We start from the raw sequence: 67,081 nt of genomic DNA, 5'->3' as shown, positions 1-67,081 counted from the left end.
TCTTCTAAGGATTCACTCGATCTATCCTGTCTATACCTGACATATGCTTCCTTCTTTTTCTTAACCAAACCCTCAATTTCTTTAGTCATCCAGCATTCCCTATACCTACCAGCCTTCCCTTTCACCCTGAGAGGAATATATTTTCTCTGGATTCTTGTTATCTCATTTCTGAAGGCTTCCCATTTTCCAACCATCCCTTTACTGCGAACATTTGCCTCCAATCAGCTTTCGAAAGTTCTTACCTAATCCCGTCAAAATTGGTCTTTCTCCAATTTAGGACTTCAACTTTTAGATCTGGTCTATCCTTTTCCATCACTATTTTAAAACTAATAGAATTATGGTCGCTGGCCCCAAAGTGCTCCCCCACTGACACCTCAGTCACCTGCCCTGCCTTATTTCCCAAGCGTAGGTCAAGTTTTGCACCTTCTCTAGTAGGTACATCCGCATACTGAATCAGAAAATTGTCTTGTACACACTTAAGAAATTCCTCTCCATCTAAACCTTTAACACTATGGCAGTCCCAGTCGATGTTTGGAAAGTTAAAATCCCCTACCATAACTACCCTATTATTCTTACAGATAGCTGAGATCTCCTTACAAGTTTGTTTCTCAATTTCCCTCTGACTATTGGGGGCTCTATAATACAATCCCAATAAGGTATATATCTATCAGATGCCTTTTAAATGTTGTAATTGCGCCAGCCTCCACCAATTCCTCTGGTAGCTCATTCCATACACGCACCACCCTCTGTGTGAAATTGTTGCCCTTTAAGTCCCTTTTATATCTTTCCCCTCTCACCTTAAACCTTTGCTGTCTAGATTTGGACTCCACCAACCTAGGTGAGAAAGACCTTGACTATGTACCCTATCCATGCCCCTCATGACTTTTAAGGTTAACCCTCAGCCTCCAACACTGAGGAAATTGGCGCCAGCCAATTTAGCATCTCCCGATAGCTTAAACCCTCCATGACCTTGTGAATCTTTTCTGCACCATATAACAACATTCTTCCTATAGCAGCGAGACCAGAATTGAATCCAGTATTGCAAAAGTGGCCAAACCTCTGTCCTGTATAGCTGCAATATGACCTCCCAACTCTTAACATGCAATGGAGGTGCAGACCTTGAGCGGGTCCAGCATGCGGAGGAGAACGAGCCCTTACTTACTTTCCTGGGGCAATCACAGGACCTGGCATCGGAATCAGCAGCTGGTACATCAGTGGAGGCAATGATAACGAAGTCAGCCCATCATCGAAAGCTGGCGCCTGAGGATCAGCAACGTTTTCATTGGCTGGGTCTGGTGCTGGTGGAAGGGCATCACAGCGGCAAGGTGGGCCCCAAGAGTAAGAGATGCAACTCTGAAGTTGGTTGGTTGTGACACAGGAAGAATACCAGCCCAGCAGCAAAAAATAGCATCTGAGGATTGGCAACTTCGACATTGGTTGGGTCTGGTGTAGACCGATAAAGTGGGGTGGAGTAGGGATGACGGCACAGGTATCATTGGTGTTGATAAGGAGTAGAGGCCTCTCTAAGCAATTGATATCCTTCTTTTTCTTACCTCTCCACACTCTTTAATTAATCAAAATTGCATCAACTCGTGGCAACAAATGAAAGATTTTCAGTGTATTTTATTGTATTCATACAGTAAAGTACAAGCAACCATAAAAAGCATTCATCCTCCCCATAGAGGTGGCATTGACCCAGGTGGCAATGTCCGACCAGGCTGCCAGGGTGTGGTGGCAAGGCACCCTTCGCCTGGCCTCTGGGAAGAGAACAGCGTTTACCCCATGACCAGGACCTCCAGTTTCCTGTCAGAGAAGTGTGGTACCGTTTTGCTGTTCCCACACATCTTCATGAAATGTTCTTGAGTGAACAGAGGCTGCTTTGGAATGCCAATGTTCATCCAGGTGCACAGTGGCTTCTTAAAGATGGTGCAGGGGGTATTTGACAACTGGTAGTTACTCACTGTGTAATGAGTTATTCTGTTGTGAGGGATGCCATTGGGATGTGGTAGGTAGTTAATGTAGTGAGTTTGGTAAGACAAGGCAAGAGAACTTGTCAGTCCTTCATGGTGAAAATCTCTCCAGAAAACCTGATGTGATTTGGACTCAGCCAAAAAAAACCATAAGATTCAGCCCCTCATGTCTGTTTTCATAAAAGAGGGCAGCAGAGCCAATACTATAGTTAAGGCGGAGGAGTGTAACACATTGGAGGGGATAAACATGATGAAGGAAGAAATATTAAGCTGTCTTCAATCTTACAAGTGGATGTTTTGCCTGGAGGAAGCTTTGACTATCATTTTCCAATCCCCTTTAGCTTCTGGAGTAGTGCCAGAGATCTGGAGCAAGGCTAACATTGTCACATTGTTTATGGGAGGAAAAGATGCCCAAGTAATTAACTAATGTCAGTCGTATGGGCTAAGTAGGGGAAACAAAATCTGAAAGACAGCATTAGTTGTCATTTAGCAAGGTGCAGATGAACGACGATTAACCACAGTCCGTATGCATTAGATAAAGGAAGATTTTGTGTAACAAATACTATGTTTTGAAGAGGTCATATGAAAGGTGGATGACAGTGGCGTGCTTGACGTAGATTTGAGTTCATTAAGGAAATCTGACAGGGATTTGTAAAAGGCAATGTGCGCTTAACTAAAATAATTGAATATTTTGATGAAGTGACAGATGGTTGATGAAGGGAATACAGTGGATGTTATCTGCATGTATTTTTAAAAAAGCAATTGACGAAGTAACTCCTGAAAAACTCATTAGCAAAGCATGAGGATTGTAAAATTGGAAGATCAGAGTCAGGTTAGAAAGAATTTTAGCTTGAAGATAGAAAGTAACAAGTCATGGTCAAGTGCTAGTTTTCTAACTGGAAGATATGTCTAAGACTCAGTGAATAATGAAATTTTGTTTTTCTTTGCTTAAATTGCAGGCCATAAGCTATGATTTACTTTGGCTATCTTCTCTCAAATGAGCTGTAAACAGTACAAACCATACTAAAACTGCAACTAACATTCTCAGCAAATACCCAGAAAAATTCAAGTCAGAAAACATCTCAAACCTCCATGATGATTATCATGCTTTGGATATTCCCATATAGGCATTTATATGAGTGTGCAATATTTAAAATTTCTACTTCTTATCCAATGCAGGCGTGTGCAGGAACAGAGAGACGTTATGGTTCATGCGCGTAGATCTTTGCAAGTTTACCAAAGGCTTTTAAACTATTATCTCTCACTTCCACAACAGACATATCTCCCAGGAATGCCTTTATTGCAAAGATTGCAAACCCTATGTCTCCTGTTCTTGCTGTCTTTGGTCTTACCATTCAAATGTTAACCTTGTAAGTCAACACAACTCCAATCTTGAAACTGTAATTGATTCCAAGCTTGTTTCAATAGCACTTGGTTTAAACAGCTTTTGCCAATTTGTCAAATAGTATCCATTTTTGACAGTTATAACAATTTCCAAAAACTAAAAAACTTATATGTTAAAGCAATTGAAGCATGATGTAGTTATTTACAACATGGTTCTAAAGTGTGCAAGAATGGAGGGACCTTGTATTTCATCTGCGTAGGTCTTTGAAAGTGGCAAGACACTTGACAAAATATTTAGGAAACCATATGGAGTCTTGAGCTTCCTAGGTAGAGGCATTACATACCAAAATAGGGAGGTTATGCCGAACATTTATAGAGCTCTGGTTAGGCCATTGTCATGGTATTGCTTACAGTTCTGTTCACCATATTTTAGTTAAAAATCACACAACACCAGGTTATAGTCTAACAGGTTTAATTGGAAATAAAGAGAGAGAGAGAGAGAGACAGACAGAGAGACAGAATGTACAACAGTTGGGCAGATGTTCCCAATAGCTGATCAAACAAGGACTTTGGGATGCAGGTTTAAGGTTTTGGGAAAGATGAGAGCTGGATAAGTTTGGGTTGTTTTATTTGGAAAGGAGAAAAGGTTGAGGGGGACCTGAAAGGGGTGCATAGGATTAAGCAGGGCATGGATAGAGTGAATAGAAAGCAGCTTTTCTCCATAGTCAAAGGGTCAATAACAAGGGGACATAATTCTAAAGTGAAGGGAAGAGCTTTGGAGGAGATTTGTGGAAAATCCTTTTCATGCAGAGGTTAAAGGGCATCTGGAATGCATAGCCTGGTAGTGTAATTGAGGTGGGAAACCTCACTTTTAAAAAGTACTTGGATGAACACTTGAACTGTTGTGACACTTAAGGCTATGGGCTACTGCAGGAAGGTAGGAGTGTAGGCAGTAGTTTTGACAGTATATTCAAAACAGTGTATATTCTGTGATTGTATGAAAGAGCTGCAAGGATAAGGTGAGGAAGAACCTGTTTTACACAGTTAGAGGGAAACTTCTGGAACAAAATATCTACAAGGGTGAATGAAGCTGAGACAATTATTGATTCTAACTCAATCAGTTATACAAATGTTATACAAATGTTAAAGCAGATCAGAAGACAAGAATTCTGAGATGAATCAGTCATTTCCTGAGTCAGGAAAACCTGTTTACAGATATAAGTCCGGAGTGCGATGGAAAAGTCTCCATCTGCCTGACGGTACTACTTTAACACTCAAGAAGCTTCCACATTTCCTGCATTACAGTTGTGAACGTACATCAAACGTTTTTCTACCTGCGAGACTCAAGCCTGCATTGTTTAGAAAGACATTAGAGAATGATTATTTACTGCATTTCTTTTCTGTTGTAGGTAGAACTGATAAGGCAAAACAACACTGCTCCTTTCTCGGACCTTCAAAGATAAGCAGGCCAGCTTGTATCTGGAGATCTCCGGTGGGAAAGATTTTTACAAGTCCATTAAAAGAAATTTTAATACAACATGCAAACTAGCCCCCCTTTGTTTTTCAGCCAAATTCAGGGTTGAGCTGTTGTTTGAATGGGAGTTAAAATGTGTAGTCTGAGCAGCATAATTAAAAATATGAAGTCTTCACAGTATTAAAGAATGTGAGAAGACTAGTTCCAGTTCACCAAAATGAAACACACAGAGTCATACAGCACGGAAACAGACCCTTCGGTCTAACCAGTCCATGCTAGACATAATCCTAAACTAAACTAGTCCCACTTGCCTACTCTTAGCCCATATCCCTCCAAACCTTTCCTATTCATGTGTCTATCTGAATGTCTTTTAAATGTTGTAATTGTACCCACATCCACAACTCTCTCAGGAAGGTTATTGTGCTCCTATAGAGCTAGAGATGAAAATCCTTTATGGTCCTAGTCCCCATCTTCATCACTGTCAAATTTCCTCTCTCCAGGCTGGTGTTCAATGTCAGTAATGTATAGTTCATTTTGTACTCAACCACAGGATCAACCATTAAAACTGGAACTTAGAAGGAAGATAAATTTTCCTTTATTGTGTTCTAATGTACTTTAACCACAACTATTGTAAAGCACATTCTGTTTAGTTCACAAATAAGCAACTATGTTTTTATTAATTATCTTCAACAGTTTTCTTAGCACCACCCCTCCAGCCCCAACCTCATCTTCAACAACAAAGAAAGCAGCTGATGGGAACTCTTAGCGGCTAAGATTAAAATCATTGGGCTGAATTCTGCTGCTAGCATATTAGATCATGACATTGGGATGAGTTCTGGGAATTTTGGGAAAATGGAATAACAGAATGTTGGACACAGGATTCCCAGAGGCCACCAATTAAAAATTCAGGAATCACATTCAATCACAGATAGTGGAAATTAACTTGACCAATGGAGATGGTCACTGTGAATTTTCACATTGTGAGCATTGCCTTGCCAGTAGCAGGAAAGGAAGTGATGTACTGGAAGCATTTTCAGTGGGAGACTCCCACTGAAGTGGACAAACATTAGTGAAGATATTGGTCACTGCTTGAGGATGGGCACCCTTTGTGAATTTTTACTGGAAATTAAGTGCAGACTCTTAATTGAGTCTAGCTCAGAGCTTCTACTGTTAAGTCAACTCCATTCATTGTGTGTCTCCTAACACAATAAGAGAAGTGATAAGTTGGGATAAAATTGCCAGCTATTTTTACAAGTGTGGATTAATTAAGGAAAGCAAAAGAAAATAGAACATGAAAAGGACAGACAAGTTGGTGGAGTGGGCAAATAGCTGACAGATGGGGTTTAATTCAGAGAAGTGTGTATTGACACAAACAAATTGCTGGAGAAATTGTGGAGAGAAAGCATGGCTAGCATTTTGGGTCTAGTGGCCCATCTTTAGAACTTTGCTTTCTTTCTGCAGATGCTATAAACCCACCTGTGTTTTTCCAGCAGTATCTATTTGTGTTTGATTTCCAACATCTGCAGTGCTTTGGTTTATTTGAAGTGTGAGGTGACATATTTTGGTAGGAAGAACATTCAAAGACAATATAAAATAGGGGCTGCATGAACAGAGGCACTTGGGTGTACATGTGCATGGAACTCTGAAGGTGACATGACAGGTTGAGAGAGCAAATGATGAAGCGTAAAATATCTTGGGCTTTATTAATAGAAGCATTAAGTATAAGACTCGTGAGGTGATGTGAAATTGTATTAGACACTTGTAGACCTCAGCTGGAGTATTGCGTACAGTGGTCACATCACTTTATAGGATGGATGAGAATGGATTGAAGAGAGTACAGGACTGTTCTGAAGAATGGTCATATTGAACTTGAAATATTAACTCTGTTCCTCTCTCTGCAGATGCTTCAAGATGTATTGTGTTTCTCCAGGATTCCCTGTTTGTTTCAGATTTCCCAGCATTCGCAGTATTTTATATATATATATATGAGCCTGAGTTTTATAAACAACAGCATAGAGTACAAAGCAAGGAAGTTATAATGGACAGTTATAAAACACTGGTTCAACATCGACTGGAGTATTGTCCCAATCTTGTGCACTGTACGTTTAAAACAACATGGAGGCTTTAGAGAGGATTTCCTAAAGCTTTATGAGAATTGTTCCGTGACAACGAACCTCCATTACATGGATAGATATTTTCTTAGAGAAAATATGTTAACAGAAGGTTTGCATAGAGATGTTTCAAATTGTGAGTGTTCTAGACAGAGTAGATAGGAAGAAACTACTTCCATTGCTTTAAGGGTTATCTACCAGAGGTCACTGATCCAAAGAACTAGTAGCATAGAATCTGGAATGAACTGCCTGAGGATCTGGAGAATTCAGATCCAATTGTAGTTTCAGAAGGCAATCGGATGAACACCTGAGGAGAAAGTATTTGCAGGGAGAGAGGAAAAGATGGTGGCAAAAGACTACGTTTCATTTGCTAACATCCAGAAGAGACAAGACAGATTGAGCGGTCTCATTCTGTGCTGATTCAAAATAGTTCGATTTTAGGGAAAAGACTGTGTAATGATATGGAAGAATATTCAATTCTTCCCATAACTGATGGCAATGGGGTGGATCTTACTAGTGCAGGCTGTTGATTGAGCACTAACAGTGTTCCTTTGGCCTATCACAAATATATACTCCCACCTATTCTTGGCATTTACCCTCACTGCCTACAGATACTCCATCTCAATGGCAACACAGGAAAAAAAAAGAGGAGAATTTTAGGTGAGGATAAGAACCAAGAACTTCTCAGAATTAGCAACTGAATTACATTGACCTCTTTCACGACAGCATCATCCATACTGCAGTATGCCAGTGCTAAATTGGAGACATGAGATTTGCTCAGCAATGCCAACAAGACAGAATGGTGGTTCTATACCAAGAGTCAATTACTATGAAACAACATCCTCATCAATTCCATGGCCCTCCTGCAGAGTTGACCACTAGCACATGAGCATGGAACTTGTACTTAGATTATATTTAAACATCTTCATAATGGGATAGAGTTTTTGCTTCAGGTGCAACTGGACATACGCAAGCATGAACATGTGGTTTAGGTGCAAGAGTATGTATGTATTCGGGCCCTTGTGCCTGCTCTGCCATTTTAATACAATCATGGCTAATCTGATTGACCCACAACTCCAGATTTCTGACAATTCTCTTACCCCCTTGCTTCACAAGAAACCATGCATCTTAGCCTTAGAAATATTCAAAACCTCCGTGTCAACTATCTATTCAGATAAAAAGTTCCAAAGACTCTGAATGATGAAAAAACCCTACTTCATCCCCACCTTAAATGGGTAAACTGTTACTTTTTAAAGGTACTTTAAAATACAAATGGCATTTTTAGCCTTTAATTCGAAAATAGGTTCTGTTTTAAACAGAGGATTACTACAGTGACAAAATAACTGCAGATGAAACATATAGTAGCTGGCAGGCAAACAAAATGTGTTAGACCAGACTTCAACCCTAGACTATGCTGTCATTAGGCTGCTGTGGAAATCACAGTTTTAGAATAGCCAATAAACACCCTGCACCACAGGTAAAGAAATGAAACTCTCTCTCATGGAGTGTTGCAAACCAATAAATAAAATCAAGACAAAGGAACTTCAATCAGCCTACAGAACCAAGAATCTCAAAAAAAATCAACTGTTCTACTACCAACATCAAAGCTATTGGTGCAATACAACACCTCTTTAACATTTTCTTATCTGAACGTCACATATAATTTAGCTACTGATCTATTTTTCACTTTTACCTTTTTGAACTAATGTTTTATTTCCAAGGTGTGAACACGTGTTGAGATATTATTTCTTATCATGTGTAGTAATTACGAAACTCACTCTTTTTGTTAGTTTAAAATCCCTGGTTAACTTCGCTCCTTTTATAACTTGAGTTCATACAGTCTCAGAAAAAGGTATCCACAAGGGAAGACATCCTTTCTAAAGTAACCTTGATACAACCAAACAAGGGAATGGGTGAATAATGAAAGGTTACCAACTTGGGATAACAAATTGTAGAACTTCACTTTCCTAATCAACTTTGTATCACCAGCAAATTTTGGAACCAAACCTTTGGACTCTTCACCTAAATCATCTGTATAAATTTTAAAACATTGAGGAATTGATACTGATATCTGGTAAACTACTGATTGGATCTTTTAAATTATGTGTTGGAAGTGGGCATCATTGGCTGGGCCAGCATTTATTGCTCATCCTAGAGACAAAGAGAGCAGGATAGGTTGCTAACAAGAAGTACAAGTCATTGAAACTGGGTTCGATAAATACTTGAGAGGTAAATGTTTTTAGGGTTAAGGGGAGAGAGCAGTTAAGGGAAGAAGGGTTGAGAATTTTTTTGGAGCAGGCATCCAAAACTATGGTTTTGATGGGTGGATGGAGAGAGAGAAAAAAAAACTGCCTCACTGGTAGAAGGATCGAGAATGAGAGGACATAGATTAAAGGAAATTGGCAAAAATGTAATGGAGAGCCATGAAGAGATGTTTCCATGTAGTGACAGGTTAAGATCTGGAATGGGTTGCCTGAGAGTGTAATGGAGGCATGTTCAATCATGGCTTTGAAGAGGGAACAGGATTAGTACTTTTACAGGAAAACAATGTGTAAGGTTATGGCAAGATGGTAGGAAAGAGTGGTAGTAGATGAGTCGCTCATTTGGAGAGCCAGTTAAGTCAACTGTCCCACTTCTGTTCTGTAACAATTCTATGCTGTCTCTTCCTACGATTCCACAACATTTCAGAAAGGACACAATTTCACTAATACATCCAAAAATTGGTTTATCACAAAATAACTAATTTCAATGTATCTGATTTTAAGTAACTGAAACTGATCTTTTAAAATTTACATTTTGCCACTTATTAGTTTCATTAAGGTTGAATAGTTTTCAATTTCTTCATATTTTTAATATTTAGAGTCACAGAGATGTACACTGCCGTAACAGACTCTTCAGTCTAACTCAACCATGCCGACTAGATATCCTAACCTAATCTAGTCCCATTTGCCAGCACTTGGCCCAGTTCCTGATGTAGAGCTTATGCCCAAAACATCAACTCTCCAGCTCGGATGCTGCCTGACCGCCTGTGCTTTTCCAGCGCCACACTCTTTGAATTGCATCTATAAAGCGGTTAATTATGAGTACCAATTTAAAAGGTACAACATTTTAGACTAAGGAGAAAGTGTTCACATCATTTGCAAAGTTCTCTGAATGTCTACCAACACCACAAATGGGTACTATTAACAAAAACTCAACAGGTATACTATTTGATTCTAGGAACATAGAACATAGAACATAGAACAATACATCGCAGTACAGGCCCTTCGGCCCTCGATGTTGCGCCGATCCAAGCCCACCTAACCTACATTAGCCCACTATCCTCCATATGCCTATCCAATGCCCACTTAAATGCCCATAATGAGGGAGAGTCCACCACTGCTACTGGCAGGGCATTCCATGAACTCACGACTCGCTGAGTAAAGAACCTACCCCTAACATCTGTACATCCTTCCTATAGTATGGCGACTAAAACTGCACACAATACTCCAGATGCGGCCGCACCAGAGTCTTATACAACTGCAACATGACCTCAGTACTCCGGAACTCAATTCCTCTACCAATAAAAGCCAGTATGCCATATGCCTTCTTCACTGCACTATTTACCTGGGTGGCAACTTTCAAAGATCTGTGTACAAATAGACAATTTGAGAGCACACAACTTGTATCACACTTATTGTGTACAAATCTACGTGAAATAATTTATTCTCAATGTAATGTGCAATCAGAATGCCTTAACCTTCTGCACTGCTTTGAAAGGTTTTGGACAAATTGTACTGATAAAACAGCAACAACCCAGCAGCATCTCTACTCTGGATTATTTTGTTTTCTTTAAGCATGATGTAGATTTTTAGTTTTTAATCTAATGTAAGTATTGTTAATGTGGAATACTTGATGAGAATTAAACCAATTCCCTTAAATAGTTAATTTATATTTGTTTTCTTAAGCAATTGTACTCAAAGAATAGCAGGTCAGTACTTTTGGCTTCACTGCTGACATCCTGCAATCAAACACATTATTTATCACATTTCAGTATGTGAGATTTTGTTGCTTACAAAGAGACTTTCTCCCTACTCCCCCAGGTTACAATAGTGATTGAAACTAAATCAATGGCTGCAAGCATTTTGGGACTTACTAAAATTGTGAACTATTCAAATGCAGTTACTATCTACAGGAACTTACAGACTAATGCCATTAACTTTCCCTTATCTGTTCTCTGTTCCATTGTAGATGAATTTTCTTCTGCAGTTTAAAGATTTTCTTTGTCTTGTTACTGAGCCAGTTAGTAGCCATGTTCCAACTTGGTTGCATTAATGCCCATGTGTTAATATAAATTCCACCTGGTAAAGGTGCCTGCACTGCAAATCAAATGCTCTGGAAATGTCACAACCAAAGAATTTACAGAAGGAGCTCAATTTGGTATCCAATTGAACTTTGTAATACATTAATAGGTACTCTTGAAAATTGAAGAGAAAACAAACAATCAAACTCTTCATTTAATGTCTATGTTTAGAAATACAAAACCTTTGTATTTATATCAGGCAATATGACCCTTGCATTTGAAGTAATTGCTGCAGGTATATCAGGTAACAAGCAACATATGGAAGAACCTTCATTTAGGTACACTTAATTCTTTTAAATATCTATTGCATAGGGAGTGGAGTGAGACCATTATGTCTATTAAATGAATTAGTTATGAAGGTTTCATCAGCCTGCCAAAAGCTGAGAATTGAGCCTCTTTGAAGCCTCTTTGTCTCAATTAAATTAAGTTAGTCATACTTGTGGACTGAGTTTCAAATACCATTCATAAGTTTCTTGCTTGAAGACAGTAAGCAATTGAAAATTGAGGGGGCTGGTATCTTCAATGGACATTGGATCAATCATTTTTTGACAAATTTGTGGGAGGTAAAAATATTAAGAGATGTAGCAAATAGACTGGCATTCAGGCATGGTACAGCTGAATGATGGAGAAAGTTCAAGGGATTCAATTGGCTACTCCTCTCCCTATCTATCCATGCTCCTAAGATCCACGTGATTGAAGGTCAAGATGGGTGAGTAACCCACATGCCTGATTACAGTGGGATATTAGTTGAACATAGAGATTGTGATCCTGTAGAATGCTATTTGTAACTGTTATGAAGTGAGTGGATTTCATGCTGCATGCATTTTACCCATTTACATCCAGCCTCATGTGAGCTGGCAAGACCACCCAGAAGGGACAGAAAACAAATCTGTTAAAAAAAAACCTTATTGGGCTGCTTTGTGGGCTAGTAGCACTCTGTACCTAGTAACACAAAAGTACTGCCAACTTCTTCTCAATCCCTTCCGGGATTTATTTACTTCTTGATAAAGTGCAAGTTGACACAAGTAACAAAATGGATAGTTAACCACAATAATCTATTTTCCTATTGATTACAGCACTTAGAAACACCACAACATTAAAATGCAATCTATTAAAATGTCTAGCTAATGATTGTGAATGTACTGGCCTGAACTTTGTGGTCAAAGGCAAAACACATTGCTATCTTGCTCTTCTAGCTGTAGCACAAATGCCTTTGAGTATCATTGGAGAGATCACTGCACAATTCAAATTAAAACACCACCCCTTTTTAGCATCATAAGCTGAAGATGCGCTCCTCAGGGTCTACCTTCAGTTCAATAACAGATTCTCTGTTTGCTCTCTGGGGTCTGCCCCCTCACCTCGCTGGCTCTCACTACCCTCATTCCCAATTCCTTAATCCCACTGATTGTGTAACCCCCTAGTGGTTGCAAGGGTGACTGTGATGGCGAGCAGAGAAAGGGATTTTAGAATACTGGAGGTATTTTGACATTCTTGATTTAAAGGCTCCCGGAGCAGTCTTTATGCCTATTGCATACTGAGCCAAATATCGAATGCACCTGGAGGACTATCAACTCTGGGAAAGAAGCTCTTTGGTCTGTCTGAAATGTGGTCTTCCAGAACAAGGAGTTGACCTTGACTGAGTGTTACAGACCGGCACAGTCCAAGGTTCAGGACTACATGCTGAGGGACACACTAAAGCTTGGTACAGCTACATCCAAGGTGCAGTGGGGAAAGACCATTATCTGATGTAATTTTGCTAAAGTTAAATGGAGGAGGTCTATTCAATTAGCAGACCATCCTAGTGCCTCAAATGCATGTAAATATACTCTAGCTCAAGTAAGAGATGTCTTTTGTTTTGTTTGGATAGAGTCAAAGTCCAATGTTTATTTCCTTGATATACTAATATAAAGAACCCAACTGCATTTGCAACTCAGCATGTATACAAAATGTTTTTGAATAAAGCATATTTTTGAAATAAAAAGTCTTTATGCCTGTTATAAACAGATCAAAACAAATCAGTCTAAAAACTTGAGTAAATTCCAAGCAAACCAAATCCAAATTGTGTAATGTTTGCCATGTTGGTTGAGAAATAGACATTGGCAAGATATTTGATAACACATCCCTACTCTGTCAAAATAGTGCAATGGGATCTTTCACATCTACCTGATAGGGCCAACTCTGCCTTGATTTAAAGTGCCATTAGAAAGACAGTACGACTAACAGTGTAGGGCTCCCTTAGCATTACATATGTATTTCCTTGTATAGTGTTTTCAAGGCACTAAAATGGGAATAGAGACTAAACGTTCTGGGAAAAAGAATATTTCTAATGAACTAAGGCTAATCACTAAAATGTTTTTGTCTTGTGTGATATTATTAATGATTCAGGGGAGGAATGTGAGAAATGAGAGCAGCCGGGGGAGGTAGTTGAGTCATGTGTCATGTAGAAAGCAGGGTCCTTAAAGATGCCTCCATTTCCTAACCTCTAACTGATTCTTTCAGGGTCAGAATTTGGCAGCATTGGGTAAACTTCCCTTGGCCCTAGACTGAATGCAGGAGGAGAGGATTGGTGGCAATAAACTATCCAAACAAGAATATCAGTCTGTCAGAGTGGTATCTGAAAACCTAACATGGTGGCAATGATGTAATTCATATGACTGTGAAGAAGGAAAGAGCATTTTTGAGAAACGAGATAAACACTTAAGAAACACAGATAGTGATTTAGTAGCTGAAAAACAAATAACAGCAGCAACCATAGCAACAGCAATTTAGCACTCCAAAAACAAACCTCAGGCAAGTGTCATTTAGGAAATGAGAATAAGCCTGAAGGCTTAGTGAAGGAATATCTGTATGGAGAGGGAGGAAGACGCAAAGAGTAAAATTAGATGTTCCATGGGCAAAAGGAGAAAACTACTTTCAAACAATGTCAAGACCAGAAAGGAAAGGGAGTAAACAAACAGGACTCACCTCTCAAAACTCAATATTGTTGGTATGATTTATTGTTTTTATTATGGCTGCAATGTACAACAAAGGAGCCAGAGAAGTAATTTATATCAAGACTACATTATATGGAGCATGTTACTAACTACAATACATATCACCATGCATGATGGCTGTTCCACTGGGCCAAGGCCAATAAATGTGGATAAGGGACCTCAACAGGAATAGATGAGTCATTTGAGAGTCAGCAGACCAACTTCAATCATATACTCTCTGAACAGCTGAGTGAGTTACTCAGAGGAATTGAGGAACCTTGTCTCATTACAGAACAATCATCAGATAATGCTTGATTGGAATGATCCTAATGAGAACCATCATGATGGTTCACATTTCAAACAAGTTAATGGTTCTGAAATAGTAATTGTTGAGATATATTGAGCTTCATCCAATCTGCTAATATTGCACTGTCATTGGATGGAAACAATTGAGTTCTGAATGAGCACCCATAGGAAACACATTATAATCTGAACAGCCTCTGAGATTTCTTAGTAATTATGCATAGCATAAGGCAGAAGAGGCAGTTACCATACATAACAAGGTAGTTTAGTGCATGCTAGCTATCAGTACAGTTTACATTAACTTGCTAAGCACTAAACTACCTTGTTATGTATTTTAACTGCCTTGTCTGCTTAGACCAACCAATGAAACTGGGATTTGAGGTTTGTCCTCATGTCCCTGTTAACTGTTTGAACGGTAGGGTTTGGGGCCTGGCTTTGCTGCTCCTCTCCCTTGTAAAATTGCTGTCTCTTGTATGCAGCTGTAAATGTAACTGTTTGTTGTAAACTGTTTTTGTAATTTGTTTAATAAAATAAAATAAATAGACCAACCAATGGTTTGTCCTCCACCACTCATAATTAGTCAGGCACTAGACTATGTTTAATGAAAGGAGGATTGACCGCAGCGAACTTTCCAAACCTGAATAACATATTCTAGTGGCAATGATATTTGAAAGTACAACATAAGGAAAACAGCAGATGTTTGAAAAGTTAAGACTTACTTCCATAGCTTTATACAGGATATTTCCAGCTGGGTTCATAATGGTGCCATAAACTGCTACTATGGACATGAAGGGAAATTTGTGGCAAGATTGATAATTCTTCAATCTCAATGCCAAAATTATGAGACTGCCACTGAGCTGAACAAGAAATCTGAACAAATAAGAGAAATGGTTCAGTTAATAGAAATGGGAAGAAGTGCTACAAGCTGTATTATACCCTCAAACAGAAATTCAAGATATGAATGTGAAGCTGAAACTAATGTAACATATTATTGTAATGTGTTTAATACAAGAGGAAGAAGTGATTATACTGAGGCATTTGTGAATATGGCCAATAGAAAAATAGTCTCATCAGACATATGGTAGTCTTAGAAACAACAGATCCTGCAGTAGGACCATCTCTGCTGAAAAAAGCTAATGCTATAATTAAGAAAACTAATTGGTATTTGCAGGAGCTCTGAGATGCTAATCAAGATTTTTTTTTTAGATTTTAGATTAGATTAGAATCTAATCTAAAAATCTAATCTAATCTAAAATCTAAAAGAACTGAATAGTATTACTAGGGGAATTGACAGAGCCATATACTATATTGAAATGCAGTTCCAGCCTGCAAGCCTTCAATAATGAAAAGAAACAAATACTTTTAAAAAGGCCAGCAGAAAGATCAAAGCTCAAGTAATGGATGCAAATACGGTGGAGGATATTACAAAAAGGAAACAGAAGGCTACTATGGTGGGCTAAGCATTACCTTAACTGCAAGAGGCTGAAGCACTTCAGCTGCAAGGTTTTTGCTGGAAGGTAAGCCTAGAAAAATCATTGCTTGAGAGATGTTGGACAATAATTCTGAAGAATAAATCTATATCATAGAACATTGGCACTGTTAAGTCCTGGAACAAATAAAAATGTTTATATATATTGAGCGGATTATCACAGAAATGGGGAGATTTGATCAAAGAAATGTCCATTCACCAACAACTTGAGGATTCTAGAAATTCTTTACTAGTGCTGAGGATACAAGTTATCAACTAAAGAACCAACTGTAAAAACCCAAGGACTCGGAGAACTTTTTAAATTGCGTATTCTTTATCTTCCTGAATGAGACAATCTCCCCTCTTTCAACTTTGTACGTGTGTTTGTATATATACTTGCTGTCACGTTTATCATTTCCCTTGGGGCTTATAAGTAATAAAATTTCCCTTCCTTCCACTCAGAAAAGCCATGTAAGTATCTTCTTAAAAACAACTCAACTAGTTAAAATTGACATGAAGTATGATAGCTGTGTGCTAAAAAGAAATGAAAAATATTTGGTGAAACCAACAATCTAAAGGAGTATAAAGAGAGGAGTTGATTTACCCCTCATCAACTGGTCATAAAAATGTTGCAATTTGAAAGGTTAAAGTAAGAGCTCACAGATTAAGCAGAATGAATTCTTGCTTTTTAACATGTACAATTATGAATCACTCTGTCATTCATTTGTGACCACTCTTTTCATTCAATCACATAGATTAATTCTTCAATAGAGTTGGATTGCTTGCAGTGCCATCTTTCTGTTGAGAACTGTCATCTCAGTTAAACTAAGAAATTCTGCTGTTTTGCAGAGAGCTGGGTTAACCAAGTGTCCCTAGCTAATATTGATGTCTTAACCAACATCACCAAGACAGATTAGCTGGTGATTTGTCCCATGTGTTTTCTTTTGGAACTTACTATGTACAAACTGACTGCTGTGTTTTCTTGCATAGCAACAGAGATTAATAGTCCCCTTATCCAAGGAAAAGTATACTGTCATTAGAGGTAGTCCAGAGAAGGTTCACCAGGTTGGAGCTATGAAGGGATTTCTTATGAGTACAAGGTTGGGCTTGTATACGTTGACCTTTAGAGAGGCAACTTTAGCGAACCATATAATCTCATGGGATGTCCGTGGTGAGGAAATTGTTGGAGACTAAATAAAAAATAGCTTGACTAGTGTGATTCACTAGAAAAAAATCAGTTTATCTGAGAGCATCAGCATGAATTCATGAAGGGTAGATCATGCCTGAAAAAAACTTCAGAGGTTTTTGAAGAGGTTACAAAGGTGGTCGATAGATTTTGTTTAAATGGACTTTGAGAAGTCTTATGATAAAGTCTCACACAAGAGACTATTAGCTAAGATGGAAGTCCATGGAAATGAGGGAAAATTACTGACATGGATTGGAAATTGGTTGAGTGACAGGCAACACAGTTTGAATAATGGGTAAGTTTTCAAATTGCCCTTGAAGAAGGGCTCATGCCCAAAACGTCGATTCTCCTACTCCTTGGATGCTGCCTGACCTGCTGCGCTTTTCCAGCAACACATTTTCAGCTCTGATCTCCAGCATCTGCAGTCCTCACTTTCTCCTAAGTTTTCAAATTGTCAGGATGTGGCTAATGGTAGCCCGCATGGATCTGTCTTGGAGTATCAATTATTCACAATATTCATTAACAACTTAGATGATGGCATAAAGAGTCAAATATCCAAATTTGTTGATGACACAAACTTGGGCAGCATTGTAAACAGTGTTAATAACAGCATCAAATTACAACAGGATATTGATCGTCTTGGTGAATAGGAAAAACTGTGGCAGATGGATTTTAAAATATGCAAGTGTGAAGTTTTCTATTTCAATAGACAATAGGTAGAGGAGTAGGCCATTCAGCCCTTCGAGCCAGCACCACCATTCATTATGATCATGGACAATCAGTATCGTGTTCCTGCCTTATCCCCATAAACCCTTGATTCCACTATCTTTAAGAGCTCTATCCATCTCTTTCTTGAAAGTATCCAGTGACTTGGCCTCCACTGCCTTCTAGAGAGAGCATTCCATATATCTACCACCCTCTCGGTGAAGAAGGTTCTCCTCAACTCTGTTCTAAATGGCCCACCCCTTATTTTTAAACGGTGTCCTCTGGTTCTGGACTCACCCATGAGCAGAAACATGCTTCCTGCCTCCAGAGTGTCCAATCCTTTAATAATCTTTTACGTCTCAAACAGATCCCCTCTCATCCTTCTAACCTCAAGTGTAGACAAGCCCAGTCACTCCAATCTTTCAACATATGATAGTCCTACCATTCTGGGACTTGACCTCGTGAACCTACACTGCACTCCCTAAATAGCCAGAATGTCCTTCCTCAAATTTGGAGACCAAAACTGCACACAATACTCCAGATGCGATATCACCAGGGCCCGGTACAGCTGCAGAAGGACCTCTTTGCTTCTATACTCAATTCCTCTTATTATGATGGCCATTAGCATGCCATTAGCTTTCTTCACTGCCTGCTGTACCTGCATGCTTGCTTTCATTGACTGATGTACAAGAACACCTAGATCTCGTTGTACTTCCCCTTTACCTAACTTGACTCCCATTTAGATAGTAATCTGCCTTCCTGTTCTTGCCACCAAACATTTATCCACATTAAACTGCATCTGCCATGCATCCGTCCACTCATCTCGCCTGTCCAAGTCACCCTGTATTCTCATAACATTTCAGACTGAAAAAGCATAGAGCAGGATATTTTTTTAAATGCATAAAATTAATTACAGTGGATATTCAAAAAGATTTGGGGATTCAGGAGCATCGCTCTTTAAAATGCCACAAATAGGTGCAGAAAATAATCGAGAAGGCTGATTGAATGCTGGTCCTCATATCTAAAGGGCTGCAGTATAGGGATGCAGATGTTATGCTGCAGTTATACAAAACCCTAGTCGGAACTGCGACGGACCTTTGCTGTTCCTCATCCTGAGAAGAATCCACACACTTCAGCCTTAACAGCCTATCTCTCACATTGCACCCCAGCTCACAGGACCCTGACCTCTCCTTGCAAATCTCTCTCAGACCAACTATGACAGGAGTAAAAGTAGGAGAAAGGTTCACCTTTCAGCAGCCTCAAATGGTCTGACTCACTACTTCCCATTTTGACACAAGAGTCTGGCCCAAAAATCATAAAATTATTTCTCAGCTATTTTATTTGTTCTGGAAATAGGAGCATATAAATGAATGAAGAACTGAATTTTATTTGCTTTTAATTAAACTGATTTCCGAATACATTTTTTAAACAAAATATGCTCTATTCCTATCCTTTTCCATGATAGTACATATCTTGTCAATATTTTGAATATTGCGTGTTGAATTGAGAGTGCGTAGTTGTTGACTTCAGCTATTATCAATAAAACTAAAAGCAGACTTACATTTTGGAGATAGACTAATAGGATCAAATTTAAAATAATGAACTGAGGCAGAAACATATTTTACTGTGAGGACCAAATCAGTACTGCAAGCAAATAAAGTCAAATGTGCTGCACACTTTTGTGGACGGATTAAATGCTCTGATCATTATCAGTATTTCATAAACATTAGTGACAGATCATACTTACCTGTGCTTGAATTTCAACCTTGCCAGATTGTTGCAGGCACAGAGGAAGAAACAGGAACCTAACAGTTGGTCATAGTAAGATTCATTTTCCTGCTCCTAAGACCATGGCTTTCATCTCCCAGAAGAATGACACTGCAGGAAGCTACATGGAATTCAGAGAAGATTTTTTCTTTCCTCTCAATGACAGCATGGCAGCAGACATGTTCAACCATTCCTTACAATTACCAACACTGACCATTTCAGGTGTGATTAGAGTGGCCATCACCTTTTTCCTCATGATCCTCTCCATTGCAGGCAACATACATTTCCTGGTGAAGCTAACCAAACAGCATCAGAAAAAGGGATCACGGCTCAAGTTACTACTCAAGAACCTCATAGCAGCCAACTTGCTGCAGACTCTGATTGTTATGCCAATGGATGGCACCTGGAACATCACAGTCCAATGGTATGGTGGTGAATTCCTTTGTAAGGTCCTAAACTTTTTCAAACTCTTCTCCATGTACTGCCCTGCCTTCATGGTAGTGGTGATCAGTGTGGATCGATGTCTGGCGATTACTAAACCCTTGAAAAGTGCAACTGGATGTGTCAACACTGGGAAGTGTATGATCACGATAGCTTGGTTCTTCAGCGTGGTCTTGGCTTTACCTCAGGTGTGAATTCTATACTAATTTGCATGTTTTTAATAATCATTACTGTATGGAATGTTATAAAACATCATGGACAATTTAAGCTCTGTTGTTGTAGTATAAATATTATCAGCTGTTTCTGAAGTTAACTTTTGTATGCTTAAGATTTAACTCTGGCTTTTATATTTGGTAATTATCATCAAATTGCTGAAAACAGTCAGTCAGATTAAGTCTATTATAACATCCACAGTGCCTCGCCTATATCTATACATCATCTTACCTTATTTGTTTATTTTCCCTCTAATGTTCTACTGTACTGTACTGAGATTATTGACTACATTTCTTGATTGAAATTTCATGAAAAGCTGTATGTTACATTACACACACACAATACTTATTTATGTGTATAGCTAGGGATCACACTCGACTGATTCACCCTCATCTACACATGCACCAGCACAGGTAACAGGTTATATCCAGAAAAGCATCCTTGGGTGATTTCATATTGTTAATCCTGGAAACCTATGCCAGTAGTAAGGCCTCAAACTCAACAATCGCAAATCACCTAATAGCACAGACTATGAAATGAATCTGGACCATTCATTGACCTTCCAGCTAGCCCAGGAGTTAGGCTTTTATAACTTTGACCGAGTACAGTTCTCTGTCCCTTCACAAATGCAGTGAAATACAGATTACTACATACAACTGAATTACTTATGCTAGATTACTCAGATCTATTATAATAGACAATTTCTCACATCAAACACACTCCAATCGGTTAATTATAAAAATCTTAAGATATGGGAATTTCCTGAAAAGCCATTATTTTACCATTCCAAACTTGCTTAGGGAAATGATTGTGAATGGTACAGTGCTAGTAGAAAGGGGAAAGAAAATTAATAACCTTATCAAACTTCAAAAGGATAAATCCATCGTGCTGGATGGAATGTATTTACTGATATTAAGGAAAGGGAGAGATAATTGAGGCACTGTAAATATGTAAAAGGAGTGGCAGGCAGCTGGTGTAATTCCTGTATTTAAAAGCAAGTTTTTAGATTAGATTCCGTACAGTGTGGAAACAGGCCTTTCAGCCCAACAAGTCCACACCAACCCTCCGAAGAGCAACCCACACCCCTATGACACCCTCTTGTATAAGTCCCTTTAATTTCAAATCACTGGTCGGAGCGATGATGGAATCTGTTTTAAAGATGTAATGGGAAAACATTTCAAAAATGAAAATATAACTAACAGATTTCATCAGGGATTATGTTTGATGAAATCTATTAAATCTAATGTATAAGTAAGAGGAAAAAGTGAGGGCTGGAGATCAGAGCTGAAAATGTGTTGCTGGAAAAGTGCAGCAGGTCAGGCAGCATCCAAGGAACAGGAGAATCGATGTTTCGGGCATGAGCCCTTCTTCAGGAATGAGGAAAGTGTGTCCAGCGGTATAGGATAAAAGGTAGAGAGGGGGGGGAGGGGAAATGAGGAGACTGGAGAAATCTGAGTTCATCCCTTGTGGTTGGAGGGTTCCTAGACGGAAGATGAGGCGGTCTTCCTTCAACCATCGTGTTGCTATGGTCTGGCAATGAAGGAGTCCAAGGACTGCATGTCCTTGGTGGAGTTGAAGTGTTGAGCCACGGGGTGGTTGGGTTGGTTGGTCCGGGTGTCCCAGAGGTGTTCTCTGAAACGTTCCGCAAGTAGGCGGCCTGTCTCCCCAATATAGAGGAGGCCACGTCGGGTGCAGTGGATGTAATAAATGGTGTGTGGAGGTGCAGGTGAATTTGTGGTGGATATGGAAGTATCCCTTGGGGCCTTGGAGGGAAGTAAGGGGGGAGGTGTGGGCGCAAGTTTTGCATTTCTTGCAGTTGCAGGGGAAGGTGCCGGGAGTGGAGGTTGGGTTGGTGGGGGGTGTGGACCTGATGAGGGAGTCACGGAGGGAGTGGTCTTTTTGGAATGCCTGGGTCTCCAAGCAGCCTGTTTCTATATCCTTCCAAGATCCACAAACACAACCATGCAGCAGACCCAGGCAATATTCAGAATCGCCAAGAAACATTTATGCTGCAAGGCAAGTGCCAGGCAACAACTATCTCCAAGAAGCAATAAAACTACCTCAATGTTGAATCCACACCATCAACATCCTGGGGGGGGCGGGGGGGAATGTAGACCAGCAACATAACTGGATTAAGAGGAAGTGAAATGCCTACTGCAGAACCATTTGGGTCACACTTGTGGTCTATCTTTATAGCAGCCCTCACTGCACACACCCCTACCCGCCCGGCCCCTCACCACCACCCCCCAACCTGTTGCCTACCTGGAGATGACAGCCTCCACAGTGGAGAGCCCATGCTGCTTCTGGTAAAATGTTAGTGGTACTGTAAAATCCTAACTACACCCTCAAGTACGCAAACTCCCTGATGACCTCTGTACAACAGCTGGCAATGTGCCTCCGGGTTGCTCAAGGGAAACCTCCCAGTCTAGGACAGTGCATCATTGACCTATCCTGTCAAGGATCCTCTCCACATACCCCTGCCTACAATGACAGCCCTCCCATCTCAGAGCTCACCACTATAAAGCTCTTCACTCCATTAACTCTGTTGCTTTCTACAGATACTGTTGGACCTGCTGAGTATTTCCAAATACTTTCAGATTTCCATCATCCACTGTATTTTGCTTCTGAGAAGGACAAGCTTAATGCAGTATGTAAGACTGATTCAAAGTTTTGACAGCTCTTTAAACAGATATGTTTTGTTGATTCACTGGGAAAATAACAGCATATTGAACTCTTTAGTGGGTAACCTAATGAGTAGAACAATGATGATGCAGTATGTGACATGTGTGCAGATTCTCAAAAGTTCTAGTGACCTGTTCCAAACAGTCGATTCATGACTAAAGTCAAAACAAGTGGAGTTAGAGGACCAGCTGTGTTTACTGTTATTTCCAATTTATTTAAGCAATTTGAGCTTGAAAATCAGAACGCAGTTTCAAAATTAGTAAATGATCATAAACTGGGAGTACAGTTAATAGGGAGGAAGACTTCAAGAAACTACAAGAAATCATTAATAAACTTGTAGAATAGCAAACTAATGTAATTGGAATACAAATTAAGTACAAAACTATTACTGGAACTGGTCTGGTTGTTTTATTAGGAATGGCTGAACAGATCACAAGCTTGTATTCATTAGAATTTCGAAAGCTGAAAATGTGTTGCTGGAAAAGCGCAGCAGGTCAGGCAGCATCCAGGGAACAGGAGAATCGACGTTTCGGGCATAAGCCCTTCTTCCTGAGTATTTCCTGAGAAGGGCTCATGCCCAAAACGTCGATTCTCCTGTTCCCTGGATGCTGCCTGACCTGCTGCGCTTTTCCAGCAACACATTTTCAGCTCTGATCTCCAGCATCTGCAGGCCTCACTTTCTCCTTAGAATTTCGAAAAACAAGGCATAATTTGATTGAAACATGTAAGGTTCTAAGGAATCTTGATGAGATACAGGTGGAATATATATTTTCCCGTGGAGGACTAGGATTTCAAAAATAAGGGGAAACAAATTTAAGAGTAAAGAGTTTTTTTTCTTATAGAAAGTCATGACTATTTGGAATCCCATCTGAAACCATTATGGAAGCAGGATCTCTGAACACTTAAGGTAGATCGATTCACAAGAAGTATAAGGGTGAGTGGGAGTGTGGAATGACCAGATTAACCTTGATCTTATTGAATGGTGGAGCAGGCTTGAGGGACTGAGAGGCTAGTCCTACTCCAGGTTTGCTTGTTCAGAAGTAATTTAACGTAGATAAGTGTGAAGCAATCCTTTTCAGTAGAAGGAATAAAGAGATCACATATTTCTTCAAGCAAAATAATCTGAATGGGTTCGAGATGTGGTACGGCTTTTTTAACATCAGCAGTATTGATTTATAAGCCCATGCAAAATATAATCAAATCGCAAGCTTAATTTCTGGAGGGATAGAATGACAAAGCAGAGAAGTTATTCAGAAACTAGATTATACCGCACTTGTAGTAGCTGGCACAGTTCTGATTTGCATATCATAAGCATTGAGGCAATGCAGATGGTATAAACAAATTTATAAGGATAGCATCAGAACAGGAAGGATAGACTGAAAATGCTTTGCCCCTTGTCTAGAAAAGAGAAGACTAAGAACTAATCTGATTAACGTTAAAAAAGGGTTTGATCATTTTCACTTGTCGAGAAGCTGTCCAAAATATAAGGTTGTCTGCAATCGATTCCTGAAGAAGGGCATGTGCCCGAAACGTCGAATCTCCTGTTCCCTGGATGCTGCCTGACCTGCTGTGCTGTTCCAGCAATAAAGTTTCAGCTTTGATCTCCAGCGTCTGCAGACCTCACTTTCTCCTGTCTGCAATCAACTCGACTGGTAATTCAGAAGAATCCTCCTTACTCAAAGATGGTTAGGATATGGAATTTGGAGATGATTAGTATTAGTGCATTGAAAGATGGAGAAAGTGAGGATTGCAGATGCTGGAGATCAGAGTTGAGAGTGTAGTGCTGGAAAAGCACAGCAGGTCAGGCAGCATCCGAGGAGCAGGAGAATCGACGTTTCAGGCATAAGCCCTTCAGCAGGAACCTTTCTGATGCTACCTGACCTGCTGTGCTTTTTCAGCACTACACTCTCAGCATTGAAAGGTGAGCAAGATAATTACATGTGGGAGAAAGAATTAAAGGGTATCTCTGGGTTAGATGAAGAGGGATAGGAGGAGGCTTGTGTGGAGAATAAACAATGGTATGGACAGTTGGCACAAATACCCCATTTTTATAATAAACACAAACTGCTGGAATTACTAAACATGTCTGGTAGTTATCAGCAGAGAGAAAGGAACAGAGTTAACATTTCAGTTTGATGACCTTTCATTAGAATTCGATGGTCAGTCTCTTTACAATTCCATGTGCCAAAGGTTCTGCCACAATGGTGTTAGGTAGGGAGCTCCCCTGGACTTTAATTGGTATCAGCGGAAGCATTGTGATCAATGTCAAGTTCATGAATAGACCCATTCACAAATACCTAAGTGAGATAATTGGAAAAAGGAAACAATTCTGTTTCAAAATACAATGAATCACAAGTTACTTATAGTGATTTAAGTTGTTTTCAGAAAGAAAACATATGGCCTCAACTGTATATAACAGTTGAGACAACAAAATAAAAATTGTTTTAATATGTCTTTTTCCTTTCATAATGTTGGTAATGATTATGTACTACTGCCACCAAGTCTAGCATTGAAATCAGCTTATTTCAGCTAACTCAGCAAAGATACTGTGATTTCTAGGTAAAACACCAGTCTCAATATGATACGGACTGAATGTTCCCTATGTGTTAGCCCTTGTCATGAAGACTGGGTTCTTGTTGAGACAGCCATCTTGACTTTATGAAAAAAAAACTATCTATTTACACTGTTATGAGATCTCAGACTTACACGTTTCTGGGTTCTGTTCTTACAGGCTATATAAGACCAAACATATACTAACTGCAAGCAGGTTACTATCAAACTGCAATCCCTCGAAGTGAAGCTGGAATGTAACATGGTGTGAAGTCATCTAACCATCTTAAAGTTACACTGCTTCTCTGGTCTGGGATCTATGTAATAAATATAACAAAACCTGTGCCTCCTATGTTTTCAGCAACTTGCTGCATAATCTTGTAGCGTCATTAAGGAATCAAATGAGAAAGATGTTTTCTCGATAATGCTATGTTTTTGGGAAATGATACAGTCTGTTCTACCTTATCACCACCTCTATCCCAGTGGTTCCTCCATTACCTCTGGTCTGCGAATTGTTTTTCCAGTCCTGATTACCCTAATTTGTCTCCAATTAAATGTTGGGAAGATTGCCTAGCCTTTCCTCAGCTCTTGTCACAATTCTGTTCCAACTCTATCTCTCATCTGAAGCCAAACCATACTCCTTGCAACCTGAGCATCCTATTTGACACTGAGTTTAACTTCTAACTCCATTTCTTTTTAGATTTCAAAGAGCACCTATTTCCAATTCCAAAATGTTGCTGTCTCTGTCTTAGCCCATCTGCTGCTACCTATTTTCTGTGCTTGTTTTTTTTTTTGAGACTGCACGTTTCATAGCTTTCCACCCATCTTTGACCCTTTGCAAACTTAAGGTCATCCAAATTGCTGCTGTTCATATCCTAATTTACACCAAGCCATGTTTGTTCATCACCCTGTGCTCAGTGACTTTAATTGATTACCTGTCCCCAGATGTGTGAATGAAAATTTCTAACATTTGTATTTAAATCTCTCATTTGGTATCTCCCTTCCCTATCTTTGTGATCTCTTCCATTTCTGCAAAAACCTGGAATCATCATAGAACCCCACAGTGCAGATAGAGACCAGTCAGCCCATCGAGCCTGCACCAAACTTCTGAAGAGGCATTGTAACATGGCATTTTGTCTCCACCCACCAAGATAGAGCTTTACAGTTGTTGTGGTGAAGATATGCTTATGAATTCAACATATACTCCCTTTATCTTTCCTCCCAGATTTTCCAATCCTTTATCCTTATCTGAAAACATTTGGTCCTGCTGAAGTACAGCTCCACTAAAGCTTGTTGCCCTGTCCCCTCAAAATCTCTCCTACTCAATGAAGGCATTGCAGTTGAACTTGAAATACCAGGTTGTTCAGGTCAGAACTTAATTGACTTCAACTTTTCATGACAAACGCATTAGCAAAATTATCGCCATTGGATTAAAGAGACCGAGACAGGAAATGAAATTTGGCTCAAAGTGGTGAATGGTTGTTTTTCAGAGAAATGGAAATAATACAGTGGGGTCAAATATTTGCACCTGGATTTGGTTATGCAGGATATGCTTTTAATGTTGTGCAGTTGACATGAAACTTGGAATGGGGTGGCATGGTGGCTCAGTGGTTAGCACTGCTGCCTCACAGCACCAGGGTCCAGATTCGATTCCAGCCTCGGGTGACTGTCTGTCTGTGTGGAAGTTTGCACATTCTCCCTGTGTCTGCGTGGGTTTCATCCGGGTGCAGGTTAGGTGAATTGGCCAGGCTAAATTGCCCATAGTGTTAGGTGCATTAGTCAGAGGGAAATGGGCCTGGGTGGGTTACTCTTCGGAGGGTTGGTGTGGACTTGTTGGGCTGAAGAGCCTGTTTCCACATTGTAGGGAATCAAATCTAATCTAATGTAAAAGTAATTTTAAAATACAGAGGGTAGAAACAGACTTCATAGCATGGAAGTTGCGAACAGATATATTAAATCGTGCGAACACGTGAATAGCTTTGCTAGATGATGCACTTGAGGGTACTGGAAGCTTAATACACAGGTCTCAGATCTTTGCATACAGGAAGGAAGTGTACACACACTGTGCCTGTTTCAATGCAAAAAAAAAAGGTGACAGCCATTCTGTGGTTCATTTCTCAGGGCAATGCTTACAAAATCAAACTTAACATGTTTGTCTAAGATTTAAAATAAAATTTGGCTGTTAACTGAATAAGCAAAGTTTGGCAGTTAACTGTGCATCATCATTAATTGATGCATTACACATGACAATACCTCTCACATTCATAGACTACTTGCCAACGCCACCTACAGTTTAAATGCTGTCTTCCCTTTAATTTGGTATTTCTCATGCATTTTTCTGTTGAGTGCAAGATGAAAAGCATTGACAAAATATATCCTTTGTCAACAATATTAAAGTTCTGTACTACCAAGTATCTTATAAGATTCTTGGCTTTATTTGTCATAGAGACATGAGAATTATAGTTAAAGTGCCACCATGTCCTTCTTGCCCCAATTAAGAGCGGGAGAAAGAAATCTGCTTGCTTGTGACCCCACACCAATATGTTTGATCAAAGTGGCTTGACATGCTACTCAGAATAAAACAAGCGAGCAGCTTCACCACATTGACGTCAAAAGTTCAAAAAGGTGGGTTACCGTATTCTGCAGTAATTAGGGGAGAGATGATAAATACAAATCTTGCCCATAACCAGAAAACAAATGTCAGGAATTGCACTGTATTCTTTTTAATGACTGATTTTGACTTTGTGTTTTCTTTCCTTATTCTTTTGTAGCTATTCCTCTTCAAAATGGTCCATTACTCAGAACCGTACCCCTTCTCGCAGTGTGCGACCCTTGAAAGCTTTCATGGAGAGCTGGACCAGAAACTTTACAACCTCTTCACCTTTGGATTTCTATTTGTTATCCCTCTGTTCATCATGCTGATCTGCAATTCCAGAATAATCATCACTGTGACAAGCATCCTGAACCCAAAAGATAACCGTATGCTTCAAATATGTTAAGAAAACTTTCTAGTCACCAACTATTGAAGTAGTCCTATATGTTTCTAATTCAGAAAAAAAGGCGTAATTTATTTAATGCCAATCACATTTCTGGGATTAAAATATATAATACATCAGTTCAAAGTAAATTAATTACTGTAAATAAATTAAAGAAGTTGTTCATCACTTTAATGCAGAGGAGCCTCGATTATCCGAAAGAGATGGGTAGGCAATATTTCATTCGGATAATTGATTATTCTGTTAATTGATTCAATGCCTCTCCTCTGGGGCTTGGAGTTTTCTGAAGTTTCCTTTTTCTTCGCTCTGCCTGCATTGCTCCCTCTCTCTCTGTCTCAGGGTTTGTTTCTGAGCAGAGACATACCCTTGTGTGTAAAGGACCTGCAGCATTGCTGACGCCTACCCCCTCATCCCCCACCAGCGCAATGTCTGCTGCCGAGACACAGCAAGACTCGGCAGCAGCAATCCCCGATCCAACCCGGCCGCCTTGCCCGCACCCCCTGTCTGCACACCCCTCCACCCCCGTCAGGTCCCCCCCACGCCCAGGGCAGCTGGACTGGACATCAACAGTAAGACTGCTGCTGCCTTTGCGGGTGAGTCTCAAAATAGGACACATACACACAGACATAAGAGAGAGGTCAGTCAATTGCAGACAGTGCCTGGACTCCCAACGATGTCCAGGACTGTTTTCAGCAGCATTTCAGTAACCTAAGTTCACTTTTAATCATTGTAAACATAAGATGTAATGTTTCTGTTGGGACCTTGAGATCTTCGGATAATCTAAAATTTGGATAATTGATATTTGGATAATCGAGGTTCCTCTGTATATGGGTTGTGATATATTAATAAGACAATATACATCATCACAGGAAGTGATGCAATGTCACATGATCTTGCTCAAATTTGCAGGGTCACGGCAAGTTGAGGGACAGTAAGTTCTTTTTTAGATCAATGCAACATTTTCCACATTCCTGCAGATTCTGTAAATACGTGCTACCAGCATAATGAGACAAAGAATATAAAACATTTGGTTTTCTTCAAATGAGGCTTAAATATAATGGATCTGGATCAGTGGTGCTGGAAGAGCACAGTAATTCAGGCAGCATCCGAAGACAGGCAAAATCGACGTTTCAGGCAAAAGCCCTTCATCAGGAATAAAGGCAGAGAGCCTGAAGCGTGGAGAGATAAGCTAGAGGAGGGTGGGGGTGGGGAGAGAATGGCATAGAGTACAATAGGTCAGTGGGGAAGGAAGAGCTTCAGGGCTGAGGAAATGACCTGGGCGTTGCAGTGAGAGAGAGACTCCCTGAGATTCTTGTAGAGAGAGGAGGAAAACTTCTTCAAGGCAGGCATCCTTGCAAGAGGATTCGCAGTAGGGTTAAAATCAACGAGGTAAAAACAATGACTGCAGACGCTTCAGACTCTCTGCCTTTATTCCTGATGAGGGGCTTTTGCCCGAAACGTCGATTTTGCCTGTCTTCGGATGCTGCCTGAATTGCTGTGCTCTTCCAGCACCACTGATCCAGAATCTGGTTTCCAGCATCTGCAGTCATTGTTTTTACCTCGTTAAATATAATGGTGTTGATCACAGAAATTTCTATCAGACATACAGAAAATGATGGAATGAAAAGGCTTATCATTCTATTCAGGCTGCCCTGCATGATGGTAGTGTCTTATGTATAAAAAAACCAACACTCGCCATCCCAATCAGTGCCAGGAGACCACCTAGGAGAGACAAAACAACGGGTTTAAACCTAGCCTAAATTTCCTCTCTAACCACCCGAGGCAATGAAAACTAGTCCAACAGACCAAACAGAATAGAGGATGTTTCTTTTTACTTAAAGAAAAATTGCATTCTTGAGTTCTATAACCCTAATAAACACTGGGATTGTAATAGTGTAAAAGGTAGTAAAGGGACAGAATTCCTAAAATCTGTATCAGAGAACATTTTTCTGATCAATATATTTTCATCCCAATCAGAAAGAATGTGATGTACTTAGATTTAGTTTTGGAGCATGAAGGAAGGCAAATTGAGCAACGTTTCAGAAAAAGTGCAATGGTTGAATCAAAAAACATCTGGTTTAGAAAAGCTATGGAAAAGAACAAGGTACAATCAAGTGTAAAAATAAAATTGCAGTAGTCATTAAAGAGAGACAACTGGTGGTGGTTTAACCTGAGGGTTACCACACCTTGGGCAAGGTTGACAAAATGAGACCTTCATAGTAACCTCAAACAGTGCCGGAATTAAACCCCTGCTGTTGGGGTCCTGCAGCACCAACTAGCTATCCAGCCAACTGAGCCAACCAACCCCTCACATGTTTAAAATTATTTAATGAAGTTAGCCTTCCCCCAGTTAAGTTAAAAGGTCCAAGTGGATTAAAATTATTCATTAGTAAGCAAAACTGTAGCTGAGCCTTGGTGCGTTTAAAAAGCAGATGGATTGGATCAACAGTGAGCAGGGGTAGTTTTGATGAATGTATTCAAAATCACTTTTATTTTAGCAAGTAAGGAGACCTAAGGACTTAAACCAAGAATTAGATAAATACTTGAAATAAAAGCAAAACTTCAGAATTATGAGTGAGAATAAGTACATAGGACTAATGAAGTAATTTTCCTTGAGTTAGCACAGGTACAAAGGGCTGTATTCCATGATCCAATGATTCATAAATTTTTATTTTGTTCTGTTAAGGTATGCTGGAATTTTATAAATCATTGTTTAGACATCAACTGTGTTCAATTCTCCACATTCTACAAAGTATGTAAAAGCCTTGGAGATGATGGAGAATAGATTTATGACAACTTGGCCAAAGATGATGAACTTTGGTGTTGTGGTATAGCTAAAAAAAAACTAGGATTATTCTCCTTGGAGCATAGGATGTTAGAAGGAAACTTGATAGAGCTGTTCTAAATTATGAGAAGTTGGAAAAAGATATTGGCCATGATATTACTGATCTGAAAAATGTGTTGCTGGAAAAGCGCAGCAGGTCAGGCAGCAACCAAGGAGCAGGAGAATCGACGTTTCGGGCATAAGCCCTTCTTCAGGAATTAAGAAAGGCTTATGCCTGAAACGTCGATTCTCCTGCTCCTTGGATGCTGCCTGACCTGCTGCACTTTTCCAGCAACACATTTTTCAGCTCTGATCTCCACCATCCACAGTCCTCACTTTCTCCTACATGATATTACTGAGGAGACATGAATACAGAATGATTAGGGAGTTGTGTGGAATAACATGCAAGAAGTGTACAACATCAAGATCAGGTAGAAATGTCCAATTTTAACAAAGTTGTCTCATTATCATTTTGCTTCCAGATTTTGCACATGTTCTGCTCAAAAGTTGACTTAATGCAAATGCAAATGCACATTATGCAATTTCCCTTCATCTGTTTAAGAGGCTCAGATGGAAATAGAGGAGGTTTGTTGGGTTTCATTATAATAGATAAACCAGGAAGTTAAAGGATGAATAGAAGAAGAGAAAGATCTTCAGATACATAATGGTCTGGCTGCTGGGGACAGTCAGGAGCAGAGGGGAGGAGTTGTTCTCAGTCAGTGGATGAAGGACACCAACTGTAACCACAAGAAGTTCTTTTGGAGCTGTCAGAGAAGTTGAACAGCATGAATATCATCCTAAAGGCTTGGATTCAGTGTTCCAAGCCATCTAATGACCTGACCAGGTTAGGAAAAGTGAGAACACAGCTATTTTTTTTCCTGCAATACAGTCCCTCTCACTATGTCTTTTCACTCCTCATCCCTACAGCACTTTCATTAGGATAAATGAAACTGATTCAATGCACATCCTCCTATCTACCCTCCTTTTATAAACTCATCTCCTGTTTCCTTCCTATCAGTGCCAGCAACTCCAAGCCTCACCTCATCAGTTTTGACTGCTGTCATCTCCGTTTATTGTCATTACACTTCCAGAAATGACAGCCCAATCATCCAAGGCTTGCGATGTACACCTATTTTACAATTGCCTGATTCTTACATCCATCATGAGCACTCCATCCATGGGAATGTAAACATTATACAGAATCATTCCTGGGGACCTAGTGCTACATGTGAGGACTGGCAATTCAGCAAAGAAAGGGGGCAGCACTAATCTTTCACACTCACATCTCCCACATAACAACTAGCTAGCAGTAGGCTGTGGAACATTACCAATACATTAAAGTCTTTCACCTGAAAATGGACATGTTCAAACTTCTGTCAGCTAATACTAACACTTTCTTCTCTCTTCTATCATGAAAACAGCAAGAGCCCCTGATAGGAGAGGATGATGACTCCGCAGAAGGGCTCAAACATATATTGTCACATGGCATCAGTACCACTCAAACAACTGCAGATACCAGCATATTAGTTGCATCCATTATTCAGATAGATGGGACTGTCTGTGATTTGGGAGGGTCAACGACCAAATGGGTGAGGGAATGGATGACACTTCCCAAAGCATGTCTCATCCATTATCATTCTCAGACAATATCCAAAATGGCGGCTCCACTCCAGCTCAACCAAACTTCCCCTGAACAGTCATAGCTGGAGTTGGTAGCAAAGTGTCTCAGGCTCCAAAATCAAGAACATCTCATAACTAAGACAGAGGCACAGTATCCTTCCACTGGATCTGCTGAGGCTATTGAGCAGCATGCATTGAAGTGGCAGGAATACAAAACAAATAAATAGATTATACAGGGTCAGCACATTTTGTTTTGATCCCTTGACTGGTGAAGTACAATAGTTTGTGTTGACTTTGCAACTCATATGCTTCCAGTGACTGAATACCAGAATTAACAGTAAGGGTTTAGTTTAATGGGTATTCAGAATCAAGAGATGTTTTGAATCTCAAAAGTTGAATGATTTTAGACTTATACAATGAAGGGACAATGATTGTGTGAGGGGTTAGAGTGGTCAGGGAAACAGTTGTGCCCTGAGGTTGGTGTACATGGACATAAATGTTATTGCAGTAATTTTTACCTTGTAGACAGCAATTCATTCTAGCAGGAGGGTAGTCAGATCTCCGTTCTCTCCATGATCATCATTCATCTTACTCGATGTGGAGTCATGAGACTTCATCATCCAGAACCTGCAATACTTCTTGTTGAACTATGTTGTGCAGGATGATGGAATATGACAAAGAGCCTGAGGACTTGTCAAGTCACTTGAACATTAACTTAGCTTTTCTTTAGTTTGCTTGGTTATATTATCATTTCTTGGAAGAAGTTGTTAACCTGAAGCCAGAGGCTATTGCTTGAAGGACACCATTCTGAATTAAGTATGGTTAACCAGATCACATTCGCGCTCTCTTTCTGTCACTACATGCCATACATGTGTGGAAAGATTTGCATATTCATAATCAACCTACTTTAGTGTATTAGGAGCTCATCATCTTTGACTATCAAATACTGGAGTGGGACTCAAATCTGGGACTTCTACGTCTGAGGCAGAGATTTTACCCAATGGTGACATAAGACCTCCTAATATTTGGCGACACTCCCCACTCATTGGCAGAAAAGATACAATACCAGATGCATCAACCCGCAATAATTGATATCAGCAAGTACTGATCTAGCTCCTCAAGATCCATGGCGAAGAGTTTTGCAGAGATGACAAGAGCTACAGTTATATAGACATAACCCTTGTCATTCAGTAGTAATCTCCTTTGCTTGGTTCCTGGGCAAAAACCCATGGGGATATTTGACTGTCACAGTAAGGAGGAGTCACGGCAGCTTTCAGAGAATCACACACGTCTGATTGTAAACTGGCAAACACTGAGGGATTGGAAGCTCTTGCTGTTCATAAATGCTACTAGCCTATTCTGATTGCTAAGTACATACAATCTATGCTTCCCTGTATCAGTCAGAAGTCCAAGACAGAAACCTCAATTTTCAAAAATAATACATATCTCTGGCCCTGGAAAATAATTTATCAGTTACCCATCTCCTTCTGTGTGAGCTGCAGAGTGTAACACCCATGTTACATTTACTGTTTCAGCCTGGAACCACAAGCAATACAAATCATGGGAAGTAGTTACTTTTACCATCACAGTGACAGCATAGCTGCCCAAGTCCAGATGGAATAACGCCTTCTTTGAGGACTCTAAAGAGATTAGCAATTTGTCTATGTCATCTGGAGTGTCTGATACGATTGTTCCATCAATGGCATCAAGGGTTGGAGTATAAGCACTCATGGATTGGCTGCTGGTTCTTGGCAAGTTGTAAACAGAGAATAACAGGGTGATGTTGATGCTAACAGTGAGCTCAGAGAGTAGGTTAACAAGTTCTTTCTTGATAGTGAATCCAATTTGCTGCCCTGGATTGATCCTTGGGTTTTCCTCTCCAGAAGAAGATACAATTACCACCTGCTTCCCTCGGTTGCCCTTCACCTGCTCTTCAAGTCTCCCCAGGGAAGTGATATCAATGTTGAAGTGCCTGAGTTCACAGGCAATATGGATAGTTCAATTGTTTTGTTTGTTATCCGTGAAGTTTCAGACAATTAGCTTCCAAGATTGTGTTTGACTTTGATTTTCAGACCACCAGTAGATGGGCCCACTGGGTGCAGTTTCCCAGCCAGGCTGTGATGGAACAAACTATGTTTAGGGTATAAGAGTGTGGTGCTGGAAAAGCACAGCAGGTCAGGCAGCATCCGAGGAGCAGGAAAATCAATGTTTTGGGCAAAAGCTCTTCATCAGGAATGAGCTGTGTACCTTGACCAATTCCTTCCTCATGTGGAGTGTGGGGAATGCATCCCAAAGAGGACTGTGGAAACGTTCTCCTGGTCTTATTCAAAGAATGGAACGATTAAGTCAGAAACCATTGCCTATGTACTGGTCCAAAACTAGGGACTTCCAGATCTCACAGTTCTGTCCCCACCACCTCTTCATCCTTATAGATAAGCTGGTTATCCTTCCAATTTTTCTACATGGCTCAGAAATGTGATAGCATTGATGGCCTTAAGGTGACATCAAAATGTTTTTTGAAACAGATTCTCCACATCAGATGGAAGGACAGGCGTCCTAACATCAACAGCCATTAACATTAGCATAGAAGCCATGATCATCCGAAACCAACTCCTCTAGGCTGGCCATGTGCTTAGGATGCCTTAGTTCCAACTGGCAAGGCAAATCATCTTTCCCTGGTTCAAAGAATGGACTCGAATGAAAGGAGGACCAAGGAAGTACTTCAAAGACTCTCGATAGGCTTAACTCGTCAAATGTAATGTCAATACAACAGCTTAGAGACCCTCATGCAGAAGAAACTGATTTGTAGGAAGCTTCTGTATGAAGGGACATCATTCTTCGAGAACATCCATCAGCAGGAGGAAGTAGGGAAAAGGAACTGGTGAAAGGAATATCAGTGATCTCAGAACCAAGGACCACTTCCACCTCCAGGAAATACCTGCCAAATGTATGGTTGGAGATGTTGCTCTCGGATTGGGCTCATCAACCACAGAAGGATCCACAGAATCTAGTGATATGGAATTTCCTCAGTGTGATAGTCTTACTCATTACTGTTGTCAAAGTTATTATTGTTTCTCCAAGACATCAAAGACCCTTCAATGCCTGTTGGTTGGGGAGAGATTTCAATGAACACAGGCCTTCCATTGCTGCCTTTTCTACCATGCACTGCAGTCCTCTCCTCAACATGTCATTAGAACCCAACTTAAATATGTTTATGAGGCTCCTGTCTGTTCACAGCTGGACACTCAATTGCCCTGTTAACAGCTAGAAGTCATGGAGCAGAGCTTTGGATTGGGGATAGACTGTGCAATCATTGCTTTCATTTAACCACACGCTCAATTCTTTTCCCACCTACTGGAGTAAAAGTGTGTGGATTAATATCAAGACTGTCATTTCTATTAGCAGAGAGTTGATAACAAATAGGCAAAGATATAAGATCATTGGCAAAAGAAGCAGAGAGAAGTTAAAGGGAATTTTTTTGAGGTGAGTTATGATGATCTGGAATGCATTGCTTGAAAGACTGATGAAAGTGGATTCAGTAATAACATAAAAACGGAATTGACTAAATACCTGAAACAGTATGCAACAAAATTACTGTAGAAAATATCCAGAACACTGTGATCATTCTGGGGTTGATATTTGTCAAGGATGCATTGCAAAACAATAGAATTGTATTAATTATGAGCTCTCGTAGACTTGCCTGTCAGGGGAGTGGGCATATAATCAGCAGCTTGTGTATTATCATTCGTTTTACTTTACCACCTTAGAAATATCCACTCCTCTTGACATATTATCCTTGTAAACTATGCAGCACTTGTACTCCAGGAATTCAGAGTCCCAGAAATGAAAGACCAATATACAGCATCAAGAAATCCCATTTTTCTTTGTCTTTCCTTTGTACAATCTTATATTGTGTGCAAGATTAGGGATGGAGGTGGATAATGTCACTGAAACATTTTGGCAAGAATAGAGCAGTCTGTGAAGATAAATGGACAGACAAGAAGGTACAACTTCTTGATTTTATTGAGATCAGCTGTTTTCTAGTTGACCTACACTCAGGACTATGCAATGTCCTTCCTCAAAGCTACCTTAGAACCATAGAAAATGTCTGTGTCCTATTTGCTGTATCATGCAACTTAGTGTTCATTGCTGATCTCCACATTACTCGATGATGCTAAATTTCTCTAAATATTTATTTCACAGAGATGAAGCTGAACCGATCCAGCAATACCTTATCATCAGCTCGCAAGAAAACAATAAAAATGACAATAGCGTTTACCTCTTCATTCATGATCTGCTGGACTCCATACTACTTGATGGGAATTTGGTATTGGTTTGATCGTGACCTGCATCACAAGTTACCTGATCCTGTCAATCACTTTTTATTTCTTTTTGGGTTGCTAAATCCTTGCTTTGATCCATTAATATATGGGTATTTTTCTCTTTAATGTGCGTGTAAATGTGACATTTGTCTTTTAATGATATATTGTTAACCACTTCAACTTTTATTGCTTTCAGTTTCTGTGCAGTTCAGTTCTATTTCTCTGCTCAATCACACAGCCCTAGCAACATTGTGATGTCCATGGCACACAGACCAATACTGTTGTGGTAATGTCCCAGCATGCACGCTATGAGTTATGGGATTTTTGGTTGATGTACCAGCCAGATTGTGATAGTCCTGCACTTCTGTAGTCCGTGTTGTGACAACAATCTTCTCACATAAAGTTCATGTATTGATGGTTAATGCACACAATTAATTAGTCATAGATGTCTACAGCATGAAAGCAGGTCCTTCAGCCCAACTTAACCACACTGCCCAGTTTTCACAATTTAAACCAGTCCCATTTACTTGCATTGGGTCCACATCCCTCCATACCTATCCCATCCCAGTCCATGCACCCGTCTAAATGTTTCTTAAATGACAAAATTGTACTCACAGGGTTGGTAGAATACAGCATTTCCCCTTTGTAGAAGGGTCAATAAGAAGGGGACAAATTTTAAGTTGAAAAGCAGGAGGTTTGAGAGTGGATTTGAGGAAAAGTTATTTCCTCCCAGAAGGTGGTGGGAATCTGGAATGCATTGTCTGGGAAGGCAATAGGGGCAGCAACTTTTAAAATGTACTTGGATGAGCATTTTATGACATCAATGTGATAAGTAAATGTACTATCCATTAGGTTTGCAGGTGACACAAAAATAGGTGTGGGATAACAAGTGGCAAGGATAACACAAAGTGTCTGCAGAGGAATATATAACAGGTCAAGCGAGTGCGCAAAAATATGGTGGATGAAAGTGTGAGGTTAATTATTTTGGCAGGAAGAATAGAAGAGCTAAATATTATTTAAATGGAGGAAGGCTGCAGAAAGCTACAGAACAGAAGGATTTGGGAGCCCTCATGCATGAATCACAAAAAACCAGTATCCAAGTTCTTTGGGAAGGCAAATGGAATGTTAACTTTTATTTCAAAGGAAATGGAGCATAAAAGTAAGGAGGTTTTGCTCACCCAATACAATGCACCAGTCAGACCACCACTGGAATACTGTGAATAGTTTTGTATGCATTACCCAAGGAAAGATATGTTGGTATTGGAGACAGTCCAAAGATGGTTCACTGGGCTGATCTTGGGTATGGAAGAATTGCCTAATGGGAAGAGGTAGAGTGGGTTGAACCTGTAATCATTGGAGTTTAGAAGAATGCGAGGTGACCTTGTTGAAATATACAAGATTTTAAAGGAACTTGACAGGGTAAATTTGGAGAGATTGTTCCCTTGTGACAGAGTCTAGGACTAGAGGTCATAGTCTGGCATAAAGTGTCACCCATAAAGACACAGATAAAGATAAGTTTATTCTCTCAGATGAGAGTGCATCTGTGGAACTCTTTACTGCAGAGCACTGTCAAGCCTGAGACATTTGGTATATTCCAGACTGAGAAAGACAGGTCTTTAATCAGTAAGAGAATCAACAGTTATGAGGAAAAAGCAGGAAAGTGGGGTAGATAATCAAACATGATCTCATTGAATGGTAGAACAGAATTGATGGGCTGAATGACCTACTTCTGCTCATGCATCTTATAATCTTCTGGGTGCAATGTGAAACAGGAAGCAAAAGGGGAAAAGAGAATAAGTATGAAGAAACCCTTTGCAACATTACCTTGCCAGTCACCCACAGCTGAGAATCATCTCTTGCCCTATCAACACCTCCTTTTCTTCCACTTCAGGATTAGATTGTGCATGGAAACCCATATCTCATGAACTTGAATGAGTTTGTTGAATAAGTAATAAAGAGGATTGCTGAGGGTGGAGCAATAGATGTGATCTATATGGACTTCATTAAGGCCTGCACAAGGTCCCTCATGGGAGATTGGTTAAGCCAGGTTTGATCTCATGGAATACAGGGTGAAGTAGCCATTTGGATACAGAACTGGCCCGAAGGTAGAAGACAGAAGGTTGCTTTTCAGACTGGAGGCCTGTGACCAGTGGAGTGCCACATAGATCGATACTGTGTCCACTGCTTTTCCTCATTTATATAAATGATTTGGATGTGAGCATGATAGGTATAGTTAGTACGTTTGCAGATGACACCAAAATTGGAGGTGTAGTGGACAGCAAAGAAGGTTATCTCAGAGTACAACGGGTTCTTGATCAGATGGCCAATGGGCTGAGGAGTGGCAAGTGGAGCTTAATTTAGATAAATGCAAGGTGTTGCATTTTGGAAAAGCAAATCTTAACAGGACTTATATGGTTATGGTTAATGGTAAGGTCCTGGGGAGTGTTTCTGAACAAAGAGACCTTGGAGTGCACGTTCATAGTTCCTTGAAAGTAGAGTCGCAGGTAGATAGCATAGTGAAGAAGGCGTTTGGTATGCTTTCCTTTATTGGTCAGAGTATTGAGTACAGGAGTTGGGAGGTCATGTTGCGACTGTACAGGACATTGGTTAGGCCACTTTTGGAATATTGTGCACAATTCTGGTCACCTTCCTTTCGGAAGGGTGTTGTGAAACCTGAAAGGGTTCAGAAAAGATTTACAAGGATGTTGACAAGGAATCTGGGAATGTAGGAACCTCATCACATGGTGAGCCCTTTTTCAGAATCATTTCCTGTTTCCTGCAGTCAGTGTGCACATCTCTTTAAAAGATGACTGCTACATTGAAGTGCCACTTGAACATAAGAATGAGGAACAGGAGTAGACCATTCAGCCCCTCGAATATGCTGTGCCATGCAATGAAATCATTGATTGTAGCTTGAATCTGCATTCTTGCCTGCCTCTGATAACCCGTCAGCCTCTCAGGCACACAGCCTGATCCAGGTCCACTCAAACAGGTCTGAAGCCACAAGTAGACAGAATAATTCCATTGCTGCTTTTTTCTTTTACGGTGGCTCAGTGGTTAGCACTGCTGCCTCACAGCACCAGGGTCGCAGGTTTGATTCCAGCCTTGGCCAACTGACTGTGTGGAATTTGCATATTCTCCCTGTGTCTGCATGGGTTTCCTCCGGGTGCTCCGGTTTCCTCCCACAGTCCAAAGATGTGCAGGTCAGGTGAATTGGCCATGCTAAATTGCCCATAGTGCGGGATGCATTAGTCAGAGGGAAGTGGGTCTGGTTGTATTACTCTTCAGAGGGTCAGTGTGGACTGGTTGGGCCGAAAGGCCTGTTTCCACACTGTAGGGAATCTAATCTAATCTTAACTCAATCCATGGGACTACATTAACATTTCCATGCAACATGTCCGTTGCATCCATTTTGGGGTCTAGTTGAACTTCTAGCCTATTGCTTTCCTAGTAATGACTAAAACTTGCAAATGAAAAGGTACAAAAAGTAACTCGAGGGAATGCAACTACAAGAAGGTGTATAGCATATAAATGTGACATGGCGATTCAGCATTTGGAAAGCACGAAGACTAACTTTAATTCCAACCATCAGAACAGGGAAGTAACACCTTCAAAATTGTATCAGACCATTTACTGGGTCTTGTCCTGGCAGACCATCCATCACCATTTGGGACAACTCACCTTTTTGAGCAGAAAAGCCATGATTTGAGAGATCCTATAATACACATAGTCTCCAATATATCAAAAGTAAATGTCTGTTGGTGCAAACTCCACTTGCTGGTACCATCCATGCACCATCCTAACCTATGATCCTAAAGCACAGGGTGGGGTCCTGTCAGTAAACTGACCAAACAATGTTTAATTACTTTTTGATGGGCACTGAGTAAGGCAGGACTGATGGGCCTCAAAAATAATTCCAGCTCTTTACCAGCCTGATTGTTTTTCTCTAGGGTGATCTCACTACACCTCCCCACCACTTTACCACCACCACCTTCTTCCCTAGCCAGCAATACCAGCCAATATTAGAAACAACCACCTTAGTGCCCATGCACAATCAGTGATCTGTACCTAGGTGCCCACAGCTTGCTGGGGTAATGTTGCACGTTCATTATTTTTATGTAGGTGTGCATAGATAAGTTTTGCCAGTTGAACAACATGTATCTGATCGTGTCTGTTGCTCCATGTGTACACCTTGCTATGCAATAAAGAGAATTTTTGTTTCAAACCAATCCTGATCTCATTTTATGTTCATTCAGTCTACCATGACAGGGATATCAGAATTGCTAGATGCAGAAAGTCCTCAACTATCATCCTAGTAATTGAAAAATGCACCATTAATAGAACTGTTGGTCCATCATACCTTTAGCAATTTGCCTATAACAGACCCAGACATTAGTTGAGTAAACTTTCTTTCATAAATATAGGTTGAGGCTCATTTATTTGTCCCAAGTATTCTACACTTCAATTTGATTTGATTTGATTTACGATTGTCACATGTACCTAGGTACAATGAAAAAAATTTGTTTTGCGTACAGTACAGGCAGATCATAACATACAAAATTCATAGGGTAATAGAACAGAGAGTGGAATACAATGTTATGGCTGCAGAGAAGGTGCACAGAAAGCAAGGTCAACATTAAATTTGAAGTTTGATAGGTCCATTCAGAAATCTATAAAAAGCAGGGAAGAAGCTGTTCTTGAATCTGTTGGTCTGTGTGTTTAAGCTGTTGTATCTTCTGCCCGATGGAAGAGGGGTAGGAGGGATATTTGATGATGTTGGCTGCCTTTCCGAACCAGCAAGAAGCATGGATGGAGTCAATGGATAGAAGGTTGTCTTGCATGAAGTCATGCCTCACATTACCCACATAAGGTATCTCAGAATGTTAATTTGTGCAAGACTCAATACCAGTTACATATAACATCTCTCACTGAATGTGACGAGGGTAATGATTCAGGTGGTGACAGTAATCTGCCTAACGACTGCCTATTCTATATTTAAGATCAAAGGTCGGCTATGGGGCAGGGAGACCGTGTTAAGTTCCTCAGGGTGATTGGATGTATGAAATTGAAAATTGGTGTTTCCCATCACGGGCAGGTTAACTATCCAAGCTGGATAGTGGACCAGAAATACATTGTTTTTTCCTTACATGTGCAAACTACTGCAAATCAGGAATAAAAATAGAAAGTGCTAGAAATACTCAGCAGGTCTGGCTGCTTCTGTCAATATGGAACGCCACCATCTGACAAATATACTGTTTCTCTTTCCTGTTACGATGGGGGTGAGGTAAGAGCATGAATGTTTTCTGACATTGGTTTCATAGTCATCAGTGGATTCTTAATTCCAGAGTTTTTTAAAAAATGTAATTCAAATTCCACCATCTGCGATGGTGGGATTCAAACCCAGCTCCCAGAGCATTAGCTGGATTAATAGTCCCACAGTTATACCACGAGGTCATCGCCTCCCTTCTAATATACCTCTGTCAGGTCACCCCTCAACTTCTCTGCTCCAAAGAAGTCAGTGGTGCCTATCCAGCCTCTCTTCATAGCTGAAATGCTCCATTTCAGGCATCATCCTGGTGGATCTCCTTTGCACCCCTCCATTGCAATCACATCCTTACTGCAGAGTGACTAAGACTAAGTACAGTACAATACGGGCGGCATGGTGGCTCAGTGGTTAGCACCAGGGATCTGGGTTTAATTCCAGCCCCGGGTGACTCTCTGTGGAGTTTGCACATTCTCCCCTTGTGGTCTGAGTGGGTTTCCTCTGGGTGCTCTGGTTTTCCCCCACACTCCCCTCCACCCAGTCCAAAGATGTGCACGTTAGGTGAATTGGCCATGCTAAATTTCCCATGGTGTTAGGTGCATTAGTCAGAGGGAAATGGGTCTGGTTGGGTTACTCTTTGGGGTCAGTGTGGACTGGTTGGCCAAATGGCCTATTTCCACACTGTAGAGAATCTAATCTACTCCAGCCGTGGCCAAAGCAAGGTTCTGTATAGCTTCAACATGACCTCCTTATTGTATAATCTATGCCACAATTGGTAATGGCAAGTGTCCCAAATGCCTTCTATACTACCCTATTAACCTGTATTGCCACCTTCAGGGACAAGTGCCCCCAAGATACTTCAGTTCCTCTGAGCTTTCTAGTCTCCTGCCATTCATTGGGTTCTCTCTTCTTATTCCTTCTTCTGAAGTCACCTGACATTTATCAAAGTTAAATTCTATCTCCCCCTGATCTCCCCACTTGACCAATCTGTTTACATCCTCCTGTAACCTAAATCTTCCTCCTCACTGTCAACTACCTAGCCAATCTCTGTGTCAGCCGTAAATTTATCCCACATTCTCATCTACTTCATTTATTAATATTACAAACAATAAGGGACCTAGCACTGATCTCTGTAATACAGCACCGAACTCCAGGTTCCAGTCAGACAACAGCCTTGTACCAACACCTACACTTTCCTGTCAATAAGCCAATTTTGGATCCAACTTGCCAACGTACCGTAGATCCCATGAGTTTTTATCTTTTTTATCAGTTTCCCATGATGGTCTTCGTCAAAGGTCTTGCTGAAATCCACATACACTACATCAACTGTTCTACCATTATCCAAACACTTGGTCACCATAAGACCTGCTGGTGTCCACTTTCCTGCCCATTGCCAATAGCACTGGATTCCCTGATTAATCAAGAATTTATCGATCTCAGCCTTAAATATACTCAAGGACTCAGCCTCTGCAGCTCTCTGTGAAAAAGAGTTCCAAAGACTCACAACCCTCTGAGAGAAGAAATTCCTCCACATCTCAGTCTGAAATTAGCACCACTTTATTCTGAGACTATGCCCTTTAGTCCGAGACTCTCCCATAAGGGGAAACATCCTCTCAACATTTACCCAATCAAACCCTTTAAGAATTCTATATGTTTCAATGAGATCACCCCTCTTTCTTCTAAATAGCAAGGAGTAGACTCCACAACCTTTGCTCATAGACAAGTTGTCTGTACCTATTGATCATCCAAACTGCTTCCAATGAAATTATATGTTTCCTTAATTACGGGGACCAAAGCTGCTCACTGTACTCCAGATGTAGTCTCACCAGCACCTTGTACAGTTGCAGCAAGACTTCCCTACTCTCATACTTCAACCCTCTTGAAACAAAAAACAACATTCCATAAGCACCTGCTACCCACTGCACCTGTGTGCTGGTTTTCTGTGTTTCATGCAGAATTACCCCAAGCTCCTTTGTGTTGCAGATTTAAAGCCTTCTGCAGTTTTAAAAATGTATTTAAATAGTACTCTGTTCTTTTGTTCTCCCTTCCAAAATTAACAACTTCACATTTTCCCAAGCTATGCTCTGTTTGCCATCTTTTTGCCCACCTAGTTAACCTATCAATAGCTCTCTCTAAACTGTTTGTATCCCTCTCATAACCTGCCTTTCCACCTATTTTTGTGTCTTCTGCAAATTTGGTAATAGTACATTCATTTCCTTCCTCCAAGTCAGTAATATAGATTGTAAACAGTTACTACCCCAGCGCTGATCCCTGTGCAACCCCATTGGTCACCAGCTTGAAAAACAACCCCTCATCTTCCATTCGCTATTTCCTGCCATGAGCCAGTTCTCTATCTATGTAAATATATTGCCTCCAACACTGTGGGCTCTTATCTTCTGACTTTACCTTTCATGAGGTACCTTGCTGAAGTCTTCTGGAAGTCAAAATACAACACCTTCTCAGAAAATCCCACCAGCTTTTGCTAGGCATGACCTCCCTGTGACAAAGCCATACTGACTACCCCTGACCAACCCTTGCTTCTCTAAATTGAGATTAATTTTCTCCTTCACTATTTTCTCCAATAGTTTCCCTACCACTGTTGTTAGACTTAATGGTCTATAGTTTCCCGGTCTGTCTTTACCTCCATTCTAGTTGGGAGGAAACACATTAGCTGTCCTCCAGTCATCTGGCAACTTCCCTATGGCCAGAGCTGATTTAAAAATTTGGGTCAGGGTCACTATAATTTCCTCCCTCGTCTCCCACAGCAGCCTGGGGTACAAATCATCTGGACCTGGGGATCTCTCCACTTTTAAATCTACCAAAGCCTCCTCGCTTCTTATATCAATCTGCTCAAGAACTTCACAGCCCATTTTCTCGAATATTAATCTTGCACCTTTCTTCTGCTGAGCAAAAACAGAGATAAGGTTTACATTTAATACCACCAAAGTCCTCTGGTTTCATAAAGAGATTGCCCCCTTGAATCCTAAAAGACCTTACTCTTTCCCTGGTTATTCTCTTCCCTTTGGTATACTTGTAGAACATCTTGAGATTCTCTCTAATCTTGCCCGCCTGTATTTTTTCATGAGCCTCTTTGCTCTCCTAACTGCTTTCTTGAGTTCCTCTCTGCACTTCCTATTATCCTTTGGATCCTGCGTTAGTTGTACCTGTTATATGTCTCTCTTTTCCTTCTTATCCAGTGCAATTTATTCCTAGTCAAAAAAGGTACTCTGGGCTTGTTGCTCCTACATTTCACCCTATAGAGAATATGTTGGAACTGTACTCCCCCCAGTACCTTTTTAAACACCTCCCACTGTTCTGCTGTAGATTTACCCTCAAGTAGCTGTTCCCAGCTGTTTTGAATAGATCCTGCCTTATTTTAATAAAATCTGCCTAACATCAATACAAAACCTCTTTTACAAACCATCTTTCTCCTTTCCCAGAACAAACTTAAAACGTACTATGTTGTGATCATCCTCATTAAAATGCTCCCCCAGTGCCACCTTGAACACCTATCCGACTTCATTCCTGAGAATGAGTGCCAGCAGTGCTCGGAACTATTCACTTACCTCTTTTCTGAATCCTCCCCATTGGCTTCATATCCCTTCTAAAAATGTCATACACAGATTCCTTCAAGTGAAGCTGACCTATTTTTCATGAAGGTTCACCACTCCTTGCTTTTTGAATTATCCTATCCCTCGATTTTTAAAACTGAAAATGCCATAAACTCTTATAACCATTTAATCAACCGTAATGGCTGAAGATTTCCATCCAGTGCCAGGAAGGTATCTGTGCAGAGGTCATGGTGATAATTTCATTTATCTCACTGGATGGAGCAAGGTAGTTAACCAACGCAAAATAATGCTACCAAGTATAAATTAGGTGGCTGATTTTCTATTATCCTGATTTTCACTTGATAGCTACAGTTCAAAGCGCCCTGTTGAAATGCTGAGGAAAATGGTAAAAGCTTGAAAACAATTATTTTATACATATACAATTCAAACCGTCAGCACTGCCTGCACTAATCATCACAGCCATCCACATTTGATAGATGGTTCAAACTCATTAGCATCTTTAAAGGTAAATAATTACAAAGTGCTACATACAAGTTATTAAACATATCAGCCAATTTGTTCAGACCTACACTTAGCTTTGTACATTTTTTATATTATGCATCCAGTCAATGTCTCCATTTGCAAGAACAACATTGTCACCCCTTTAATAGTAGGAGCTCGCCATCTGCTGCCAGAGGATTGCATTACAGCACACATTCAAAATGTTATCACTCAGTGAAAGATCAACCACTTGAGCAAAGATGAGAATTGACAAGCTGAAGAAGAGACATAAACAGAACCCAGACGCTGATGTGACCTTGTGTTAAAGATATCAATTGATCAAAGCTGTATGAATTTTCCACTGTCTTTCGTTGTGTTTTAAACCAGATTGAGACTTCAGACAATTCCAATCAAGTGGTTTTGCCAACCATCACACACAATAGGCAAATCACCTTAGCATGTGATCAGTATTTGACAGGTGTTCTATTATTAACTTCAGAAACCTTTTGCAAAAAATGTGTCTGTCCACAAGAGGTGGGTTCTGTATTTTGCCATGTGCGAGTTAATAACACATGGGCAGAGCTAATAAAATCAAATTTACCAGGGCACTTCTGATCACAGAACCCAACTAATGTTTTTTTCATTGAAATTAATGGAAATAAATCCAGCAGATTCACTGAAGGGCACACAATCTGCCGTGCAGCCAAATTTATTTCTGTGTGTCAATATTTAATTTAGGTGGTGAAGGCAAAAATCTACTTCGATGTCTTACTTAATGACTGAGAAGTTATGAAAAATCTTCTTACTGCAAACAGAGATTGCAAAAACAAACCCCAAGTATGTGCATATGCTTTCCTAAGATGAGCCTGAGCAATCTAGATATTGATGGGCCATCATTTCAAACTGGAAAGACACTTATTAATAAAGTTTTCAAGAAGAGGCATATATAGAGTGGATAGTCAGAAGCTTTTTCCCAGGGTGGAAAGATCAACTGCAAAAGGGAACAGGTTCAAACTGAAAGGGGGAAAAGTTAGGGGAGAAGTGCAGGGAAGATTTTTCACACAGAGGGTAGTGGGTGCCTGGAACACACTGCCAGTGGAGATGGTGGAAACAGACACGTTAGCAATGTTTAAGGCATACCTTGATAGACACATGAACAAGAGATGAATAGAGGGATAGATACTGCACATGGTCAATAAGTAGTGGGTATAAATAAGGAATAGGAATTGGCACAGGCTTGGTGGGCCGAAGGGCCTGTTCCTGTATAATATTGTAAATGGTCAGGAAACATTGCCATACATGTCACGGCCATTCATGCTATCATGCCTATCCAATACTTCTCCTACATGAGTGCATGATCCAAACTAATGCTTCAATGCAGTATTGAAGGAGTGCTCCATTGTCTTTTAATGATCAAGGCCATGTCTGCCCTTTCAAGTGGATGTAAAGGTCCCATGTCAAAAGGCAGAAGGAGAGGGGTGTGAATAGTCAAGCCCGACAGCACTACAAGAAAGGTCGGGCTGGCATTGGGTAAGGGGATTTGGGTCCAGCAGGAGGGAGAGGCCTTGGGTCATGGAGACATGGATGAGAGTTTTGGTTCCCTGGAGGAAACTGGAGCGTATCACGTTCCAGTGGTGGGAATGTGCCAGGTCTTGCAGCGGGGTAGGGTTGATGTCAGATCAGGGTCTGAGGGTTTGGTGAGGATTTGAGGGAGATATAGTTGGGATGTTTAATGTTAGTTTGGGGTCAGGTTAATAGTTACTCAAGAGTTAGACTAGTTATTTCAAGCTAAACATTTCTTTAGTAGCTATTTAAGTAACTAATTTAACCAATTAAATGGAAACTTTTGGAAGGTTTGAGGGGTGAAGGAATGACCAAGTTGAATCTTCAATTTCATGGGCCATTCCTTCTGTGTCTGCTACATTGGGGATTCCATGGGCTCTCCATAGAATCCTTACAGTGTGGAAACAGGCCATTTGGCTCTACAAGTCCACACTGATCATCTGAAAAGTATCCCACACAGACCCATTTCTCTATGTTTACCCCTAAATAATGCACTTAACCTACTATCCCTGAACATTATGGGCAATTTTAGCATGACCAATTCATCCAACCTGTATATCTTTGCACTGTGGGAGGAAACCAGAGCAAACCCACACAGACAGTTGCCCGAGACTGGAATTGAACCTGGGTCCCTGGCACTGTGAGGCAGTAGTGCTAACCACTGAGCCATCATGCCACCCATGTCCATCTACACGGCAGAAACAATTATCTGTCCATTGAAAAATCCAGACAAAGCCCCTCAAAGATTTTTCAAGGCTAAGGAAGCCATTTTATGGGACTACTGGAGTGGTATTTTTCATTCATAAAAAATTGTCCAAAAATATATTGTGCCTACTATACATAAGCAATGTCTTGTGTGAATTTCATCACCAGTGTAATGCCAATTATGTAGGCCATTCATTTCGGTGATTAGCTAGTCAAGTCAAACAAATGATCTTCAGATGTTCATACAGGCAGATTACAGACTGTACTCAAGTAGCCTGTGCTTGCAAAACTCAAACAACATGTCTTGTGTTAGATGTTATTCTGCAAATCTAAAGCACTTGCTGAGGGTACTAACAGCTATGCTGACAAGCTTTTCAAGATAATCAGTCAAGCTCATAATTAGATCATTTACACTTGTTGTAAATAACATACATTTATATTTGGGAAGTCATTCTCTACAAACACCTAGATTAAGTTCAACACTTGCACAACTTTTTCAATTACTTGGGAGCTTGGGGACTCGAGAGTTCCTCATTGCATTCTCCATGGCCATATATCAGCCAATCAGAATTAACCTACCAGCCAATCAGCACCCCCTTTCGCTAACTGTATAAATTTTGGTTGTCCTCATGTGTGCAAGGTAAAACCTTCAGTGACATATTCCTCATTTCAGCAAGACTTTTATTCTGGATCACTCCTTATTCTTTTCCATAGCTCGCCCAAACCTTATAATACCATCACTGCTTTCCCCAAAATGGTCCCCTACTGATCTTTGATCTGCTTGTGCTGTCTCATTCCCAAAACCATATTCAGCACTGTCTCCTTCCTAATTGGATTGGAAATGTACTGATGCAGGAAACTTTCTTCAAAATACTTTAGAAACACTTGCCAATTTCTGTGGTTGGCACTATTACTATTCCAGGAGAAAGTGAGGACTGCAGATGCTGGAGATCAGCAAGAGAATTGACGTTTTGGGCATAAGCCCTTCTTCAGGAAGGGCTTATGCCCAGAATGTCAATTCTCCTGCTCCTTGGATGCTGCCTGTCCTACTGCCCTCTTCCAGCAACACACTATTACTATTCCAGTGTGTTTTAGGATAACTAAAGCTCACTTGTTAATTATTCTGTAACCTTTTCATTCTGTAATTTCCTTACCAATATTTTTATTTCTAGCTTTATGACTAATTAACAGTCGATAGAATCCATACAGTAGTGTAATGTTGCCCTCAGATTCCTAGTTTTAACCAGACAGATTCCGTCCTTGACTGCTCTATCCAGCACTGTTATATACTCCTTAATCAATACAGTCATCTCCCTCCTGTCCTCATGTCTTTCCTTAACAACTCGTATCCAAGAATATTTAGTGTCGGACTGCAGGCCTCCATTATTCAGAATCACAGAAGCGTTATGATACAGGAGGCCATTTGGCCCAAAGTCTTTGTGCTAGCTCTCTAAATGAGCATCATTACTTTGTGACATTCTCCTGACTTTACCTGGTAACCATGCACATTGTTTCCATTTAAATTATCATGTAATGGTCTCTTGAATGTTTCAATTAAACATGGCTCCACCACACTTCCAGGCAATGCATTGCACACATAAACTAATCATTGTGTGAAAACTCTTTTTCTTGCTCACATTTATATATTTTGCACTTTAAACTGCTACCTTCTCATTCGTTATCTGTGGGAACAGTTGCTCCATATTCTACCAAACCTTTGCTCCTACGTCTTACAGCCTTATCTCATCAAGCACTGGTGTCTTGTTAACTTTACTTACTACAGACTATCCAACATTTCTTCCTTTTCTATTCTCTTGTAACAATGTTTCTTCCTCTGTCACCACGGCTTGTGTCGAATATACCTCCTTGATAAAGACACATGCAAAATGTTCATTTAATACCTCAGCCAAAACTTCTGTCTCCACTATACATGACATTTTTCATCCCTACTCAGCCTTCCCCCTTTTACCACTATTTTACAATTTATATGGCTATTAAGATGTGGGACTCCCCTTTAAGTTGGCTAACAATCTTTTCTCATAGCACTTCTTTACTTCTCTAATATGCTTTCTCACTTCCTCTCTGAACCTTAAGCATTCCTTTTTGTTCTCAATTGTATTTTCTCCCTGACATGTGTCATAAGCACAGTTTTCTTCTTTATCTTAGTTTCTATTTCTTTTATCATTCAGGGAATTCTGGATTTATTTATCCTACCTTGTCCTTTTGAAGGAATATGCCTCGACTGTACCCAAACTTCACCACTTTGAAGGTAGTGCATTGCTCAGTTACAGTTTTACCTGTCAACCTTTGAATCCAATCCATCCCACCTGGCTCCATTCTTGCCTCACTGAAGTTGAATCTCCACCCGTCGATTTTTCTTACTCTAGATTGGCCATTGCCATTCTCCCTCATCACACCAAATTTTATAATACAGTGATCACTGTCTCCTAAATGTTCCCGCAAGGACAAATGAGCTCTTTGGCCCACCTCATTTCCAAGAACCAGATCCAACATTGTAGCATTTCTTGTGGGACAGGATATGTCCCTCTGTAGAAAACTTACTTGAACACAATCTCGGGAATTTTATTCCTTGCTGCTCTTCGTACTACCAGTATCTCAGTCTGTATTTGAGTAATTAAACTCCCCCACGATAACTACTCTATAGTGTAGCATCTCTTTGTAATTTCCTTGAGATGTGTTCCTCTATATCCTTGTCACCAGTAATAGATCTATAGAATACACACCAATGTAATTGTACACTTTTTGTTCCTCATCTTTAGCCAAAATCTTTCAGTCTTGAAACCTCTGGGACATCTTCCTTCTCCACCACTAAATGCTTTCCTTAACCAATACTGCCACACCTTTCTTCTTTCCTTGCTTTTTTTTCCTCCTTTCTGAACATATTGTCCTCAAAAATATTAACAGTGTGTTCTAACCTTCATTGAGCCAGTTCTCTGCTGTTGCCACATCGCGGCACGGTGGCTCAGTGGTTAGCACTGCAGCCTCACAGCACCAGGGACCCGGATTCGATTGCAGCCTCAGATGACTGTCTGTGTGGAGTATGCACATTCTCCCTGTGTCTGCGTGGGTTTCCTCTGGGTGCTCTGGTTTCCTCCCACAGTTCAAAGATGTGCAGGTCTGGTGAATTGGATATACTAAATTGCCCACAGTGTTAGGTGCATTAGTCAGAGTGAAATGGGTCTGGGTGGGTTACTCTTTGGGGGTTGATGTGGACTTGTTGGGCCGAAGGGCCTGTTTCCACACTGTAAGGAATCTAATCTAATCATATTCTCCCTTGGTATCTATGACCATGCCAAGTTGATTCAAAGCCCCCCTGGCAGCACTAGCAAAATGCTCCATGTGGAACTCAGTTATGTATGCTCAGCTTATACTTATGCCCCCACCTTTCCCAGAGAAAATCGTGGTATCCCAGGAAACTAAAGACCACCTCTTGCACTATTTTCCCAGCCGCACATTCAAACGCCTTATCCTCTAATTACATGTGGCCCACTGCAAGTAATCCAGAGACTACTACCTTTGAGGTTCTCCTTTGTAATTTTCTATCTCAGTTGCTCTTACTTCCTTCTTCCTGGCCTGCTGAGTTGCTTGCGGTGGCATAGATTTGACTCTGAGAAAGCTTACCATTCTAATCAGCTTCCAGAATGGAAAACCAATTCGTGAGTGGGACACCAAAGAACTCTGCGAAACTTGCCTGTTCCTCTTAGATTGCCTGATGGTCACACATTTCCCTGCTGCTTCCCAGTCTTTAAGCTGCAGTGTGACCACCCCCACAGAATGTGCTATCCATGTAACCCTCAGCCTTGTAGATGTGCCTCAGTGACTTCCAGCCTGTGATTAAAATGAGAGATGAAGGGGGTGGGGTTGGGGGGAAGGTAGCTGAGAAAGTGATAGGTGGATGAAGATGAGGGAGAAGGTGATAGGTCAGAAGGGGGAGTGATGGAAATGTATGGAGGGTGGTGCTGAGTTGGAGGCTTGGGACTGTGTTAATATGGGGGAGGGCGAAGGGGAAATGAGGAAGCTGTTGTAATCCATAGAAGTCTTACATAACTTATGCTCAGTAATATTTATCATCCAGTTCTGTCCTTTTTTTTGAACAATCTCTCCATTATTGCTATAACTTCAAATTCACATGTGGCTACCTGCATTTTCATGTTTGTGATGCATGAGACCAGTGAAGCAAATATACATATAGTCTCAATTAATTAAGAGTACTACTGTATGGCAGTATGCTGATTATCTTCAGCATACTGCCTTACAGTATGCTAATATCTTCAGGTTTGGTCATGTTTCCACAATCATGTTTACGGATTGTGAATATACCTGGCACAGATGTACCTTAGAATCATCAGAGTTGGCGGGTTTCATCAAAAATCCTGAAATTATTGAATTATAAGCTTTGATAAAAGGTGGACATTTCTTCCAAGTTATCAGACAAAGGAAAACATGAACTAATATGTTATTAGTCTTGTCTTATTTAAAAATTGTCACAATTAACTACTATTGTTCAACTTAGTTGTTTGCTTAGTTTACTCTCAAAGTTACAATCTCCCATTACCAACATTTCTACATTTTAATGCCTTAAAGAAACAGAACTCCTCATTTCCAAGTAACCACGGTTAGTGTCAATTGTTACGTCTAAAGTTTTCACTCCTTTTGGATCCTACAGCAATTTAACTAAAGCATTCAACCTTCATTGTTTATTGCAAGGAGCCTAGGTTTCTATATTTTTAGAACAATATATTGTACAATGCTTACAGCAAAGAGTGGTGTACAGCTATTTGGCCTATCATGTGTGTGCCAGCTCTCTATAAGAACTCCACTGATCTCACTGCTTCACCTTTCCCCTTCAGGTAATTATGCAATATCTTTTGAAAGCTACAACTGACTCTCACACCATCTTTCTGTGTTTTGTTGTAGTACAGGAGATTGCGATTGCATGAAATGTATGTGTCAGTCAGCTTAGATTTGTATGGTTTATGCTTATAAATAAATTTAGTGTATGAAACTGAGTTGCACAAATCAGGAGGTTCTCAGAATGTATTTCTTATTTCAGGTGAGCCGGCCAATCTTGTTTAAAGGAGTTTGAAACATCACAATTTACCAAGTAACTCCTGAAATAAAGAGAGGGCATAGAAATAACTCGGGTTGACCTTTCAGCCTATTCTCCAGCAAACTGGTAATGGAGTTAGATGAGGAGCAGATTAGGTTCAGTTGATTATTAGCCTGTCAAATCCACAAGGATAGTACCTTGCCTTCACCAACTAAGTGGTAATTTGGTGGAATAATTGCTCCATGTGTCATAGATCTCATGCAATTCTTAGTCCATTGACTTGACTTGAATACAAATCAGGCAGGTTCTGTAAGGAATAGGATCCGTTCCAACAGATTATTACAAAGCCAGTGAAGTTCAAAGTCTATCCCTTTCTGTTTGCTCACTCATAATTCATTGTCACTTGATCCAGGTAGCAAATAACTGCTGGCATCAGTGGTTCCTAGTAAGCTCAAGATGGCAGAGAATTGGAAGGTGGAAACTTTGAAAATAAATGTTGATGTAAGCCAGTTTCTGTTCAAATTCAAAAAAAGTATCATTTAAAGAAGTAGAAAATTCTCATTCTCATCATGCAACATTTTAATTCCTAAATACATATACTCTCAATGACCAATCTCCCACAATGGGTGCTTAGAATAGTGGACTGCACTAATAATCTATAAATCAATGAATCTATACACCATGACTCTAAATATGACTCATGGTAGTTTGATCATTAAATCAGTTGACCAAATCTGGAAATGAAAAATCATGAAGCTGATGTCCCTAAGGGAAGGAAACCTGCTGTCCAGTCTGAACTAGAGTTGACTCCTGTCGCACATCAATGAGTTTTCCCATGAATGAACCACTCAAATTGCACAAAACTGCTTTAGTTTGTAAAGTCCATCACCATTGCTTAAGTCAAAGATCAATATCAATAAGCAACAATGATCAACCTTTCCTACACTCTGGGCAGCTCTGTTTCCTGAGGGGATAGGATGTGAAGCAGTAGGGATAGTTCAGGGTCCTAGCACAATTAAAAGCTAGTAGCCTTTATCTCAGAGAGGAGAAAATGAGGACTGAATGAAGGGCTTATGCCCGAAACATCGATTCTCCTGGACCTTGGAAGCTGTCTGACTCGCTGTACTTTTCCAGCACCACACTCTTGACTTTTATCTCAAAGAGACTGGAATACATAGGGGTAGAAGTTATTCTCCTGTTATATAAAACTCTGGTTAGCTCCTATTTAAACAGCATGCTCAGTTCTGTGTGCCACTACTCAGGAAAGATGTATTTCATTTTTGAGGGGGCACAGTATAGATTCACCAGAAAGATACTAGTGTTTTATGGGGTTTAGTTATAAGGACAAGCTGCATAACTCAGGTTTGTCTTCCTCTGATAATTAAAGACTGATTGATTGATTTATTGTTGTCACTGGTATTGAGATACAGTGAAAAAAGTTGTTTTGCATGCTATACATGCAGATCGTACCATAACAGTGCATCGGTAGCAGAACAGTGTGCAGGATACACTGTTACAGGCTCAGAGAAGATGCAGGGAGAGAGATCAGAATTAACATTTGAGAGGTCGGTACAAAAGTCTGATAATCATGGGGAAGAAGCTGTTCTTGGGTCTGTTCAGATGTGTATTCAAACTCTTATATCTTCTGCCCAGCAGAACAGGGTGCAAAGAAGTATAACTGGGGTGGGAAGAGTCTTTGATTCTGTTATAAAGTCATAGAGATGTACATCACGGAATCAAACTCTTCAGTCCAACTCATCCATTCCAAGCAGAAATCCCAAATTAATCTAGTCCCATTTGACAACATCTGGCCCATATTCCTCTAAACCCTTCTTATTCATACCCATCCAGATGCCTTTTAAATGTTGTAATTATACCAGCCTCCACCACCCTCTGAATGGAAAAATTGCCTTTCAGGTCACTTTTAATTCTTTCCCCTCTCACCTTAAATTTATGCCCTCCAGGGGAGTTTTGGATTCCCCTGCCTCGCGGAAAAGATTTTGACTATTCACGCTATCCATGCTCCTCATGATTTTATAAACCTCTATAAGATCACACCTCAGCCTCTGATGCTGAAAATAGCCTCAACCTATTCAGTCTCTCCCTGTAGCTCAAACCCTCCAAACATGGCAACATCCTTGTAAGTCTTTTTTGAACCCTTTCAAGTTTCACAACATCCTTCTTACAGCAAGGAAACCAGAATTGAACATTAGTATTGCTTTCCGGAGGCAGTGGGAAGTAAAAATTGAGTCAATAGATGGAAGGCTGGGTTGTGTGATGGACTGGGCTGTGTTCATGACTCTCTGTAGTTTCTTATGGTATTGGGCAGAGCAGTTGCCCTACCAAGCAGTGATGCATATAGATAGGATACTTCCTATGGTACACCTATTAAAAAAACTAACAGTGATATCTTGAAGCATTTAAGGCAATTACATAATTTTGTAGGTGACAACTATTTCCTCCAGTGAAACAGTCCAGAGAAAGGAGCAATAACATTGAAATTAGATTCTATTCAGAAAGAATATCAGGAAGAAGTCTTCACACATAAGGTAATGGAAATCTGGAATGTTTTTGCCCGAACATTTGCAATACCCTAGTGCATTGAAACCATGAAAACTGAGATAGATTTTTATTTTGCTAGATAAATGTATTGTTAATGATTTGACACTAAGATGAATAACTGTAGTTAAGATGCAAAGCAGCATGACCTAACAAATGCTGCTTGAGAGGCTTCATGGTCTGCTTGTGTTCCTATGTTCCCGTCATCAATTTTGGCTTAATCGAATTGAGTGACAGAACATGTGTGAATGCTTTTCCCTCAGGTAATTCTGCACAGAATGAAAATAGAATCTGTGACCTTATCTTTTGTATAGGTTAGTTATGCAAGTCGAACACAAATGTAGAACTCTTAATCTGTAAGCACTAACATTTAAATGATAACTAGCATATTTCTCATAGAATATAAATGGTAAAACATGTTTTGTAATAATGAACGGCATCTAATAGGTATATAAAATTATTGATATTTATGTGCGCAAATGTGTACTTATGCACTTATATGGATGGATGGTTACTTAAATGTAGCTTTAGAAAAAAGCCATTTTCATAGTGTCACATGATTTGATAAGTAGTGCATTTCAGCAAAATTCAAAATTGGATAGTTTCTTATTTGCTCAGGCATGACCATAATATTATACATTGTTTGCAAAAACTACAAGAAGTCTCAACAATAAAGCTTATTATTAATTTGAAAATTAACTTCAACGGTTACTGCCCACCAAAAAAAAGTTTCAAAGCATAACTTTACATTGTTAGTTGCAAGACTCCATTTCTGATTTACATATAACATAATATTGAGTAGTAATATGTTATAGAATTTGTTAAGATTCTTAAGTTAATTGTCTGTGGGTGAATTATAATAACTCACGTGGTGAAAGCAGGGAAACCATACACACCAGAAAAGGAAACTTTTGCATGGCTAAGGGCAAGAGCAGGGATATGGGAAAGATTGAAGAATTCTTTCCAAGTATTTGCACTGGCACAATGGGCCAAATAGCCTCCTTCTGTGCTATATGGTTCAATATTCAATTTCCAATTGCAAAGCAAATTTACAATACTTGCTCAATTAAGCACCTTTGGAAATTTGTTTTGCCATCAGAGGACATTGGCCTGGTGGTTGTGCAGAGAGTAATATAGACATTTCAGCATTGAAACATGCTATTCAGCACAAAAATTCTATGCCAAAGTTAATGCTTCATATCAGACCCTCCTAATTACTTTTATCTCAATCTAGCAACACAACTTGCTATTCCTTTTTGCATCACGTAGTTATCTGGCTTACTTTCAGAAACGTCTGTGTTAATCACTTTAGCTGCTCCACAAGTTAGTTAGTTTTATTGACTGAGGAAAGAGGGTCCTCCTGAATTGCTAATGGATTGATTCTGACTATCTTATTCAAGTCCTCAAGCTTTGCATTCCTACATAAGTGGAATAATCTTTTCTACAATTACAATGGGATAATAATCCTTTCAGCTTTTTAAATACCTGAATCAGGCCATGTCGCAGAAAAACTTACATGAGTATTTGATTTGAATGATATGGTGTTTTATTTATTGTTTCAGTTGTTCAACTAGAAATCTTCACAAGAGATATCAATTATATCCACTGGACAGGATGTCACTGCATGCTTATTGTAAAAGGAGTTTTGTCAGATCCACCACAGAAATGGCACATTTATGACAAAAATTAATCTCTCAAAGAAGAAGGAAGCAAGAAGTGTAAAATGTAATAGTGAGAGGGAGCCAGGAGTCAATTTAAGAGATGTGTCCACACCTCTGTGATCAATTGTCCCTGAAGGGTATTGATGTATTTCAATTTCAAGCATAAAGGGAATTAATCCAATCTGTCCAACAATGTCTACCAGCTCTTAAACCTATTGTTTACTTTTCAAACTTTAAGCTGAAGCTTATGTTACAATATGTTTCATAATTCCATATATTCCTAACCTGTGGGATATTTACCCTTGACTGCTGTTTATTTTGCTGTCCACCGGTGCTGCTTGACTACCACATCAACAACATTACACTCATCAACCCATTCTATTATCTCTTTAGAAAACTCTACAGTAGTTAAACACAATTCCCCCTTTAGAATTCATAGCTCCTTCAAAGTGGAATTGCAAGTAGATAGGATAGTGAAGAAGGCGTTTGGTATGCTTTCTTTTATTGGTCAGAGTATTGAGTACAGGAGTTGGGAGGTCATGTTGCGGCCATACAGGACATTGGTTAGGCCACTGTTGGAATATTACGTGCAATTCTGGTCTCCTTCCTATTGGAAAGATGTTGTGAAACTTGAAAGGGTTCAGAAAAGATTTACAAGGATGTTGCCAGGATTAGAAGATTTCAGCTATACGGAGAGGTTGAATAGGTCAGGGCTGTTTTCTCTGGAGCGTCACAGGCTGAGGGGTGACCTTATAGAGGTTTATAAAATCATGAGGGGCATGGATAGGATAAATAGACAAAGGCTTTTCCCTGGGGTGGAGGAGGCCAGAACTAAAGGGCATAGGTTTAGGGTGAGAGGGGAAAGATATAAAAGAGATCTAAGGGAAAACTTTTTCACGCAGAGAGTGGTACGTGTATGGAATGAGCTGCCAGAGGAAGCGGTAGAGGTTAATACAATTGCAACATTTAAAAGGCATCTGGATAGGCATATGAATAGGAAGGGTTTGGAGGGATATGGGCCGGGTGCTGGCAGGTGGGACTAGATTGGGATATCTGGTCAGCATGGACGAGTTGGACCAAAAGGTCTGCTTTCATGCTGTACATCTCTATGACTCTATGACTCTATGTGAACTTCATGTTTATTTCCATCTCCATTTATTGACAATCATATTTTAGGCACAGCTTTTCCAGATGAATATTAAAAGAAAAATGACAAGGAGAATGAGGGAAGAGACTAAACAATTGGAAAAATATATTAAACTAAAAAGAGTGGAGTAGAAGAAAATCCACAGATAAATGTTATGGGAATTAGGTAGCTGAATCGGCCAGACTGTAACCTTCCATCAACAGGACTTGGATTCAAATGAGGACCAAACTGATAATATCAGAAAATGAAACCATAAGAAATAGGAGCAGGAATAAACTGCACAGATATAAGATCATGGCTGATCATTTTGTGGACTCAGCTCCATTTATCGACCCACTCACCATAATCCTTAATTCCTTGACTGTTCACGAATCTGTCTTTGCCTTACAAACATTCAACAGGGTAGCTTCAACTGCTTCAGGTAATTCCACAGATTCCCAACCCTTTGGGAGAAGATGTTCCTCCTCAACTCAGTCCTAAATCTACACCCCTTTATTTTGAGGCTATGCCCGCTAGTTCTAGTTTTGCCCGTCAGTGGAAACAACCTCCCTGCTTCTATGTTATCTATTCCCTTCATAATTGTTTTGGTTTCTATAAAATTCATGCCCATTCGTCTTATCCTTAATAATGCTCTATTATTCATAACAATCATAGCTGATCATTACCAAAACAATGCGTTTCTGCCCCCTCCCTGTATCTTTTGACTTCTGAGTGATTAAAAATCTGTCTATCTTAACATTAACACCATTTATTGATGGAGTATCTACAATTTAATTGGGTAGGAAATTCCGAAAGATCATGCACTTTGAAGAAATTTCTCCTTATCTTAATCCTATATTATTTATCAGCCTTTTCTCCTGAGATTCTGTCCCCTTATTCTAGATTCTCAAACCAGGAGAAGCAATCTCTCAGCATCTCCACTGTCAAATCCGACCAAAATTGTAAATGACATCACCTCTCATTATTTTGAACTCCAGAGATTATAGAGTCAATTTACTCAGCCTCTCATCAGAGGACAAGCGTCCCATTGCAATGAACATCCACAGCACTGTCTCCAGTGCAAGTATAGCCTTCCTTTTATTATGGAGATTGAAACTGTACGTGGTACGTGGTACAGATTTTAGATGTGGTTTCATTAAAGCCCTGGACAAGGCGTTCTTAATCTTGTACTCTAGTTCCTTTGTAATAAAAGCAAATAGTGGAATACAAATTCCTACAGTCAGTTGTCTATTGATAAATTATGAGAAATAGTTTGTGAGCCCTTAATCTAGACCTTTGTGGTTGTCAGCCTCCAATACAAAACTTTCTCAAATTTGACACTGATTGGCAATGACATGCAGGTAGGTTTAAGGATTATATAATTGGGTTCACCTTATAATTCATATTAAGAGTCAAAATCCCCTGAGGAAAAGAATCTCAAAGAATTGGGTATAAATACTACTAAATGTGTAATAATGTATCAAAGTCAAAATTTAAATATAAATTTCGCTCTCCTTCTATAAAGCTGGACTTGTAGCAATCTTTATCATCAATTGTTGATTGCTTGTCCTAATGCTCTCGGTATTGACTATTGTCAGACAAATGAAATGATTTAAAACATTTTAATATTGCTAAAGATGCTATGTGAATAAAGGTTGATTTGTTCTTACAGCACTACACCTGTTAATTAACACTGGAATCAAATATTACTCTTGTTTCATTTCCTTTTTTGGAACAAATAATTTCTTATACGAATACAAGAACATAAAAGATAGGAGTAGGAGTGAATTGTGTGGCCCTTTGAGCCTCCCTTGCATTCAATAAAAGAATAGTTGATCTGATTATGGCCTTAAATCTGTTTCCTTTGCTCCCCACCATTAATGTTGATGCCCTTGTGGATCAAAGATTTATCTAACTTATCCTTCAATACATTTAATGATCCAGGCTTATTCAGTCTCCAGGGTAGAGAATTCCAAACATTATCAATCCTACCAGAGACAGTCACTACTTCGTACAAACAGTTAGTGCCTGTGGGCTTTAATAGTGGTGAGGCTGGATGGTATTCTTTTTAAATCTAAAAATATAATAAATCTTTAAAAGAGCACTGACTTTCATGCATCACTGAAAAAGAGCTCCTATGGAGTAAGGAAAACGTTCAATTCAGCAAATAGTTTCCTTTTCTATGAATCTTCATTTGAAGTGTATCTGCACCAAAGGCCACTTCACTCATTAATTCTTCAGAAGCAGTCTGTATGCATCCAAAAGCAGTTATTTGAGTCAACATGCAAGTAAGCACTTTTCATTAGGTTGAGTGCTGATCCAGAAGTGTCTGAGCTGAAAGATATTTGTTCTAGCTGAGTACACAGGAGTGTAGCTACTGAACTATTTATCAGAGTACTGAAGAGGTCAAAGAAACTCTTTCACCAGTTTCATTGTATAACAAAAACGAAAGACCAAAAAGTAAAAGCTCTACTATGTCATCCACTGATCCTCAAATTTACACATGTTGACTGACATTTAACAGCTGTTTTAACTGCATTCAGCTGGGTGCACATCACTTCATAAGCCTATTAACTTGCCATTTACTTCTCTGCAGTCTGCTGAGAATAAACAACGTTCTTGGAAAATATGGGACCAAGTAATGAAGCTACGTGCTGAATTTCACAATTAATTGGTCAGGAAGTTTTCAGGGCATTGTAAGACAACTGTCATTTTTTATTACTCTGACCGTGCTTAATATAGGCTTCAACATGTTGCCCACTGCATCAGCCACTCGTCATCCTAAGATAGCCAATACGACAAACCACAGGATCCACAAAGCTGTTCAGCATCCCAAAAGTAAATAGGGCATGGTTAATTGATTCAGGAATTTCCTTCTTGTTTATCATAGCTGGAAAAAAATTGTACCAAAATCCCAAGACATAGTATGGAGTCCAGCATATGATGAAGGTGCTCACAAGAACAATGGTCATCTTTAAGGTTTTAATTCGCACTTTGGGAATGTAGTTCTTACTACATCTTGAGTCTGCGTCCTTAGAGAATACTAAAGAGAAAAAAAAACATTATCATTATCATTGGTTATCAGTATCTATTTGTTAGAAAAAGCATGTCTTAATTATAACTCAATAGTACTAGATTGTGAAAATCAGCATCCATGAACAGAACACTGTCATACTCTTACCAACATACAAAAGTCTTTCAGTTATGTTCCTTTGCAAGTAAGAGTTTTATTTTTGGATGGAATTTGTAAACCAGATGGCGTGTGCTTTTTTTTCCTTCATTGATGCTAAAGCAAATTTGCTCCCTTCCATTTCTGTAAGTGACTGCAGAATACACTGTGGTGTGGTCAAAAGTGTCATCAGGTAATTTATGAAATAACTCCATAGAGGCAAGTATCCCATCACCAAGTCACCTTTTATTTACAAGTGGAAAATCCTTGGTACTGATCCAGCTTCCTCAGAACCAGCTCTCAGTGAACAAAACCTTTGACATTGCTGTTTATTTTTTCCCTTTACCAAATCATCCTTTATTCACATGTGCACTGTACATGGGCTGTAACCAGCCAGCTAGACTGAGAAAACTCTCTGAAGCTCCTGTTTTCTTTTATTCATCCTCCACTGTGCAGTAGTGGTGTTAATATTTTTTCATACATCACCCATGGACATCATTGTGTAAGAACTTCATTCAATACGTCCACCACCAGGAAAAACACCCATTTGGCCAATGACCATTAACAAGCAAAGTCTAATAATGGCAATGCTTACATGAAAAAAGTGAAGGGTGAGGGTAAGTATTAAATCAAAATAGAGTTGGAGGGGGTCACTCCTGCTTATATCTGTCAGCCAGGGCTCCCAGATTGGATCAGATTAATAGCCACAATCAGGGAACTCATACTCTATGAGGTCTACTTTGATGACCTTGTTACAATCATTGCACTTTACACAAAGGCTTTTCCAGTGCAAGGAAAGCTAGAGCAGTGCAGGTAGACTTAAGTATCTGATCTTCACTCTGCAACTTACTGTGATGTAGACATGAGATTGAAGTCCCAAAGGATGAATAACCATGGCATCAATAAGCATTTTGTGGCAGAGTGAATTAAAGCTTTGGGTAGTAGCAGAAACCCAAATTATTTTTTCTTTCCTCCTTACCCTGGGCAGAGGTCAACTGTTGCACTACTGCCTCTATCTCAGCTGACATCACCAATTTAGATCAAATAGTGGCTAAATTTAGGAACACTTCGGTATATTCCAACACAAAAGTAAAATTCAAGAAGTTAAACATAATATCAAACTTAAAGATAAATGAGTGGTAAGTCAGATGATTGGACAGAATAGAAAAAGCAGCAAAGAGTTGTCTAGAAAAGGAGTGAAAAATTAAATGACAGTGTTGCATCAGTCTTCACCAAAGTGGGTAAAAATAACATCTCAGAAGCAGCTATAAATCAGGAAATGATAAGAAGAGAGGAACTTGGGAAAATCACAATCACCAGAAAAATGATACTGAGTAAATTATTGAAGCTATAGGCTGGCAATTACCCTAGTCTTGTTGGACTTCATCTCAGACTCTTTCAAGAAAAACTGGCTAGTGAGAAAATTTATGCATTAGTTTTAATTTTCCAAAACTCCCTTGATTTGGGGCAAATGCCATTAGAATAGGAAGAAGTAACTTCTTAATTCAAAAAAGGAGAGAGAAAACAGTAAACTAATAGACCAGTTAAGCTTAACATCTGCTATAGGGAAAATGTTAGAAACTTTTCTTAAAGAAGTTTTGGAGGGCACTAAATAAATATAACATAATCAAGCAGATTTAGTTGGTTTTGTGAACTTGATTTTGCGAAAGGAAAATAATTTTAACCAATCAATTTGAGTTCTCTGAGGAAGCATCATGCACTGTGGATATGGGGGAACTAAATGGTGTGTTGTGCATAGATTTCCAGAAGACATTTGAGAAGGGCTATGACAAACAATATTGCTAAGGGTGGTGGAGATAGCACAGATACAAAATTGTCTAGCTAAGAGGAAGCAGAGAGTAGGCACAAGTAGATATTTTTCAGGTTGGCCAGATGTAAAAAGTGGTGTGCCACAGGGTTCAGTACTGGGATATTGATTTATCAAAATTTACATAAATGACTTGGATGAAGTGACCAAAGGTATGACTGCCAAATTTGCAGAAGACACAAAGGTAGTTGGGAAAGTAAATTGTGAGGGAGAAATAAGAAGGCTACAAAAAGATATAGATTGTGAGTTAGTGAAGATCTGGCAAATGGAGTGTAATATCAGAAAATGTGAAAATGACCATTTTGACAGGAAAAATAAAAAGGAATCATACTATCTAAACTGTGAGAAACTGCAGACCTCTGATGCAAAAGAATCTAAGTGTCCTTGCTCATGAATCTCAAGATGTTATTATGCAGATAGAGCAAATTATTAGGAACACTAATTAAATAATATAAGTTATTGTCAATACAAAGCAGGTACATTATACTTTAAGTCATACAGGGCATTGGTGAGACCACATTGAGAATTCTTTGGACCGTACTAGTCATCTTATTTAAGGGAGAATGTAAACGCTTGGAAGCAGTACAGGGATGATTTACCAGATCAATACCCAAAATGATGAGTTATCTTTTGAGGAAAGGATGGCAAGCTAGGCTTGTATTCACTGGAGATTAGTAGAGTAAGACATGATTTGATTGAATCATACAAGGTTGTCAAGGGTCAAGGCAGGATTGATGTAGAGAGAATTTTTCCTTGAATGGTAGAAGCTATAATTAGGGGTCACTGTTAAAAAATAAGGGGTCACCCATATAAAACAGAGAGGAGACAATCTTTTTCTCATAGACAGTTGTTAATCCTTGGAACTGTCTTCTTGAAAAAGGCAGTAGAAACAGAGTCCTTGAATGTTTTTAAGGCAGAGTGAGGCAATGTTATCAGGGAGATTCAGCAATGTGGATTTCAGATCAGACATGACTTATTAAATGGCAGAGCAGACTCAAGGGGCTGAATGGCCTACTCCTATTGCTTGTTCATTTGTTTGCACATATATTTGAGTTGCTCGTTGTGGCCTTCAAACATTTTTTGTCACTCATTTTAATCATGAATACATCATTGAACTAAGAAATAGTTACAGTCCATCATTTCAAGCTTGACCATCGGCAGGAGCCATGCAGGAGCCGGCCCCACTGCCCTGTCTTTTCCTGTAGCCCTGCACATATTTGTACTCTAAGCTCATTTCATTTCCATTATTTGATTGCCTTGCTCATACAAATCCACAGCATCAGCCCTGAAGCTTTCAAACATATATAGTTTTTTGATGGAGTGAATTCCAGTTTTCTACTATTCTTTGTAGGAAGAAGTCTTTCTTAATATCAAGCCTGGCTGCTCTGGCTAAACTTCTGCTTCTTTTTTGTGATGCTCCCCATTTTGGAAAATAATTTACATTTATCTACACTCTCAAATCCTTTTGTTGCGTTAAGCACTAATTATCCATACTGCAGGGATAAGTTAAAGCTGTCCTGATGCTGATATTTTACGGTTTCTCTCCAGGAACTGTATTTCCTTGCTGATCCTGAACAAAACAACCTGAATGATTTTTAACCAGGTTCACTTATGTGCATGATAGTGACTGCGAGGATAATGATTATTTTTGTTTTGTTAGCAACACAAAAACAGTCAAAGAGAAATATTTACCATCTCCATTTACTGCCATCTTCCTCGTAATGGTGACTAATATACTGGTGTAGCAAAATACCATGATTATAAGTGGCAGAAGGAACAACCAGAGGAAGGTGAAGAGAAAGTAAACTTTTTCCTGCCAAGGCTCCTTGAAGCTGCCATGAGTCACACATTGAGTAAATGGAGCTGGTACAGTAATAGAGACAGTGTGAAAGAGGAACAGCTGCAATAAAAAAAGTTACCGATTACTCATTGCTATACTTGAACATGGAAAACTGATAGAAATAGATGTAAGGTTAGTAATGCAAACAATTGAATCATAACATTTTGCATTACAGAAGAAAGCCATTCAGGAACTGAGCTGGTTCTTTGAAAGAGCTATATGTACGCTTCCAATTCCTTTCACGTATCGATTTAAGGTTTTGAGAGTTAGTATTAAACATGCATCAGAAGTAATGTTGCCAGACCTGATAAGTTTCTCCTGCACTTTCTGTTTTGAATTCGAGTCCCCAGTGTCCACAGTATTTTGCTTTCGCTAAATTTAACTTCCAGAAAAGAGTCATATTGTATCTAAAATATTAACTCTGCTTCTCATTCTAAAGATGCTGCCAAACATGCTGAGTATTTTCCAGCACTTGCAGTTTTTATTCAACAGATTAGCCAGCAGCACCATAATCTAAGCAGCACCAATGGGAGCAGTAGCCAAGACTGGGACTACAGGTAGAATCTAAATTCAAAGTCTCAGAGTCCAGGATCAATTAATTGTGGGCTAGGGGGCAGCCTCACACCAAGGAGAGAAAGCTTTTGTGGCTTGGGAATCATGATGGAAAGATCAGTGGATGTGGGAACATGCACAAGCAACCATCCTATTGGCGAGCTATCCCTGCCCTTCACACCCAAGACATGAGCAGGATGATTTTCTGGGCTTCCTCCCCACACCTGAACTCTTCCCACCAGCCTCAAAATTCGTCTGGTCAAGGACCAGCCATTTGTGGCCTCAAGTATGATGAGGGTGAGCAAGCTGCCCTTTGCCTTATCAACTCTCCCATATGTTGGTAGACATGTGGCTGAGGGTGGTGGGAGGCCAACTAAACCAATAGACTGTTAAAAACCATAA

The 67,081-nt window shown here is 39.8% G+C and overlaps 2 protein-coding genes across 3 annotated transcripts in view; one reads left to right on the top strand and one right to left on the bottom strand.

Annotated features, from left to right (window-relative positions):
• Nucleotides 1-15,111: 15,111 nt before the first annotated feature.
• On the top strand, nucleotides 15,112-37,798 carry LOC122539494 (gonadotropin-releasing hormone receptor-like). 2 transcript variants are annotated; one of them, XM_043674415.1, is made up of 4 exons: nucleotides 15,112-15,223; nucleotides 19,649-20,271; nucleotides 28,300-28,507; nucleotides 37,172-37,798. In XM_043674415.1, exons 2-4 carry the CDS (start codon nucleotides 19,726-19,728, stop codon nucleotides 37,414-37,416), a joined length of 999 nt encoding a protein of 332 aa, XP_043530350.1. In that variant the 5' UTR covers nucleotides 15,112-15,223; nucleotides 19,649-19,725; the 3' UTR covers nucleotides 37,417-37,798. The 2 variants fall into 2 exon arrangements, with proteins under 2 accessions (XP_043530350.1, XP_043530342.1); XM_043674407.1 differs by lacking the exon at nucleotides 15,112-15,223 and adding an exon at nucleotides 15,765-16,033.
• A 22,032-nt stretch (nucleotides 37,799-59,830) lies between these two features.
• The window catches only part of LOC122565031 (gonadotropin-releasing hormone II receptor-like), a 10,621-nt gene continuing 3,370 nt past the window's right edge, over nucleotides 59,831-67,081 (bottom strand). Inside the window, exons 2-3 of the mRNA XM_043720676.1 lie at nucleotides 65,980-66,187; nucleotides 59,831-62,333 (exon numbers count right to left, since the gene is read on the bottom strand). Coding sequence (XP_043576611.1) covers nucleotides 62,056-62,333; nucleotides 65,980-66,187 — 486 coding nt within the window. The 3' untranslated portion in view covers nucleotides 59,831-62,055. The remainder of the gene's footprint in view (nucleotides 62,334-65,979; nucleotides 66,188-67,081) is intronic.

The sequence above is a fragment of the Chiloscyllium plagiosum genome, chromosome 2 (genome assembly GCF_004010195.1).
Source record: "Chiloscyllium plagiosum isolate BGI_BamShark_2017 chromosome 2, ASM401019v2, whole genome shotgun sequence".
In the NCBI taxonomy this organism is placed as follows: Eukaryota; Metazoa; Chordata; class Chondrichthyes; order Orectolobiformes; family Hemiscylliidae; genus Chiloscyllium; species Chiloscyllium plagiosum.
Note: the sequence above shows the minus strand (reverse complement) of the source record. Positions and strands in the feature narration are given on the sequence as shown.

Coding starts and splice junctions, on each gene's coding strand:
- LOC122539494 (XM_043674415.1), top strand. CDS start 19,726: ATGGCTTTCATCTCCCAGAAGAATGACACTGCAGGAAGCTACATGGAA. Junction 20,272..28,299: donor TGGTCTTGGCTTTACCTCAG/GTGTGAATTCTA, acceptor ATTCTTTTGTAG/CTATTCCTCTTCAAAATGGT. Junction 28,508..37,171: donor CCTGAACCCAAAAGATAACC/GTATGCTTCAAA, acceptor TTTATTTCACAG/AGATGAAGCTGAACCGATCC.